This window comes from Lichenostomus cassidix, chromosome 3, assembly GCF_008360975.1.
Source record: "Lichenostomus cassidix isolate B80296 chromosome 3, HeHo_3.0, whole genome shotgun sequence".
Lineage (NCBI taxonomy): Eukaryota > Metazoa > Chordata > Aves > Passeriformes > Meliphagidae > Lichenostomus > Lichenostomus cassidix.
The window spans coordinates 22,693,849-22,765,937 of record NC_139483.1 but is presented as its reverse complement, the minus strand read 5'-3'; the positions used below and the strand labels follow the sequence as shown (position 1 = coordinate 22,765,937).

Here is a 72,089-nt window from a genome sequence, read left to right as displayed (position 1 = left end):
CACTTCTTGGAATCAAATTTCTTCCAGAAATCTGCAGCTAGACTGCACTATTTTAATTATGAGTATTATTACAATCTCCCTTTCACTCCCCCATCCCACATTCCTCCTTCTCTGTCTTAATGGCTGGAACCTCCCAAACCAGCTGTTAGAGGCAAACCTACAAATTACTGCTTGCTTCCTTACTGTAATGTCCTCTCAACGCTGCTTTATGAGTGCTGGTTGGTTTCTCAAAAAAAAATATACAAAATTAATTTAAAGCCTCTGAAATTTGCGACATAGCTCTTCCATGTGGTCTATTTTTAGGTGTACTTTATAGGCTGGGAAAGGCTTCATCTATCCCCACATACTGAAGTGCCACAATTTGTGGCAGTGGCTTCCCCCAGCACAATAAACAAACAGGAGGGCTCAGGATCTCTGTGCTCCCTGTGGGTTTAGCCGGGGATGCTGCAGCCACCAGCAAAAGCCTGGGGCTGACAAAATGCACGTGGGTCCTCCAGGCATGGATTGTGCCACCAATGCCAATAGTAAAAAGGTAATTCTACAACTGATTTCCAGAACTACTAATAGTAGTTGAAGGAGATTTCATGGTCAAATGTGAGTTTCCCAAAAGATGAAAATGTTTCAAGGATTAGGGAGGGGGAATTCCGTATGAGGACAACAGAGCACTGTTTCCAGAGGCATTGCAAACTAAGCTGCTGAAACCATCTGAGAACTGTTTCAGATTGAACTTCTTGCCAAGGAAGGACTCAGATAACACTGTCTATATGAGAAAACATTCCAGGCAATATCCCATCACATTTTAAGTTTGAACCATAGATTTCATTTTTTCATAGTGCTGACAACAGATGTATTTTAGCTAGCAGAACCATCCAGGATGGAAATGCTGGAGGAGACTACAGGCATAAAATTTACTCTAATTTCTAGTAGTGCACAGGAAAAAGTCTATCTCTTGTGATTATTTCATTGTCTGGGCTTTTTTTCTCATAGCATGGGAGTGCCTGTGAGCTGATATGCACCTTTATGTAGATACACATATAACAATAAATATATATTTGTACATATGCCCTTGGAGGACACTATTCCAAAACAAATCTGTGAATGACAGAGTACTCACTTTCAGCTGCACTCCAGGGAAGACTCATAACAACTGAAAGCAGAAATGTTTTTATCTGGCACTTTGTAAATAAGACACGTGAATTCAGTTCCTTAGGAAAACTCTACAGATCTGGAACGAAAAGGTTTAACATATTCAGTCATGCAAAGGTTTTTCTTAACCTGTCACACCTATTTTGGAGTTAGCTTCCTGTTCATCACATTCTTTATAAGAATGTTGTGAGTCCTCATAACTTAAAAGCTTGAGGTTGGATTGAGGAAGGGTGATAAAAATATTTGGTGCCTTGCACAAGAAAGTTACATGAAATTTGCACCAAATACATAAAAATGAAGTGATTTCTGATAGTGCAGAAGTTAATATAGGTATATGACTCTCAGAGTAATGTCTTGACCAAACCTCTTCAGTGTCCTTTGCTTCAGCAGTTAGAATGTGCCATTTCATTTGCATTTTACAAACTAATAATCCCAGCACCTAGTCTTAATTTAAGAATATTATAGTACTGCATTAATTTGACAGACAGGACAGAAACAGAAGAATGAAAGCTGCATATATATAATACTGTTTGAATTCAGGTGTTTGAATTTTCCACTGTCTAAACACTTGGGGGGGAGGGGGGAGTAAAAGTATTCTGTTAGTTTTGGGGGATTCTGGTTGCATTTCATTTTCTGCATGCTCTCAAAGGAAATTCTTCTCTGTAAATATCTGTAGAACATGTATCTTGGGCCAGTAGCATAAGTTGGCTTAATAAATAAATTGAGTTGAATGCACAGGAAGCAGAGAAGCAGATACACTTTATAAGCACATAAATCATCCAGTTAACAAGTAAAATGGAGTTATGATCAATCAAAAACCTTGGATAAGCAAATTCAGAGTAGCAAGTACAAACTCTGTATGTGCTGTTCCCAGATCAAATATGTTTGCAAACTTCACAGACTCAAGAATTACAAATGTCAAAAGTAGGATTATAAAGAAACTATTCAAGAGCCAAGAAAAAGGGCTTATTGAATAAACAGTTTGCAGTGATTATTATGACCAGATTTGGCCCAAGAGATGCTGTATGATGGTGATTGTTCTTTCAAGAGTGACTAAGTTTTCTAGAAGGTTTTGTTAGAATGCCTGGTGTTGAACAAATGGGTGCAATTTTGAGCACAAAATCCTTTCTTCGAGTTTATAAAAGAAAGAAAAAAATGTCAAGTTAAACACATCTTGGGAATTATTGCTCCAAGCTTCACCTACTCACGTTGCTCACTTGAAGTAGGGCTGTACACTCAGAAGCTTTTGCTTTTTCCCACCTACACAGACACCGTTTTTCCCTACTGAGGCTGAGCAGTCCTGTGTGTGTGCTCAGCCCATCACAGAGCTACAACAACAGCCTACCATGGCTTTAAGAGCAGAGACAGCAAGAGACCAGCTCACCTTTTAAGTCTAGAAAGATTTTTCATGAGAAACTGTCCTTCAAGGTTTCAATTTGAGTAACGTTTTTGTCTGAAAGTGTCCAAGGCTAGGCTGAATGGAGTTTTGAGCAACCTGGTCTAGTGGAAGTTGTCCTAGCCCATGGCAGGGAGGCTGAAACTGGATGATCTTAAACCCTTCTGACCTAAATCATTCCATAATTCTACAATGAATCAACTTCAGCAGAGAGAGCCAAAGCACTATCCAGCCTGGCCAAATAAGTCCATGTCACCTAAGAAAATCTTGAAGTAATCTTTATCAAAGACCATAGCATTCCCAAGTAAAACAGAAAAACAAATTATGAGATGATAGTATCTCTGTTGGTGTAAAGTAATGGAATTGGCCCTACCTGACTGCTGTGGAGAATCATAGACTCACAAAATATCCTGAGTTGGAAGGGACCCATAAGGATCATTGAGTACAAACTCAAAAATCACACCGTGTGCCTGAGAGTGTTGTCCAAGCACTCCTTGAACTCTGTCCGCCTTGGAGCTGTGACCACTTCCCTGGGGAGCCTGTTCCAGGGCCCAGCTACCCTCTTCACCCAAAAGATGAACAACATTTTCTGAGTATCCAATCCAAACCTCCTTTGACACAACTTCAGGCCACTCCCTTGGGTCCTGTCACTGGGCACCACAGAGCAGAGATCAGTGCCTGCCCCTCCTCTTCACCTCACGAGGAACTGGTAACTGCAATGAGGTCTCCCCTCAGTCTCCTCTTCTCCAGAATGAACAGACCAAGTGATCTCATCTACTCCTCATACAGCTTCACCTCAAGGACTTTCACCATCTTCATTGCCCTCTTTTGGATGGTCTCCGATAGCTTGATATCTTTTTTGTATTTGTCACCCAAAACTGCCGCCAGCACTCAAGGTGAGGCTGCCCCAGTGCAGGGCAGAGCAGGACAATCCCCTCCCTTGCCAGCCTGATGCCTGTGCCTGATACCCCCCCAGGACAGGGTTGACCCTCCTTGCTGCCAGGGCACAATGCAATTTTCATCTGAAACTCAGTCAGACCTGGACTGGAGACTCCATTGCGGAAGATCACAACACCCTTGCTTGATTAGATTAATTTTCTCCTGTAGTAATTTCTCCAACACTATTTCAGCAAGGCTGATAAAATCAATAGCTACTTCTTCACCATATGTAGATACAGTGCTGAATTAAAAGAGACAATTTTTTAAAGGTGGTGGCCCTAGGCATTCTCATTACCTTTCATATTTTACATGACCTCATATTCCCATCCCTCATCTTTTAATGTTGTTGGGTTTTCCCCAGTATTACAGCCATCTATTTTTCACTGCTTTCTCTTCCTAGTGGCTGATCTTGCAAATGCTTCTCAAGCAAGGAATTCCTTTGGTTTCAATTGGAGTCCTCTTATAAGTAAGGTTTTTTATTATTGGTCCCTAAGCTGCACATTTTTTGAAGCAGGAAATCCTCTTTATCTGTTTTGTAAAAGATGATAAATAATAGACTCAAGGGAGACAACACTCACAAGAAGTAGATGGCTTAACAAAACCTGCATCTGGTGTATACATACAAATAGATTTTTTTGACTCCACTGTTTTCCCCAGGTTTTCCAGGGAAGAAAGGAAGAATGAAGCTTCAGGGGTGGGAAAGTTATAACTGAAAGATACTTTTTAAAGAAGAATTTTTTCCCTCTAGATTTCTTTCCCTCATCAGGCTGTTTTTAAGACACATTTCTTTAACAATATGACCATACTGAACCATTCCCTGTTGGGGTTTTTTTAATGGTATAACATAAATAGCCTCAATGTAGAGAGCCTGAGGACAGGCTCTACAAATGATTTCTTGACTTCCTGCAGCAGCCCCAGCCGGCATGAGAGAGGTCTTGCGAGGGCACCTCCCGCTCCACCAGCACTGCCAGCCCATGCGAGCCAAAAGCCTGAGGTCTCCTCACAACTGCCAACACTGAAAATGTGCAAACACATGGTTAATGATCTTAGCAGAGACTCCATTCTGGGGCCTTGCATGTCAGCTGTTTTCACATTTGCCTTCTTCTTTGCAATGACAAGGGTTACAAACTTTAAGGGCGAAGGCTGAAGTTTTGGGTTTGGGTTTTTTGGGTGGAGGTAGTTTGGTTTCTTTTTTCTTTGGAGTTGCCAAACTGGGGCTCTTGGGAGAGACTGTAAGGCTCAAGCAAACTCACATCTCTAAATTAGGCTGCAGTGGGGTAGCATAGTACATTTGGGTTCCCTTGCACCATTCTACAGTATTTGACTGTGCTGGGGTTCTGTCACCCCAGTACAGCTCTGCCATGAGCCTCAGAAGAACAGGGAAGGAAGGAGAGGCAGCAACACGAGCCTTTTCCCGGTGCTTTTGTGGCGTGTGCAGCATAGCCAAACCAGGAACTGCTCCAGTGAAGGGGTAATTTGTCTTGTTTTATTCAATTAAGCTTATTTGCATATCTGAGGTTAATCTTTTTTCCTGTTATTCTAGCAGCAAATGCACACCAAGATATATGCTGATACACTGAGTGGAAAATCACATGTTTGTGTATGCCCGTCACTGAAGTCAATCACAATAAAAGATATGACAAATTATGTGATTCCTTCTCAAAATTGAATCCTGTGATGTTTATGCAGAGCATAAGGATACTTATGCCTTTAATGCAACAAGCCTGCTTTTTATTTACGTAGATGAGTGAAACATTGCCCTGGCATTACACAGAGTAAAGTGTGCAAATTCTAAACCCTTCCATAGTCCCTGGATATAAGAGTGCATTCATATGTTTGTGTTTAACATGAACAAATTTATGATCTGATGTGGATTCCTCTGAGTACAGATGTATTCCAACTATTTGCTGAATCCTAATTTTGAAAGAACAAATGTGAGTGTTTTGGAAGGAAGAAAAAGGTTATTTTCTATTTATTTTAAGGGTTTCAATGCAGTGTAGGCTCTTTTTTTTTTTAATAAGAGGTGGGTTGAGGGTTGTCTGTGACAGTTTAAAGGATATAGGTAGTGAGAATCAGCATATTAGTAGAACATCAAGACTCAGAAAGTAAATCAAACACCACCAGATCTATTTGTGCATTTTTGCAACTGCAGATAGTTCAGGTTTTATGAACACTGCAAACAGAAACATCCACAAATCCTGTTGACACTGCCAAGAGTGGCATAAAGTAATCTGCATAAATCTGCAGCATTACCTTCAAAATCATGTCAGACAAAAATGGCATGTTTTGTGATTAGGGCTTCTGTAGGAAGGCAGAGGGGGAGAAACAAAATGTGAATGTAGCCTGCAAGTAGCCACTCATCTTTCTGGTGGAGTTTCTCCATCCATGGAGGAATCCCTCTGGATTTTAATTCAGCTCTTTTTCTCCAGTGCCAGACTGCTTCCCTTGTTGTTACATATAAGGAGACAAAGAGCACTGCTGCTTTCCCAGCGCCTTAAGTCAATCTCAAAGCTTTTCTGTGCTGATAGTGTGGCTCAGAGGGCTCACTGCAGATCCCAGAGCACACATTCCACTCTGCCGGTTGTGGTTCAGGTTAGAGATAACTACATTAGAATAGAAAATATTTTAGGCTCAGGATCAAAGTTTACATCTGAGGCCAAATCAAGGGAAAAGTCTGACGTTTCAGTAATCATGAGAAAAGTCCTAATCACACTGATATGCTCTCAGTTTCAGTTTCCACAGGGCCAGTAATCTCTCAGATCAATCTGATTTGCCTGAAACTTTTGCCATCTTGAAAAGTGGGAAATGGAGAAGGACAGCTATTTGCATAGTTTTAAATCTACTCTGGAGCAAGACCCAGTGGAGCAGAATTGGAAAAAAATTTTACTTGAAACATTTCTTTAAATCTAATGGGGACTGTATTCCTGGGTTTATTTTATCCTATTTCACATGCATACAAATACATATTTTTCAATAATCAGTCATCTGCATCAAACTTACATGTCCCAGTGCTGTTTCCTTTGATGTAGTTGGCCAAATTCCCGTTGATTTCAGTTGGAGGAGAGTCAGGACTAATGTGCGTTTCCAAAAACATGCAAACCCATATTCTGGCTGGCAATTATTTAAAGAGCTATGGAGCTTTTAGCAATTCAAAACATATAAAGTGTCTTTGATATGACTTAATTTGCTTGCATGTCAGAAAGAAAATATAAGTGATATTGTGTGCCTTCCTGAAAAACCCTTTTGATGGAAACGTTCTTTCCTTGGGCGACCTTCCTCTGCGTGCAAACCAGCCCCTTCTCCCTAAAGTTTTCTCCTGGAAGCAAACACCTCAAGTCAACTGAAAGAACCAAACCTGACTGACTGTTTTGCTGTCCCTAATTGTTGCCCTGACTGAAACTAGAAACACTGGTTTCAGGGAGCCAGACTTTGACCAGCAGTTGTGGCCTTCAGCACCGAAGAAAGAAAGGTAAATGCTGCTTTCAATGAGGCTAAGGTGGTGTTTTTTGCAGGTGGAGCAATAAGAGGGCTGAGATCACCTGATGAAGTAGTGAGTGGCCTTGCCTGCAGGTCTTTGAAACACAGAAAAGGCCACTTTGCAAGAGAAGTCCCACACTGTTACACAAGGGCAGCAGGATAGCAGCAGGTACATGGAGCAGATACAGCTCAGCCAAACACACAGTACAGCCAACAGCACTAAAGGTGTGCATTTCTCTGCTTGCCAGCTGCAAACCACTGACTCCTTCAGTCAGTTAAAAATAAAACTGCTGGGCATTGCTTTAATGGTGAACAAGAGGAAGGACAACTAGGACATTGGTGTGGCAGTGAAAGATGGCTGAGACTGATGATGGCCCTGTAGAGAATTTAAAATTAACTGACAGGTAAGCATAAGATAAATTCAGTCTAGAAAAGTCCAGAAAAGCAGCTACCTGGAGGCAATCAAGAGTTTTGCTAAAGATTTTTAGGCTGTGTGCCTAATTCCCATGGAGAGTAATGAGAGATAGTAATCAAAGTATAGGTGTGCATTTATTTCTTACAAAGAAAAGAGTTTGATCCCAGTTTGAAGGTGAAACTCACATCATCTGGAAGACAGGGCTCTTATTTTTAGAAGTAACATACTTTATGTTTCTGGCAGTGGATCCAAAGTAGGAATTTTTCAAGCTCCTTTGTGTTTCAGCTTTGTAAATTCAATTCACTTTGCTAGTTTCTGAACACAGCATTTATACTTACCACAAAATCTCAAATTACCTACAGCTTTGATACATATGTTACCAGATAAATCACTGCAAATACATATATATGAATTTGTGTATTACTCTTCCCTAAGGAAATGAGCCTGTGCAATCACACACTTTATCTCTTTCTAGCTTTGGAAATCTTTCCCAAATGTCAACCACATTTGACAAAGGATTACAGGTCAGAGAGATAACCAAGTTCCTAGAAATGCAGTGATAATCAGTAGCTAGGTCAGTGCAATAGCTGAGACAGGAGGGCAGGCAGAGTTCTGCAATTAAACCCTCTGTGTAGCAGCAGGCATCTGGCCAAAGAGTCTGCATGAACTAGCTGGACAGTTGGGGTCTGAGTAGTTCCTAACAGTTGTATCTTCCTCACTGAGTGTCAGGAGTTCTTACAACACAACACATTTAATGGACAGAAGGAAATAAATCTGAAGGCAGCTGTGCCTCACTTGACCTGTTCTTTACAGAGCAGCTTGTTCAGGAAATGTTAATTGCTTCACACTGGAGCATGTTAGTGCATGGGAGAATTGACTTTAATTATGCATCTTCCTTTGTCACAGTTCTGCCTGTGCCATATTACATGCCAGAGAAAGCAATTTGATACATGCTAAAAATTTGCATTCAGTTTCATAAATGACAGCCCTTTTCTTGGAACAGTAAGCCATTTAATGCCTGGTTTGAAGGAAGGATGAAATTCTGAGGTATCATGTTCTCCATAAAATACCCTGTCTGAAATTGCATTTAAAAAAAAAAAAAAACCTGAATTCAGAAAATAATTAAAATAGGTGATCATCTTTCCTGATCCTTTGGGTTTATGTCAAAGGTCAGCAGTGTGGACCTATAAAGAGTTTGACCCTAATTAATTAACCTAGGCATATCACTTGTGTATCAGCATAAATTATATATATACTTTAAAAAGACCAATAACAAATCCTCATGAAGTTACTTTACCCTTGATTTCCAATGGAAAGATTCCTAAGTGCCCTTTTTTGGTTAACATAACAAAATGGTAGTTTTAGACCTTTTCCTAAAATTTACAGCAGCAACATTTATTAGCCAGATATATTTTTCTGTTACTGAAGGATGAAATAGAAGAAATCTTTTCATTTGTGAGGTTTTTTCCTAAGATGCAAGAAAGTGGATTTAAGAGCCTCTCTACATTTTATTACACTACATTCATGACAAACACCACACTGGGATTATTACCAGGTCCTCAAGTTTTCCTAAAGAACTGAAAAAAGTAATTGCAAAGAAATTGTTATATTTGTCCACAAAATAATATTATATTAGCTCTTCAGTAAGAATGTGGAAAAGGGGCATTTCTAAGGTCAGGCATAACATTAAGGAAGCAAGACATTCTCTTGGAAAATGTGTGGAAAACTTCATCTTAACTTCACCTGGAGCCAGTTTTGGCTAAAGGAAAATTTATAAGGCACCATTAAAATTCCCCTTTTCAACCTCCAACATGTTCTCTTCCTAGAAAAATAATTCTTCCAAACATAGACATAGTAAGGAATAAACTTAAATATACCAATAAATGCTTCACTGGGGTTCCACAACACACTTTTGTGTAAATTACAGAGTTTTACTCAAGAATTTGCAGACTTAACAAATCTTTCCTCAAATTATCCTTGAGAAACCATTAGCCAGAATGCAGTTTACAGCTCTTGAGTTTTGAGATGCTGTCCACCTTTCCTAGAGTAGACATCTTTCCTGTCTATATTACAGTCACATAGTGGGTTCTGCAAGCAGGAGCCATTTCCTGGTCATTTCAGATGGATGTTGGTGTTTTAACTCTTAAATGAAAAGAAATGCTTTGCACATTTGTTGGAAGAAATGCAAATCTTTTTGCACAGTGAAATCCTGAACAGAATGAGAAAGTGCAGGTAACATTAACCCTATGTTTTCCTGGTTTGGGACTTTATTTTTACACAAAGAACATAAATTCCTTTTCAGTCTCTCTGAAGAATAATCCAAAACTCATTGTAGTTACCACAACTCCTTCCAGTGACTCTGCTGGTCTTGGACCTGCCTTTATCCTTGTGATTATAAAAAAGAATAGCCTCCTGACTTTCAGTTTCTCAAGGAGTAAAAGGAAGCTGATTTGTGCCACATAAATAGTCTAATGTGATTGCTGCATATATTGTGCTGCTCATGAGTGTTCTGTAATTGCATAAATTACCCAGTGTAATAAGTGAAAGAAAAACAGTGTATCCTGTTTTGAAAGGGAGGGCTTGTAGTTTTTGTTGGACAATAAACTCTTGCATATCTCACAGGGGGAAATGTTAAATCTACTTGATCCTGTGCATTATGCAAATTCAGTAAAGCTTTGAAGCTTTCAGGCAGTTCACCCAGTTTTTCCTAACATTCCTGTATGAGGATTCAGCATCCTAGGTCTCTGAAACCACTTCTACGAGGCACAGTGTATTAAACTTTTTAAAGATTATTTGTGGAAAAATGGCTTCTTTGTCATTCAAGATGTGTTTTTAGGCCTATAATTTCCTTCAAGTGAGCACAATTCCACTAACAGCAGTATATTATTTTGACAGTAAGTCAGTTGGCATAAGACTTCATTGTGTATGCCTTTTGTTTATATAATCCTTCCTAACAGTAACAAGGTGTTTACTGTTCAGCAAACACATTTTATTTTAACTGCCAACAGTAAAACTGTCTGATAAAGTTTGATTTAGCTAAAGAAAGCAAGTTCTCATTTAGCCCAAATAAATCCATGGTGCTATAGACAGCTGTTTGGAGTACATAATCCCCCGAGCTCTTCTAGCAAGGCAGCTCTTGCTGTTGAATGGGCGAGAGAGAGCAGCCTCAGCTGTTCAGGATGTGCTCCATTACCACTGTAATCTATAGCATCGTCCTGCCATATTGTGAAAGCATTACTCACATTCAGCGCCGCTGCGGCAAATACTCCTCTGACAGATGCTCTGCAGACTGACAGCTGACACCCTAAGCTGAGCCTATAGATTTTTCACTAAACACATCCCGCGGCCCGGATCGATGTGGTCTGGCTGTCTGCTTTCCCCCCGCTCTGCTACAAAGAGATCAACATCTAATACCACTTCTGCAAGATTCTCAGGGAGTTAACTGTCTCCAAGTGGAAAAAGTTCGGATTTCAGAGAAACAATGAACACAGACACTTCTCAAAATAACAGCATTTTGCTGCTTGAGAGAAAGAAGAATTCATAAGCCCAAAGGCATTTTTCTTCTGTTTTATGGCTGACTTTATCATGGAGAAATTTGCCAAAGAAATGTGATTTTTAAGGTTGATATTATAAAAACTTCTGAGAACAGCAGGGGAGAAATAGCTGATCGGTCACATGGAGTCCAAAAAAGTTGTCTATGGCAAATGCAAAGCAGAATAGTCTCTAGTATTTGCTTCCTGCCAAAATTAGAATATGTAGCAAGAGTATGTACACAGGCAGAGATCAGGATGTGCATAATAAGCCAATGCTGCATTTACATTTTAAACAAAAAGCTATAGAACAAATCATTTTCCTGCAATGACTATAGCAAACTTCTACCCTTAACCTCAAAGCACTGGTAAAGTAGTTTACTTTTCCCCTCGCTTTTTTTCTTTTATATGACTACTTCATTAACACTGCTCCTGCTCCCACCAGCAGAACTCCTGTGATTCACTGAGAACAGGAGCTGGCCCATAAAGCAGTTGTGGTTTGGAAAGTACTTTCTGGAATGATAATTACTTCAAAGCCTAAAAGCAGTCGATTACCTGCACTGAATACAAGGAACAAGCGCAGAAAATAATACAAGCTGGTGTTAAAGTGTACAAGGGAACTTTAACTATAATTTCAGTACTGGAATTTAGAGACATTTGGGTTATGTTTTGTTCCCTGCTGGTTTTTGTGTCACCTCAAACAAGTTATATCCAATATTCTAGTCTTACATCAAATCTGGGAGTTTCTGGAAGGGCAACTAGCTCTGCTTCTGATTTTCATTCTGCCCCAGCACATGTTGCATGGAAAGACAAACAGATGTCTGTGCCTTCTTGCAGAAAGATTACTAGAGTGGGTTAATTGCAAAGAACTGAAATTCCTCCGTCTGACTGAGCAGTTTCGTGTTTTGAAAGCACATCTTGTGGCCACTTTTCGACTTTCAGAGTGTTGTTCCACTCCTTGTGTTGGGCTTTGTCTTTAAACTCACAGGACCTTAGAGTTTTGCTAATGTGTATGTAAAAGGAAAATCGTTATGTGATTATGGGATAACCGAATGAAGCCTACTTATTAAATTGTGGTGTTTTGACACTGGCTGGACACCAGGTGCCTGCCTAGCTGCTCTGTCACTCCTGCTAAGCCCTAATTTTTGAGCACACCATGAAGGGAAGGAAAGCAGACTCTCTGTGTCTTTACATCGTCACATCAGAAATTTGCGTTATTTCTACCATAACAACTCTGATAACAATGAAAATTCCATTAAAAATCACTCACCTCCAGCAATATTTGTTAAAAAAATGTAAGAAGATTTCCTACTCTTATAGCAACTTTGCTGACATAAGTGAATTTGTATTGACCATCTCAATGGACCGTGAATTACCTCAATACCTGTTTGGACACTTGTGTCAGAACCGGGCCATTGATGTCCTCAGTGCATGACAGATAACTGATGCCATGCTTGAATACATGGTGCATTTAACTTCTAAATGAGGCAGATCTCATACAGGAATACAGTGCTGTAACATAACTACATGCCAGTATTTAATAAATAAAGCCATAAACACTGCTCACTCAGAGGGGAAAGTATTTACAGATAATTACCAAATCAATGCATTCATCAAAAAAACTGAACATTGGTTCAACCTATTTAATGAAAGATCTTTGTCAGAAAGGCATGCCCTTGCTTCAAATAAACTCGTACAGCTCTATTTAGGCAAAATCATTAAATTGTGCTTCCTTATATAAGAAATTATTTAAATCTCATCCATGTAGATAGTTGTAAGCAAAAGATGGTGCAACCCGAAAGAAAAATCTGGCAAAGAGCAAATTTCACCTTCAAGGAGGTATGAGAGGCAGATGGCCCATAATCAGATTGCCCAAGCCGTGTATCTCATCACAAAACCATCCCAACAGTTGAGAGACATTTCCTCATTTTACCTTTTAGATCCTTTTAGAATCAGAAGAAGAAGGTTCTATAGGGTACTGCTTCCCCTTTAAAGCCTTTTATCACTGTTACTGGAGAGCAATTACATATTTGACAGTTAGCATCACCTCCAGTGATCATTCTCCTGCTGACACTGGTGTTAGCACACAAACAGAAATTCCTGTCTGTAAAATGGTTTAATTCTTGCAGTTGGGCTGATAATAGGCTGTTCCAAATAGGGAAGATGGAACTGTCTGAAGTAAACCTAGTGAGCCTCTAAAATGAGTTTTGCCTTGGGAAACACTGTGCCCATGAATTTGTCTATATACAGGTTCCTGTAGGCTGCATCTTACTCATGAATGAGAAAAGTTCAGGGCAATTTCTTTTTTCTAGTTCCACAGTAATCTGAAAGTAATAAAGTTCCAATTTTTAAAGCAGCTTCTAGGTAAGAATTTCAAGGAGTTTCCCAATGATGATGCCATTTTACAAAGGGTGAAATAATGAGATTAAGTAGTTAAATGCTTGAAGTCAGCTTTGCCCAGCCCCTGACCTTAACACAACTGAAGAAAGGGTTGATGTTGATTTTGGGCAGAGGGAATACTTTGGGAATACTTGAGTCAGACTGACCTTGGCCAGACACAACAGCCTGTGCAACAGGCTTTATATGTTCCTGTCTTTCTCCAGATCTTGTATAAAATATTCACACCTTCATGCAGCCTGTCTGCAACAAAAGCAAGAAAATCCTCAGCTCATTGATGTTTCCAAGCATACAGAATAAGTCAGGCTGAATTTGAACTTTATGTCTGAAGGACTGGCACCAGCCTTTAGGAAAGCTTAGATACTACTTCAATTCTACTTGGGGGGGGGCTGAAATATTTTGAAAAATTTGACTGATGGTGTGTTGGAGGGTAATTTTTTTTCTACTGTAGTGAAATATACAATCATTTCTGCCTGAGAATAGAAAAGCTTGTCTCTGAATAGCTCATTTGAGGGTTATTTTCTCTCAGACTTTGGTAATCCCCAAGAAAGGGGGACTTCCCTCTTACTTAGAAATTTCTTAGAAGAATCTTTATAGCCTTCTTTATAACCATCTATAGCTACCCTTATGTTAAAGTAAATTATGTTGAAAGCTGTTAAGAGCATCTTACATAGCTAAATAAAGTCTATAGAAATTGTGGGAAAGAAATAACAGAAAAGATAGCATGCGCAACTATAAAATAATTTAATTCTTTTAGAGAGGAATCTGGGCATATCTGCTTTATGTGTGCACTGCAAACACTATATTAACTGTGGCAGTAGAAGTACATCAAACAAGAACCAGATACATCACAGAATTCTTTACTGTTCAGATTTTATATTAAATCTTGCAATGGGCTTTACATTATTGTTGTTTCAAAATCTCAGTGAGTTTTGTGGTCCTTGTCTTCAAGACTGTGCACATGTGATTAACAGCCCTGCATACTCAGGGAGCGTGGAGATAAAACTTAATTCTGCAATACTTTCAGGTCTGCTCAGCTCAGCTCCCAGTTCCAGGTAGTATATCTTTAATACATACTCATTATAATTATTAGATGCAGTATGTATTGATTCTTTGAAAAAGTTCAGAAGTGGGAGAGCAGCCATACCAAACACCAAGATGTTCAGCATTTCACAGTCAAGTACCATTACATATTTTGACATTGTGGGGTGGTTTCTTCAGTTTCTTCAGAAAATTATTTCATCACCCAGAAGAGCAAAGAAATTTCATTTCACCTGAAAGTTCACATAGGTTTTCCTTGTCGAAATTGAGCTGTTTCTTCTGCATGGAGTTGCCAGTCAACAGCTCCTCTTTCATGCATTTAGGACTGCAGCAGAGATCCTGGAGAAATGACAGCCAAGTGCATTCTGCTTATTCTGTTGCCAGGGCTTCAGCTGCATAGCTTTCACTGTGAACTTCCCATGGAGTCTCTCAGGGACCTGTAGCTGGTACAAGAAAATGTTATTTCACATCAAAAAGCTCCTGTAATTGCATTTTATATCTCTTGCATATACACACACGAAGAGTCATAAACCCAATTAGACCAGAGAGGGCATATGCACATCCTTAGAGAGAGAAAGCTCAGACCTGACAGTGTTATATGTTTTGACTTCCACTGTGTATATATTTATACAGGCCATGTGCATGTGTGTTCTGTCATCATATGGCATCACTGCATTCAGGACAGCTGAAGCTATAAGCTCATCCTTTCTGCATATTTATGTGACAGAAATGCAGAAGCTCTCCTCTGATTAAACAGAAGTTTCACAATAATCTTCATTTCTCTCCCACCCAGAGAGAAATGTTTTCTGCTTTTCATGATCAGCACTTCAACGTTTACAACTGGATCATCTCTCCCTCTTTCTAGACTGGGATTTTTGAGCCCCTATTTGGAGTATAGTGCATGCATCCATTTCTCCTGTACATGCCCAGAAAGGATGAGCCACAATCTTCCTTCAGCTTTTATGCCCTCCCCTGAGAACAGAAAGTCCTGGAAGTTTTCTAGAGCTTTTCTTTCCACCCCTTTATCCAGAAGCTGTTGATGCAAACTTTCTCTTCACTTGGAGTCTCCACTAAAACAGATGCTAACAAATATTCAGACACACAAGTCTGTTTCTAGGAGAATGAATTTTCAGATGAAATCACCTCAGAAACCAAGGGAAGTTTTGTGACTGCTCTGCCTGGGACCACTTTGTGCCTGATACAAAGTATCCATCTCCAGAGTCACAAAGCAGGAGAGTTCAGTATGCTTAGTGTGTTTGTTCGGGGCTTTTTTTTAAATAAATCAAAACCTCACTAGAATGCAACTGGGCCAAATCCTCTGCAGTGGAAGAATGAGGTCCACTGTGTAGACTTCAGGGTGCAGATTTGCATCTGCCATGGTAAAAAATGTGGCTGAATGTTTTTCTGATCTCATTTTTTAAACGTGTTTATTTGATTTTATTTTACCAGCAAATTTATGCAAGTATGATTTATATGTAATAATCCCCATATTTTTTTAATTACCTTGCCATAAAACCTGAATAACTCTCCCCACTTTGATCTCCAACACATTCTGGAGAATACTGCACCAGGCATGCCTAAATCAGTTAAGCCATGCACAGAGCTGTTCCTGCAGGGAAGCTTTCCCACATCAGAAGATTGTGTAATAAAACTTAACACAGCTCATTAATTTTCTCTCTTAACCAATGCATCTGACAAGAAGTGACTTTGAAAACCTAAAGGAATGACACAACTCTTATGCTTTGCGTGAAACATCTGTTTCCAGCTCCTTTGCTATTAAATTGACATCTTTTTATTTGAAAAGTTCCTTTTATTTCCCAACTTCCTGCAATTGGTAATGTATATATCCCAAAGAGCTTAAATTCACAGCTTTTAAAACTTGATTAACTAAATGCTGGGTTAGTCCTGTCCCGGAGGAAAAATGCCTCTCGCGCAGACAGATTAAGTGGTACAGCTATGCTTTTTAATCAATTATTAAGAATTTGTTTATTCAAGCAATGTCAGACTTCATAAAGCATCAAAACAGACTTCAAATCCCAAAATAATGTAAACACCAGTGTGATTGCATATGAGAAATATTAACATTCTTGGATCTGGAAAATCGATAGAAGGTGAGCATGTCATACACACTCTCTCATCCATGAAGGCCACAGACAATATCAGGTTTCCAGCTATGAAGACCTACAAAGCTACATGCAAAAGCAGAAGTAGCAGAAACCTTGCATGAGGAGTTAAGGTGATTTTCAGCAGAAGAAAAACACCTTAATAACGATTACTTTTCCTTTAAATTCCCATCACTTACCCCTATATTCTTCACAAATTGCTCCCTTAGATTTGCTCCCTTCGTTTCTGGTAAATTGAGGAAAAGACAAAAATAAATATCATGGCAAACTTTTCCCAGATAATTTCATGTTATGTGCAGATTTCAAGCACAGCTAAATTCTGGAAGCTGATTAAACTCTAGTCTGATGAACAAGATGAATGCATTTAATTCCATGTTGTGTTTGTATGGAAGTTAAGCATTGTTTGGTAACTCTGGTAAGCCAGGTATACCTTACCAACTAATCCAATTTTAAGACCTTTGAATTTGTTCATACACCTCTACATCTTCAAAAAGCTTTAATCTTCATTGTAGTTTAGCAAGGAAGTCTTAGCAGGGAAAAACTGTAATAAGACATGTGAGAACCTTTAACTCAAATTAGAAAATTTGAGGAAAAGCAGGTCCATTTTTCATATTATGAGTTCCTCCTAGTGTCTTGATTGCTCTGAAAAGATGCATTTTTTCCTAAATGATCCAAAGATGATCAGTAAACACCCAGTCCTGGAAGTCACCCAATATTCTGACATAATTTTACATTGGATTAATTGGGCAGCACCCTGAAGTCACACCTGGCTCGGTGGAACTTTATAAGTGTATAAAGTGCACACAGGAGCCTTTGCTAGATGAGGATCTAAAAGAGAATCAATGGGAGAATAGCTTGTTTACTAAGAGGGAGCTTTCCCTCCTCTTCCTTTTTCCTAGGCTGTGTCATCTATCAGCTTTGCATGGAGCTTGAATCCCAGCCCGATGCTCGGCTGCTGCCTGTGAGCCTGGAGATTGCTCATTCTCTTGGTTTGGCTTCTAGGAAAGAATGAATGTTGCCAGATCTGTTCTTAACCTCTGTCAGCCCCAACTGTGGGCCTTTTCCTTACACACACTGCACAGATGAGCTGCACTTGAAGCAGGAGTTTAGCACAACTTTTTGCTACATTTACACAATGATGGAAGTAATGCCCACTATCAAATAAAGTGAAGCTTGTGCCAGATTGGCAATTAATTAATGCTGTCATTTTATAGTCCCAGTTAAATAAAATGCACAGCCAGAAAAACAAAAAGAAGGAAGGGGAGGAAAAATATGTCCCTTCTAACATTGCCAAGCAATGCAGTAAGTGGGAAAATAAGGCAGTAGGAGTCCAAGATGAACACAGTATGCGTAATTTGTAGGATCAGAGGAACTGAGCAAACAGAGTGAGCCAGAGATTTTTGACACGTGTGGAGAAGACTGTACTCTTTAACCCATGCAGTTTATTTATTTTGGAGAACAAGAAGATGGCTGAGTGGTACATTACAGTAAGAATCAATCCTAATATTTGCTTTTAGGTACCAGCTTGGTGCATCACTGGCACATTTTAAAGCATGGCTTAAACAGACATGCAGGTATAAACTTGCATCTGGCAGGAGGGATTGCACACCTGCTCTCTCCCAGCCTGCTTTGCTCTGGTAATTCCCCTCATCAGAGCTCAGCAAATTTTCCTTTTCACATAGGAGTGATAGCCAAATTTGCTAATCCCACATGTTTCATACCAAAATCTTAACAGGGTGGAACATGAGGGTGACTCACCTGAGGACCTGTTGAAGAGCAGGTCTGGGCTGCCTTGCAGCCTCATCCCAGGACATCTGGGTGCTGTGAGCATTAGCAGCTGTAGCCACTTGTTCTGCCCCACAGAGAAGCTTCAGGTTGCCCAGAGGTCTCCATGCTAGCCAAACACAGTACAGAGACATACTTTACATACTTTGGGAGTGCCATCTTAACTACTTAAACACTTCAAGAATGCTACAGATCAGTAGATGTATACCCTGTGAAGTAGGTGATTAACGTGGCTGTATTATGAGTGCAGAAATAAATAACTTACCCATGTTCACATAGGAAGACTATGGCCAAACTGGTAATAAGATCCAGATTTTCTGCCTCCCACTCTTCTGCACCACAGAAATGTGACATATTTCCACAAGCTGTGCACTAGAAGCCAGGGGAAAGAGACAGGGAGAAGTCATAAAAGAAGGAAGATCACCAAGTAGTGTATGGCAACACAAATCTCTCTTCTGCCGTGGTGGTTTAGTGTTTGCAAGTATTAAGGGAAACAAAGGAACTGTCCAAACTTTCCAGGAGCAATTTCCATTTAGGAGGTCTGAGGAAAGAGGTTTGTAATCCAGATGAAATCTTTCATTCTTTTCCTTATTTTTCCTACTGTATAAAAAAAGATAGAAATTGCAATTCTGAGAACAAGAGGGGAGAGGGAATTAAAGACAAGATGAATCATGTTTAATAAAAAGGTTTATAGCCATTCCTAGCAGGATTCTATCCATCTTGCTCATCACATTCCTATCAGAAGCTGCACTCAGTGAATTAGAGGGTGTGTTATTGCTCCAGCAATATCACCTGCAGACCTATTTAACCTCACTGTAGGAATCCCATTTTTCCCTAGACCACCAGAAATGATTGTGTAAGGATTAAACTTAGTTTCCCATGTTCTGCTTCTGCCTGTTATTCCAGCCTGAACTGAACCCAGCTTGGTCATTCATAACAGAAGGAAGTAGAATTATCAAAATAAATACCGCATGACATGACTGATGCTGAGGAGAATAAAAAAGAGAGAAGAACACTGGAGAAATTGGCACCATGCAAAAACAGAGCCTAAAATCCATGCCCAGCTTTTTCTTTTTCTTCACTAACATACCAAACGTAACTCTGTAGCACGTAGAACTGGGTGAAAGCCTTGTGCAAGAGCTGAGAGAAAAGAAATTGATGCCCCAGTCTCCTTCCCACCATGTCTTCACATTTCTCTCACCACTAGCCATTTTCTTTCTCTCCTGCCTCATCATTTTTCTCCTCCACTAGAGCAGAACTTCAAAACATGAAATAGAATGTCCTTTTAGTGTATTTTTAAGCCCCATGGTAGAAAACTTTCAGCAGTATTCATAAAGCCTCACTTATTGAACCTTTGGATTTCATTCATATCCAAGAAAAAAAAACACAGACAAATATTCTGACACAAAAAACTACAGAAGATAAAATGCATAACTTACATGACTTATGAAAAACCACATTCCTGTAAAGTGTGACTATACAGAATATACAGAACAAGATCAATTGACAGATCAGGAATTACAATACAAAGCAAGCATATGCAAATTGGGAGTCACTCCTCAGGGGATGTCAGGAAGCATAATTAGTTCCAGCACAAAGTTGAACAGCAGGTCTGAGCTTATTGGAGAAATAACTTTATTACAGGGCAACATGCATGACTTGGGCACATTACTGCATTTACAAATGAAGCAAGACTGGCTTTGAGATCCACATGAATGGAGAGGTTTGAAAAATTGCCAATAATATGTACAGCCAGTGCCAAGTTACTCTGGAATCCATATATCTGCCAAATCAGTTGCACATACTGCGAATTAACCCGGTGAGACAGGAAGAGAGGCAGGAAAGCTGTGCCTAAGATGTGGGTGCCATTGGAATTTTGCAGCTGCACTTGAGCTATAATTGGAACCAGTGGCCATCCCTCACCCATCGTGGGCCAATCACGCACCCATCCCATGCACATCCCACGCCCATCCCATTCTCATCACTCCCCAGTAATACTCCAATCACACACCCATCACGCATCCATAACATCATAGAGCACCCTCTAATCAGGCACCTATCACACAGCTTTGGAAGGCTCCGCAGGGGTGTGAGATCCCTTAGGCTCAGGGTCTGAGGATGAGCACCACAGGAATACGAAATTCCAGTTAATGATCCAGTAGAAAAAACCTAACTGCATTCCACTGTGTCATAACTGGTTTATTTCCTACATCCTTATGCAAAGTTAACTTCTCTCGCCAGCACAGAGCTCTTAGAGCTCGGTGTTCCTGTCTAGGCTCACATTGCAAGTACAGCACGACCAACAACTACTAATAAACATACTAAGTTGCTCCAACCAAGCAGTTCTTGATTCTTTTATAGGGCTAAATTACATAAATTAACGGAAAGATGCAAGAAGCAATGGTCATTAAAGCTTTTTAATGTGTTTGTTTTGCACTAAAGCACAACAGCTTGTAAAATTGTTTTTACAACTTTTGTGGTAACAGCAGTCAGGAAGAATTTTAGTGCAGCCAGCTCTCAGAGTTGTTAGAAAAGCACCATCATTTGAACTTTTTAGTGACCCTTTCTGTTAAGAGAAGTAGCAGTAGATCTCTGTCATCCTAGGAAAAGAATTGAGACAGCCATTAAAGTATCCATGGTCAGCTAAATTTTGGGTTCTGTCTGGTGTTTCCATTTGCACCTATGAGAAGCGAACCCACACTAAATGCTGACTTAATGACTGGTTGTTTTTCACTGCCAGTAAGTGCAGAAGTGTAGGACTCATAGGCATCAAGGAGCTAAACTGACCCTACATACATTAGGTCTATCACTTCTCTTTGGAACTGTTGTCACATTTGAGCTCTCTTCCACACGTCTCTGAAATCTTAGGCAAATCACATAATCATCTCTGCACTTCATTTCCCCTTTTATAAACTAGGGGTAGTATTTTCCAGCTTTGAATGTCACAAACTGGTATTTTCTGGAAGAAAGTCTCATTTGTTTCAGCTTTCAAATTTCTACTCAATGAATTAAAGTCTACAGCACATTAGAGGTATTTGTGCAATTACTTCCTTCTGGCAACAATCTGCACATTTGTTCACAAGGTCAGAACATTCCCGTCAGCATAATTGTTACATTAGAACATCCTTTTTTTTTTTTTTTTTTTTAATTTGGGGTTTTTCTGGTTTGGTTTTTGGTATATTTTAGAAAATTCACCTTAACATTAACAGGGACATTTTAAATTAATTTTCTTCTACACCCATGCATCTAGTTGTCGATATAGCTGAATATGAAAGTCAAAAATGGGGGGGATTTGAGGAAATAATGAAGACAGCAAAGGGATAATGAGCTAAAATGGGGAGTAGGACTAGAAACCATGGAGAATAAATTACTAAATTATAAATATTACCTTTAACTAGAATTAAAGTGTGGTCTTCTGAAATCTGACAGGAGCAGAAGACTTGGCTTTTACTCTCATGTCACTAGACCTCCTTGCTAGGTATAATCCATTCACAGAAGAATATCCTCTACCCACAGAGACCTCCAGTTCAGGTTGGGTTAAAACCCCCAAGGCATTTCACACCATCTCCTGTTTCCTCAGTCTTCTAAGGTCCATGCCTAGAAAGATTCCTTTCTCCAAGCAGACAAAATAATCTTTCCCTGTAAACATAGTGAAAAAAAATTGACAGAATATAAAATTTAATAACGATGGAGGTACTGCAAATGCTAAAAATAAATAAGTCTTCAAGCATAATCAGAGCTAACACCCACAGGCCAATGCCTCATGGCTACCAGCTTGTGGCAGAGCTGATATGGTGACAACATGGCTGTTGTAGGACTTTTTCTGTCATTTTCAGAAGCAGAAACCCTGATGCATCCGAGAGGTGGTTGAAAATATTCCTTCTTCCAAATGTATTTTGGCAAGTGAGCCCTGCAGTTCTGGCCCTTGCACTCAAACTTTTCATGTTGGGACACAGGAAAATCCCACCCTACCCAAGAGCTTTTCATAGCTGTGCCCTGAGGTGTCACCTTCACAAATACCCATTTGTCACACTTGTGTCCTATCTCCTTTCACTGCCTCTAGGCAGCAACTTTCTGCTCATGGTTTTCAGGGTTGCCAAAGGTTTCCTCCCCAGTTTGCTTCTCTTTGGTTTAGGGCCTGCTAGGAAACATGAACATTTCATATCCAGGATGATGTTAACAATTGCAGACATTGTTTCACTTCATTATTTTTGCAGAAAACAGTGACAGCAGTAAATATGGTGTGACAGCTGAAATGATGAGAATTACCATCCTGAAAGAGAGCTCTGTAAGGTTTATAAAGCTCACAATTTTTTAAAGAAAAATTGGTTTTTACTATAGGCATTTTAGGATCACAGGGTAAATTACTTTGAGTAATAAAAGAGCATGAGACAAGCTGAATCTCTGAGCTTGAGCTCTCCAGCTGACTTTTACTTGAAAGGGATGTTCAGAAACTGGGAATAGCTCAGAAAAGAGTTACAGGAATGGGTCTGTGGCTGCAAAACCTGTCTTTTCCTGAAAGACTCTATAGATTCAAACTTATCCAAGGTAATTTGAATGCTTGACTTGACCATAGTTTATAAGCTCATCCATGCCAAAAATATTTCCCATCTTATAAATCATCAAGTCTGCTTTAATCTTGGAGACAGGGATATGAAAAAGTCCAATGACTAGAGCAGAAAATATCAGACTGAAAATAATGTGCATTCTTACCATGTGGGTAAATTAGCACTACAATAGTCTACCTGACGTAATACATTCCCTGTCACTTGAAAATTTAGTAACAAAACCAAATGTCTTCCTAAAAAAATATGGTTTGGTTGAATTCAGGTCTATAACCTTGATGTGAGAATGGCTGGCAGAAATGGCTAAGAGTCGCTGTTAGGATCTGTCCTCTCTCTTGAAATCCAGGAATCTATGCAAGAGCTGCAGTTTTGTGAGGATATTTTCACACCTCTAATGGTAATTTCCCACTCATACAAAACTACAGATTGTTGAATTGTCAAAATCAGAGAAGTCTCTTGTTACATGAGACAAAAAAACAGTGGTACCTCTCAATATTTTCTAACTGCAGCTGTTTGTGCAAAGTCCACAAGCCTCTCAGTAATGTCATAGGTTGCTCAGTTTGATTAGAAACTTAAAATGTGAGGAATCTTGTCTGGCAAAGCAGACTTTGCTAATCAATAATTTTCTGTCCCTGGCTTTACACCTCTTAAGACTAATCAGGAAAAGAAGGAACCCAGTACAAGAGCCCAGGAAAGAGCCCAGTAAAAGCCAGGGTTGTTCAACTTCTGACTTTTTAGGGGGAAAAAAAATGCCCAGAGTATCTCAAACTGACCACCCATGAATCACAGCATTCTAAAATCAAATACTTTCTGAAAATTGCTGTTTAATAAGAAAAACAGAAGCCAGGCTACTGTTTTATGACATATGCTTTGCTCATATATATCTACAAGTACAGTTTGTTTCTCATGTTTAATACTTTCTAAGGTACTGGGAAATGTACATACTACATTTTCTAAAACATAAATAATTATCTGAAACATCACCATTGAACCCTGCTCTAAAGCCTATAAGAAATTGAAAATACTGCCATGTTTGGGAGCCAAATTAGGGTATCACACAGAATTCCCAAACATCTCATGCGCAAAGTCTTTCACTTGACTTTGGTGAAGATAAAATTGATGGACACTCTGTTGTGTCAAGATTATGGCTACTTGATGAATGATTGTTCCTGTGGGTGACTCTACCCCAGAAAGGTGTACTCTTTTTTCCTCCAGCTCAGCCAAAATGAACTCACTAGGCTTTTTGGGGTACCTTGCAGTGAAATTCTAGAGGTCCTTTATTATGACTTTTCTAACTAGTTATTTGAACACTGGAATGACATTTGAATGCATGTCCACCTATACTGTATATAAATGGAATAAATAGTATATAATGTCCTTTAAAAACATTGCCATCTTGAAGATAATATAATGGGATTAAAATTTATCCCCTTCTGGCTCTCTTCCCATTGAAGAATTACAGTTTCCCCTGGTAACTCTAACCTGCGAGAACTTCAAAATATTGTGGGTTTGCCAAGTAGAACAGGACTAAAATGACACTGCCAAAACATTAATAACACATATGTGTAGTTCAATCTTTGGAGACTTTTAGGACCATCTAAGACAGGCACCATCCAGGTCATTGCTGATTTTAGATCGTGATTTGAATATAGGAAAATATATTAAATATTTCAGCTGTACAAATCTCTAGAGCAATTAAAGTATAAAAGTTCTGAAACTGCACTATTAAAATTTTAACTGGACAATAAATCTCAGGCTGTGGGGGACCATCAAAATATTTTTATTGCTCTGTTCTTGCTTTTAACTTAAGGATGATTACAAATTCACTTATTTAATTAACATTATGGTTACATGTGAAACATGTGAAAACAACACTGAAGTTCCTGATCTGTACGTGACTGTTCAATTTATCTTGAAGACATTGCTTAGAAAAAAAAACCCTAATTTTTACCAAAGTTTCATATTTTACAAACAAATCCAAGTGTTTTTTAAACAATAGTTACATTTTCCTGGATATGTACACTTTCCTAATGGGAAAATAACTCTTGATATAATAGTAGACAGAGCTTACTACTTGTTTAATATCTCCTTTTAGACTTCTCATAACTAGATAAAAAAGTCACAAGAAAAATGCAACTTTCATTAAACAAACTGCAAAATAATCATCCCTGAGAAGCCACTGGGGTACATTTGTAATCAAATAATTCTCTACATTACTAATGGGTATTTCTGGCTTTCCTACTTTTCTCTGAAGGAAGCTGCTCACTACTAAAATATAGCTTTTAATTTGTGGAGGGTAAAAATTTAGTACTTAATAAGCATACTTACCAAAGACTTTTAAAAAATTAATAGAAACCAAATAAATCTTGGCTATTAAAAAAAAAAAATCTGACACACAGGTTGAGTTATACCAGCCAGCACAAGTACACAGTAAGATTCCAGATGTGCTATTTTCCTGTACAATGACAGCTATCAAACCCACCCCTGCAATAAAAAAGTCCTGAAATGGGTTTTTAATCAGGTCTAGATTTCCATTAGCCCATGAGGACTGATGTCTGTGTGTTGTGGTTTTTATTCTTTACAGCACATGCCATTGCTCTTAATATGTGGGGAACACATATTAAGTCTAAACCTTTTTTCAGTAACCTCCTGAAATTGATTTTTTTCATATCTAAATTGAAGCCAAATAAACGTTATTAACAGCTGTATTTTTACAAAGTACTTGGAGGAAGGGTTAAACTCAGGATTGCTCAATTAACATTTCCCAGGCACAACATAAGGCCATAATGTTCGATGGTTGGACAATGTTAAAAAGGCTCTGAAGTACGAAAAAATGTCAAGGGAATTCAAATAACATGACAAGTTTCAATAGAAATAAAATAAACCCCAATCTTTCTCTTTGAAAAACACTCAGAGGCTGACTTTGTATTAATTCCCTTCTTCCTGGAAATTGTTAGATAGCTATCAATTTCTCCTTATATATTTATTGTAAACATTGGTACAAGATGTTCTGATTGTTTCCAGGAAAATCCTGTTAGTTACAGTTGTACAGAATCAATTTCACATAAAAATCATACAGCACAATTACAGACAAAAAGAAATCTGCAGGCATCTAGTGCAATGAACAAACCACTGTGGTTTAAATCCTTTGCAAAACTTCAACAGCACAATTTGCATCAGTAAAAATACTGCAAATTAAAGATATTAGAAGAAGCTGTTTAGGAAAAAACACTTAACCACGATAAAAAGGCTAACAGAAAAAAATAAATTATTACTGGTTTTTGTGTTCTAAAAGGATGTAATTTACCTCCATCAGATCATGCAGACCAGTATTTGGACTCATTAAGAAGCTGGCATATATCTTTACTTTGAGTAGATATTGAGAATGTGACATTTTATGCCTTTGAAGTGCAAAGATCATTTGCAATTACTGCCAAAATAATAGCCCACTGTATGAAAAAGTGGTCAGTCGTGTGAAGCTTCTTAACCAGCCTGCCTTTTGCTTCCCCAGCCTAAAAGTAAATAAGTAATCCTCTAAAAAGCAAACCCAAAATTTATAAGAACAACCTTTCTTAAAATGACATTATAAAGGTATGGTATGAATCAAGAGCAGAGCTCAAATTGTCTGTCAGCAATTTGAATGCAGACTTTATTTTTGACCTGGCAATGGAGAGATGTCTGTTTAGTAAATTTAAAGAGAAGGGTTTCTATTTTGCCATGTTAGATGAGTCATTCTACTTTTTTCTTAAACTCATCTTTATAGCTGATACTGGACTGAAGTAACACTATATTTTTATCCCCTTTTTCTAACCTATGTCAGTGCTTAGGTTTCTCCATAAGCACCATCAATCACCAGCAATCCTATTTCAATCAAAGTTAAAATAGGAAATCCTGGTCCTGTTGTCTTCACTAAGGTTTCAAGCCTTCCTTTTTCCCTCCTGCGAAAGCAATGAATATGCTGTGATACTGCACACAGATTTGCCCACCACCTCACCTTTCCCCACAGGTACTGCGTGTCTGGCACTGCCCCCTGCTATGAAATAGAAGCAGAATTCCACCTGAGTTCGATGAGGAGGTCTGTTTAAAAGCCAAAGCAGGCAAAACCTCACTTGCAGAAATTATCCTTGGATTGTCATAGAGCAACAACAACTTACACTAGCTGAAAAGTTATCTGAGGAGGACCTTGCTACTCTTTCAACTTCAGGCCTGTTCACAGCAAATACCCAAGTCCTGACAGCATTAGAGCCATGATTCTCATACACCATCTCAGCTCTGAGAGATGAAGCTTTACGAGAAACAAAGACCCAACAGCAGCAGCCCAGCTCTGTAGCCAGCAGCCCCATCCAAGAAGGAGAGACCTTTGCCATCACGACCTGAACAACCAAAAGAGAGAAGCAAAAGAGCATGCCCAGCTCCCCTGGCCTTGCTTTTGTGTGCAGGAGGGTTTGCACCCTGCCCTAATGCCTGGAGCCCCACCATGGTCCTGGCATGCTACAGGGAGCCTTCTCCAAGCTCAGAGGAGGCAGGAATCAGTCTTGCATCTCTCTCATGGTCTCACTTGCCACAATCCAGACAAATTTCACATCAGAGTACACAGTGGCATCCATAATCACAACATGAGGTGAGATTCTTTAAAGTTCTCATCCACAGCAATGTTGTTGCTTGAATTTTAGCCAGATCCACACCTGAGTGTTTCTGTAAAGTGATGGAAAACCATAGAAAAGCTTATGACATCCATGCTCATACCAAATGAGGTCATGATGATTTACATTTATTAGAGAAAAGAATATCAAAAGGATTATTAATAGTGCTACCACAGAGCTTTAGAAATAGTTGGTAGCACAGGCTCAGAAACGTAGGAAGTGGATTTGGTGTATGTGCAATAGACTATGAGGTTTTTCTTTTGGCAAGTAGCAGTCTGTATGAATACTAAATCAAGTAGCCACTTCATTCATCTTTTGTAGATTTTTTTAAGGGTTTTCTAAAGTTTTTCTAATAAAAGTCATACAAGCTAATTTTGAAATACTGGTATTAAAATCCATCAGTTGATCTGTGTGTATTTCTTACAGAGACTGAGCTGACTTCTTTCCATTTTTCTAACATTCTTAGCCATTACTTTTTGTTTGCTTGCAGAACTAAACTTGTCTTACTTGATCCAGGAGTTAAAATAAGCCAGAGTTAACAAAATAAGAATCAGAGCTAGACTAAAATTCATAGCATTATCTGAGGGAATATTTTCCTTTGGACAATAATTTTTTTTAAACAAACAAAACCACAGAGAAATGTGAAAACATCAAACCATTGAAACACAGGCAAGCTGAACTTCTCCTGGGAATTTTGTACTGCTTGGCAAATGCATGTTAACAGCGAAGACCATGGACTGATCTTGGCTGCACACTTGCTGGAGAAAGGGAAAGGCAAAGGGAAAAGGGAAAAGACAAAAGAGAAGAAAAGAGAAGAAAAGAGAAGAAAAGAGAAGAAAAGAGAAGAGAAGAGAAGAGAAGAGAAGAGAAGAGAAGAGAAGAGAAGAGAAGAGAAGAGAAGAGAAGAGAAGAGAAGAGAAGAGAAGAGAAGATAGGAAAAGAGAAGAAAAGGAAAGAGAAGAGAAGAGAAGAGAAGAGAAGAGAAGAGAAGAGAAGAGAAGAGAAGAGAAGAGAAGAAAAGAAAAGAGAAGAAAAGAGAAGAAAAGAGAAGAAAAGAGAAGAAAAGAGAAGAAAAGAGAAGAAAAGATAATCTCCAGAAATGAGGCCTCAGCCCATGTGGTACCTGAATCACTACCTCAAGGATGCATTCTCTCTTCACTGACAATATGGGAAGGGGACGATGAGCTCTCACTTAGGCATCAAAGGTAGATTATTAACAGCAAATAACTGTTGTCCCAAATATCCTAAAAGCCATGGACTTAATGAAAAACCTGTATATCCTGAGAGCATAACATGGCCACACAAGCCTCATCTTCCAGAGCCCACTGAAGTGCATGCACCCTAAGCAAATATAACAGGCTAAAAAGCTTCTGCCACAAGAAAAACAGGAACAGAGGGATCACTGAGATCAGCAACAGCAAGCATTTTTTAGAATCCTTTTAGAGGGAAAGGATTCATACTGAAACCCAAAATAAACATACCTTTATGGCATTTAGTCCCTGAGAATCAGCTGCACTGACATTACCTTTAGAGCAGGACAGAGAAAATCTGTTTAGGCTACTACCTCCTGAGGGACCTTATGATAAAACTCTCTCAAGCTGATTTTCTTGCCTTCAGCCAGCTGTCTTTTGGTCAATGCAGGAACAGGACAGCAAGGCCTGTTCAGATTACAGACTACCTCTGTGAGGTACATGGCCCTTCTGTGAGACCAGCTCTTCCCTTCCACACTCACATTTTAAATCTGAACAAACCAAGACCATCAAGTTTTCTGTCCAACAAAAGATGACTGGGAAGCTGCCCGAGGAGAGCTGCTATGTGGAAGCCATTTACTTTTGTAAAATACAGCACCTGGAGTAAATCAAGGAGTGGTCTTGCAACCATCCATCATGACAGATTTATCTTTCTGAAATTCATGTCTAGTACTTTGGTATTGAATGTAGTTTCTGACATTCACCTATTTTTACACTTTGTTTACAGAAAAGTTGCTTTCCTGTGCCTGGAAGAGGAAGGGACATGTGTGCACCTGCATTTATGTTTTGTGGAGGGCTTTGAGATGGAGCTGATTGGGAAGGCACTGGATAAATTGATACACTGCAGCTGAGTCAGAGCAAAAGGAAAACAGGCTGCCTAGATACTGAACTTTCAATTTAAACCACAAAGGTAGATGGCAAGCACTAATTCAAGAACAGGTGGCTTTTTGCTCATAATATTTTATGGCTTTCATTGCTTTACAGTGAAATGAGCTAACCCACAAGTCCCCTCTTGACCTACCCAACATCCTCAAGTTTAGTGAAAAACAGGTGTTTGATATCTTGGCTTTCCCTGAGCTCTCCCACAATCTAGTTAAAAAGCCTCTCACTTTCACTTCAGAACTGAAGGTAAATAGTGGAGTGTGTATGGAGTAATGGGTACACACTCAATAACCAAAAACTTTAGCCACAAAAGGAATACTTGTCTTGTATACCCTGCACAAGTAAAACGCAATAAAAGGATAACAGTTCAAAAACCCAGAAAAATCTCATGGTAACATCTTTAAATTGGAGAATTGTGACAAGCCTGGGGCTACTGGGAGTCACATATTCACTAAAAATGCTGAGTTTATGCACTCCTGGTACAAGGCCTCAATTAAAAGCCTTAATTCCAAACTTGACAATTTTGATGCCAATCTGAACAGAAGTGTTGCAACTGGCAACATTTTGTCTCCCTCAGAGGTAGCCCTCTATCAATATAGTTAGTATTTATAGTGCCTCTTCTAGGAACTTTGAGTCTTGCTGCCATACTAAGCCAAACAATAAGAAAGATCCAGTTATAATGACAAAAGGAGTCCTGATAACACTAAGGAGGTTAAGGAAACAAAAAAGGAAAAAGAAAACAAAAAAGCAGCAGTAGCTTGGTACAAAATACTAACAAGCAGGTCATATCACAGAGTAAGAGTCCCATGGAATGACATTCTTCTCCCAGCTGCCAGGGTTTCATCTGTGGTGAAAATGTGTGAAGAGAGTACTCTTTATAAAATTACCTGTTAAATCAGTATGGAGAAAAGTATTTTCTGAGAAGTTTGGTACCTTTTAAAAAGCCAGTTGTTTGTTATTTGGATAAATGAATAGACAAAGAGATAAATACAAAGAAAGATTAACAGATCAGTAGGTAGCAAACTTGTAGAAACTAGAACTGCTCACCAAGGCAATTCTGACACTTATGATGTGTATTCCATGTGGATAAAGCTATAACTTAGTACTTAAGAAGAACTAAATAGGAGCTGTTCATCTGAAGTGCTTACGACTTCCACACACAATAATCATGGTTGCAGAATGAGATGCCTACTACTGTATGAAATTGGTCATTTTTGTAAACCATTTTATTGGACTTATTACATTCAGTTTAGAAACAATGTGTGACCTGAGAAGAGGAAAAAACCTCTGCCTTCTTATGTTGCATCAGTCCATGGGGGTCTGTAATTTATTTTTTTTTCCTACCTTAAATGTTCAAGAATAATGGAAGGGCAAGCCAAGCAATATTAAAAAAACCTCAAACAAAATAAAAGCTGAAAAATGTATATACATAAAACAGATCTGTGAAGCTGACGTGAAATATTTCAGATTAACTGGCCAGTTGATTAATGAAGCCAGAAGGAAAAAGTCCAGATCAAGTTTAACATTATGCGTGTGTGCTCATGCAGACACGTGTGTTTGTTTCATGGAGTTCGAGTAACTCATATTTATACATTCTGATTTCTCTTGCCCTCATCAGTAGCCTACATCGTGCTAATTTATAATTGGTTTATTTTACCCCCAGAAAAGTTTAGAGTTTATGTTTCAGTATTTAATTGGATGGGACCATAGTTCAAACTGTTTTGTCGCAGCATTTTAGTGACAGTTGCCTGCTATATAGGCATGGGAAAATGTCATAAATACCAATAGAAAAAAACCACTGATTTAATTCAAATTCTTAAAAGATTAAAGATCATCAGAAAAGCTATAATAACAGTCTCACTGAAAATCAGATATGAGGAATAAGCAGAAAGTTGTTTGCTTCAGGAATAACAAGGCTACAGTATATTAGCAGACTAAGGAAACCCACATGGTAACATCAAATCACAAAATAAAAACTGTCACTTCCATCACCATGCCAGAGATAAACATAGGCACACTGGTGAGTGTGGGGTTGGAATTTGGGGAACAATGTGAATGACAACATTGCAGTGTTTGGGTTTGACAGGCTATTTTTGGCAGTGAAAATGCACGTATGGCAAGAAATAAGTGAATGGACCTATTTGTGAGATCCAGAGGAGGAAAACATGCAGCAGGGAAGTTGATGTCTCAGACTGAGACTCAGAAGAGCTCATGGAATGGGGAGTGTGGATGTGTCAAAACTTCCCATGGTCACCAAAAGGTTTCCCAGGGAACCTGCAATGATGAATAAAGATTCAAAATCTTTCCATATTACTTCCTCATATTTTTGGTATAAACATAACAAAAGACTTTTGGTTCAGACAATCCACAAATGCTTGTGACAACAGGCAGGGAAAAGGAAAAAAAAGTCTGGGAAAAAAGGAATAGTACAGGAAAATAGGTAATATTTAAAATTTACTAGTAAAAAGTGGGTGAAATAAAATTTCATCTTCTCCTTTAAGTTCTATATTCATTTTTGGTTCTGTTAAACAAAATATGATGAGGAAGTGGGCACACTTTACAGATGAGCTCCTGAGGAAGCTTCTGAATATACACCCCAGGACAGGAATAAAAATGTCTGTGTGAGATGTCAGCAACTGCTTAAACAGGGACTCATGGAAGCTACATGGGGCTCAGCAAGGTGTATCTGATTTTTATAATACATATTCGACATTGATGAGCTATGTAAAGTGAGATGAACAGGGAGAGTTAAGAAGGGTTTGAAACTATCATGCCAAAATAAAGAGAGAGGAAAACAGAAACATAAGGAAACCTGCAATTCCAAAAAGGAGCTGAGAATAAGGATTGCCATCTTGATTTATCAGATTCAAACCTAAAGGGTTTCTAGATGCTTCTGCAACACAAAATAACCCCTCTCCTCTACTTAGAAGAGCTTTATGAGGCAGAGGAGTAGAATGTTAACAGCTTCATTTTCTGGTACCAATCTAATAAAAATGCCTCACTTTAAAATATGTCCACCTTAAAGCCACAAATCAAGCAGTATAGTATATTTCTCACAAATATTTGTAATTATCATGAAGTAGTACAGGAGCCTTAAGAATGCAAAACAAAAAGAGGTCCTGAAGTAAAGCCCATTGACACTACCTCATACTTCACTGCTGCAGACACCAGGGTACAACAGGCAGTAAAACTTCTCACACGTGTCCAAACTCAAGTCCTGATGCGCCTAAGAGAATAAACAAGGCCAGAAAACTGATGTCCCAGAAATCAAACCTCTGGCTTAAAAGGCTTTCCCAGTGCTTTCAAATCGATCTACCAGGAGACAGTTTTCCTCCATTAAGGGCATATTCAAAAAAACGCTTTTCTGGAGCTGCTGTAGCTGAGTCAAGCACAGCCGACTCACTATTCTTTTTTTTAATGACCTCCTGATCGTTATACAATCTTGACTAATTTCTGCAATTAGAGAGGCTCATTTTCAGAGACCAAGATGCTAATGTTCTTGAATTAGTTTTTATGGTTCGGGGCTTTTAATTTGAGATTTAAAAACCATCATACCTCACAAAAAATCAAATAAACTGCAGCTAATGAAATTCGCAGAAGTGGAGTGTTCACAGAACATTTCTCACTAGCTTTCCTGGATGATTTATTGACAGCTGGTTGTAAAAACAATTTTATTAAAGGTCATAATGTTTGGTTAGGAAAAAAAAAGTTTAATTTATGGTTTAATTAGCCTTCCTGCAATCGGCATGATGCCAGACCCATCACTTACGAACTTTGACTGAAATAAGCTTGGTGGTTTTAATTATATCTTTGAGAATGTGTTCAAAGGCAAGACCACAGTGCTGCGGTGTTACTTTCTTTCTATAGCCACTTTATGGACATTACAATGGCCACAGTAACAGGTTTACTCCTACCCGTTGACATGTAGCTGTGGTACAGCAATGCCCAAGGACACAGCAGAGCCCCAGACTCCCTGGAGGAAGCCATTTGGGATCTGCTCTCTATCCAAGCCTGCTACGAGTGGCTGGGATATTTTGAGATGTGCAAGCATTACCAGGCTTTCTAAGCAATTACAGCTTTTTAAAATATCCTTGAAACGTCCTCTTTGCCCTGCCTGTTGTATGGCAGAAAGACAGAAAGGAGCCCCAGGTTCCCCACCTGGAGGGGGGCACTGTTGCTCCTCTGGAAAGCAAGGACTTCCATCAAGATATGACCCACTGGTTTTCCCAGGTTTCTCCGTTTTATCCTTCAGTTCCCAGATGTATTTTGCAGTTATTTATTTCTGATTCACAACATTAAATTTGTGGGGGAAAAAAAGAAAAAAATCTTTATGGGTTTAAGGGAGGGTGCCTATTGCACGTCTCCAGTAAATCCACAGCCTTTCCCAGATGGGGCTAAACTGTTCAGCAGGAGTAGGGCCATGGATACTCACTAAGCACTCATACACAAAATGCCACTCAGCAGTTATCAACCTGGCCATGAATTTTTATTTCCACTCCTTTTCACATTGTTACAACATTATTTTCATGAGGTTTCTAAGACCATGAGGTTCACATGGGGAGGTTTAAGTTGGATATTAGGGAAAAATGTCTTCACCAAACAGGTTGTCAAGCACTGAAACAGGCCATCCAAGGAAGTGGTGGAGTCACCATCCTTGGAGGTATTTAGAAGACATGCAGATATGACACTTAGGGACATGGTTTAGTGGTGGACTTGGCAGTGTTGGGTTGATCTTAGAGGTCTTTTCCAACCTAAGCAATTCTATAACCATACATCGTTGCAGTAGAGAGCTGCAAAACCCCTGAGAGATTGCCAAATTCCTCTTAATTTAGGGAGAACTCCTGATCTGAACTTTGGACAAAGATTTAACACCTGTATGTAGCAGCAAAGTAAGGACACTCAGCACTGGCTTTTCTTTCGCTAAAGTCTGGAAGCGACAGTACAAATCTTCTTACTGAAGAAATTCTATTATAAATTGTAGAAATTATGAATTTCCCTATGTTCTGGGAGAAGCATGCCCATGAGGATAAGTCCTGTGACAGTCGATAGAAGAGCATTAAGACCCCCACATCCTGAATTGCCAAGGTAATCTTCCTATCCTCCAAGCTGTTCCACACATGGCCCACCCTTCACAGGATATGTTGTCAAGAAATGTTTTCATGAAACTTCAGACATGAAAATCTGCATAACACAGTAGAAAAACTATGAATCTAATACCTAAAAATCCAAGAGCCTTAGCTGTGTTTTATTAGAAAACACTGCACATCAGCCATCCTGTCTGCCTTTGCCACCCATAGCCCTGTTAAAAATTGATCAATGCATCTAGCCATATTTCCATCAATTTTAAGTGAGGCAAAACAGAAAAAGGAGCCTGAAAAAAAACCCACAATTTTTCTGCAGAAACTGTCCCAGGAGGAACTTCAATTATCTCCCAGTGGGAGTCTCAAACTGGGCAAGAAAGGATCAATGTTAAGCCAGAAAAAAAATCAGAAATGTTAAGACAAACCCAACATTAATTCTACTTCTTGACTAAAACACTGTTGAAAAGAAAAAGGGCTCACAGCTGTGGGGCACCTGAGATCTAACACAGAGCCGTCTGATCCAATTAACGTTTTCCTCGTTTGTGACTACATTTGAGCTCTCTACGCAAAACATCTCAGAAAGCTTTATCCATCAAACCAACACAAACATTGAAGTATTGCCTAAAGTTAGTTAGCAGTGAGTATCCACCCATATTCAAGTTTCCATGGAGAGAGAGCTGCATTTCTTGTGAACAGCCTGTCCTAGGGCTGGATGTGTTTGGCAGCACACATCAACAGCATTCAAGATTTTTGTTTTCAAGAAGCCAAAATCACATTGCCATGTCCTGCTAGCCCTGATACTGGAAGTTTTAGTGGCAGTGCCTAATGCCTCCTGGAAGCCAATGTCTCAAGGAGGCTTTAATGAGTGGGATGACTCTCTCCTAGTCTCTGCGGTTACCATTAAGCACATAAAGCTGTGTCTAGACATGGTTGAAGCCAAAGCAAAAGGTAAACACATCACTTTCTCTCTTTGTTAAGGTTTCCTTGTGTTTTTTCCCAACTCACTCAAGAACCATCGCTCTCTCTCTGTTGCTCTATTTTCTAAGACACGTCATCACTTACAAGACATAACCAGGGCCAGGAAATGTGAAATTGTTCAAGAAAAGTAGTTTCTCCCAGTGCCATAGAAAACGAGAGGCTCGGGTTGGGGAAAAGCAGTGAAATAGACAGCTGAGTAACTGCTCGTTAAAATTCTGGTCTGCCCTTCCTTAGAAAGTCTATGATCACCAATTAATTCTTTTTACTTTGCTTTTACTAAAATAATGTAATATAGGTTTACAGAATCTCATGAGAACATGAGACAGCCTCTGTAATTTAATCTGAGAAAGACACATACTTCATCAAGAGAGCGGTTGGTTTCAATGATCTACTAAGAGTCCCAAAGGGTTCTTTTTCTAATTTTTGAATACAATTATTAAATATTATTTGGCAGCATTGTGCTTTTTCTGGCTCAGCTTCTTCAAAACAAATGCTTTATAATTAATTTTGTTTCAGTCCAGTTGAATGGTTTAGAGTTAATTCCAATATAATTAAATCCTTTCTTTGGAATCCTTCTTGCCCCAAGTCTCCCCCTTTTCCTTCTCAGACTTCAACTTTGCCCAGTACTACCCTCCATGCATGGGTCAGATATGATTTTTGTGGGGGCTCAGATTATTCATCTCCTAATGATATAAAAGAGATTCCTCAGCCTCTTACAGGTTGAAGCTTATAGTGAGTTTAACTCTTTCTTGTATATTGCATCACTTTTGATTTTGCAAAGCTAATAGACATTTGATAAGTGGCCTAAAAGATTCATTACAAAATTAAACCTAAGGAAACAAAAATATAAAGCAATTTAAATAAATATATGCAGCATGCTAAATTTAATTAGGAGTCAGGTAATCAAGAAAATTGTATTAATTGAGGTATCTCCTAAGGAGCCGAGGCATATTTAAATTACACAGACTGCTCCTTAAATCAAATAACACCTCATGTCTGAGATTTCCAAATAAATAACCACCAGCTCTGGTGAAGGCTATGGAAAGTAAATGCCATGTTACACAGTCTAAATGCCATTCATAGTACTGCAGGGAGCAGCCTCAGGAACTTCCCCGTGGAGTTCAGTGCAGAGACATCTGCCAGCCTGGCACCTCAGGAGCCCATGCTGGACCACAGTGCCCAATGGGAAGAAAGTCCTTCAGTGTGTGTTGTTTAATTCCTAAGTGCTAAAGCTGCATGCTGGGTGTCAGCTGCTGTTGGGGTTTGCATGATGTGTTAACCTTGCACATTTGTTTAGTGTATGAACGTTATCGCCATCAGACTGCACATTTCAGATAAGGCCTATTGCAAGCTGAGCAGGTCGTGTTAGACACTTATTAAAGCTCAAAAGACAATGCTGAAAGAGGTGGCAATGCAATGAATCCAAAATTAGCAAATTTTCCTTCAGCAAATAAACTTCACTTCTATACAAAGAATACCATTTTCCATCACATACTCATGCTGATTCTGTTACCTTCCCTGTATCAACAGAGCTGGAGAAAACAAGCCTGAAAGTGCCCTGGCCATATGAAAACAGCAGAGCTATTTTTAACTGCAAACTCTAACACACTGATAAATGTTATACTTGTTCCCAGCTTTAAAGACTGACTTACAGTGACAAATTTATTGCTAATTGCACAAACAGTTTACTATGCAGGACCATAAGAAATCTTGGGGTCTAAAGGACATTTACTAAGAAATTATTTGATCTGGCAAATACTGATGAATCAAGGCCTTATTTATCCAGAATTTCTTAAACTCAGAGCTTTGTGCCCTGCAATAATTCTGTAGGTGACTACAAAAACAAATGGTGTTTAGGTCAAAATGTTGAAATCTGGCTAGCTAATATTAGGCAAGTTAGTGAATGCTCAGATTGCCAAGTAGTTTGACAGATTTTTATACTCAGTGAGTACTTCCAGCTCCCGGCACAGAAACCAGTGAATTTTAACTTCAACATCCAACCTGTTCACCCTCTGCACTGACTTGTAGCTGCATTTTCTGACCTACTAGCCCAATGTGGCTTCTGCATCTCAGTCAGCCTCACCCTGCTTGTCACAGAGAAAATAAGATCTGTTTGTTCCCCCTCTCCTCCATTTTAAAGCTCATTGCTCAGCCAGAGACAGTTTTCTAGTCTGGCTGTTACCAGCTAACTCCTTTTTTCAATTCATCCCAATGTCTGAGTAATGGTTTGAATTCAGAACCCAGTTTGTGACTGAGTGAGAAAATAACTAACAGGTGCCCCATCTCCAAGCCTCATGCTCTGCAAGTCTGTTTCTCTTACAAAAAATGGGTGTTTCTGCCTAAAATCCCATAATGGCAATATTCTACCACTGATTTAAGAAAAGGAAAGAAACAATTATTAAAACAATATTTCAAAATATGAATTGCAGACAGCTGTCTCCCACACTTACCAGGTTGAGTTACAATATAGTTCACTTTTAAAACAAGCCTTCATTTCAGTGAACCACAGAGAGTCAACTGGCACATAAATCAGCTTTCTGTGAAATGGAGAACAAATCTGCAGTGGCCACTGGAAAGGCAATATGCAATGTAAACAAGAAAATATCCAAAAGACACACTCTTTCTCAGACAGATTTGCGTAACTCCTATTAGTGGTAAAGACTACAAACACTATTGTTTTAAACTATTTATCTCAAGAGATCTCATAAGCAGCCTGGAACATGCTTGAAGAATATTGTAAAACTGGCCTTCAAAGACAAGGTCCATTGGTGCTTATGAGTCAGTAGCTCCATCTTTCCTTGTGATTAAGCACATGTCAGTCAAATCTATTCCTTAAAAACTATGAAGCTGAAGTGTTATAAAAAAACAACCACAATTTAACACTTTGTGGAAACCCTCTCTTTACAAAAGTAAATTAATAGTGTCAAAAAAATTTACCATTCCAGTTTAAAATTCTATATCTTTCAACCAGCTTTATTCATTTCCTTCTCTGGATTTAATATTTACCTTTTTTACCAGTAGTAGTTCAATACCAGTAGCTTCCATTCCATGAGCAAAGATAACTTCCTTTTATAGTATGTTGACTAAAATACTATATGTTTTTTGTCTGATTCATTTCTCTTCCCTTCTGAAATACGCTATGCATAATTTACAAATTCAGGTTGTTAAACACCACAGATCATGTGGTACTCCAGTAACACAGTGTAATTCTTCATGTTTATCAGCGGTATGTACCTCAGGGAAACAAACTCAGTGTGTTCTGTAGTGAACACCTGTGTATTTTTCTATTTTTTACCCTGTGTGATGCTGGGTTAGTACTGGGGTGAAAGACAGAAGAGAAGCTGGCTCTCATCCATATCCTGTGGCAGTCAGCAGCCCTGACCTTGCTCACATGAGAGGAGATCTTCTGCAAAGTCCACTGAAGTCAGCAGGGATATCATTCCAATAAGCTCAGGCTCTCTTCCTGCCTTCTAATTTGTGAATGATGGTTTTATTATTTATCTTTCCTCACAGAGGTTAAATTAACTGTTATTTGTTCAGCACGTTGAAGTTTTCAGTGAAGTATTAATAATGACAGAGCATTTTTGTTCTTGGTTTGTAGTTGTCCTTTTTTAAAAATTCCTTTTGTCTTTCTCTTTGGCTCTTGTTTTTTAGAAGGACCATCTGAGTAGTCCAAAACCGCCAATGGAACAAGAGAAGAAAATCAGCTTTTTCCTTATCTTTTCCTTACGTGTGCTCAATTTCTTTAACATCTACAGTATATTAACTTTTGCCAAGTGTGAGAAGCAGAAATGAATCTTCAAGCCAGGTTTTATCCCTGACGAACTTTCTGTGAAAGCCACATTAACAAAAGTTCCTTCCTGAATGTCTGCTTGCCAGATGGAAATTTATCTTTAAAATCTGTACAGTAGTGTGACATTACTGACATGTTATTTCTATGCAGTTTGTCTGTGCATTGCTGTTCTCTCGGGAAGGAATAATCAATCCATTTTAAACTCAAAATATAATTGCCTGTTAATATCCCCTGATGCTTTGAGAACCTTTAATCATGCCTAAACATAAAATAACTCATACAGAAGTTTGGTTTTTTCTTCATTAGTAAAGCAAATAAAAATATAACAAGCCATTAGGCTGATGTAGCTTACTTATAGAGACTATTACATTTATATGTTTGATTGAAGATACTATTTTACATTATTCATTTAAAGCAACTAATTGAACTATTTAATCTTAATTAAATTTTACAATAATCATATTTGCATATATTTCTTGGTCACCACAAAAAATACTTCCACAGTATTTAATAAAATTTTCAGAAAGAACATATTTTATTTTTCACTTTCGTTCAAAATGCCTGGTAGACTCAAACACAGATTCATCTTTTTCTGACTTTCATCTTCTGGTACTCAGAACTGAATGAGCTCACAAGAACTTTATCCTTTTGTGTACCAATGCATGAGCATGACAGTATCTGCCAGAGATAATTCTCCCCTGGAATGCTCACATCACAAAAGCCAGCTGAGTCTCCTTACTCTGGTGAATAAGCCCAGGTAAGAATAAATTTCCTTCTGTTCTGGCTCTGCCACAAGAAAACTGCCATGAGGAACCTGTCCCACCAAGAGGTGTACAAACAACAGAGCCAAGATGATTGAAGATTTCCATCGACCTCACTGCAGAACACTAGACAGAGCTGCAAAACTCACCTCCTGGAAAAAGAAGAGAGCCACTAGACCAGGAATTAAGCCCAGCTATTTCTTAATTTGGCCTGGCTGGATATTTAGTGCCCATGTGATGCCACCTGGTGCTAAAGGAGTGGCTTCAAAGAAACCATCTATTGCTCATCAAAAGCAGCAGACACTCAAATATCATCAACCTTCTAGTTAAACTCTGGAAAAATCCTGAAATAATTTCACTAATAAGACAGTAAACAATGAGGTAGCAACAGGGTTTTGGAGAGAGAAAAATGTGATTTCCTCTTAGCTGGATCTCACTGCTGACATAAATCTTTTCTGACATTCAACTCTGCATTCAAAAAGTACTAAAGTTTTCCCCAGCCTAAAACCTTTGTAATAGTCTTATGTGGTGGTTCAAATTTCTAGCTAAACTAACAAAGAAAGTTTTATTTCATAGCCTTGTCTCTGAACCTTGGTGTCTTTGCATATATCTTCAGGTGGGATTAAAAGGGGTAAAAGGGAAAGTATAAACAACTATAAATATTTCCCCAGGAAATGAAGTGAAAGAAAAAAGGGAACCAGGATTGATAAGGGTAGTTAAAATTTTGATTTCTGACTGTTTATTGTCCCAGTTGTGTCAAGAGTAAGTTCTGCCATGTTCTTGCACAGGGGCCATCCCAATCTAAGTTGGATGAAAATCCTTGTGCTGACTCTACTCCTCTTGCTTTTATACTTCTGGGTATATCAGAACAGAACTACTGCAACTCACCTACTGTGTGGATGAGCAGAGAACAGGACCTCTGCAAAGAAGAAAAAAAAATTCTGAATATGCAAATGCTGCTAAAATCAAGCTGAGAGCATGACAATTTAAACTATGAACCCTACTGCCTTTGAGGACTGCTTTGTGCCCATGCCATGACTTCAACATACAAACTATCTGCTCTTAGATGTCTCAGGAGATCTAATGTCACTCTTCCCAGCATAGCTCTTCCCTAATAAAGCCACACTGTCTGGCTGCCCTCTGTCAGGACATGCTGTTGAATTTTTTTCCATCCCTTCCCTCTTCTCTCCAAACTAAGCTGTCCCACAGGGCAAGCCACAGGGACACGCATGGGTGGAGTTGCATTCGAGATGTGTCACTGCAGAAAAAGAAGATGTAAAAGGGGAAATAACATTCTGCATTTCAAGGATATGAGATTAATCCCAAAACTTCCCTAAACATTTTTCCTCTGTCATTGTTCTGCACTAGGAAAAACACCATAACCAGGAAGAGAGACAGCTCTCTTGTGGAAGTTAAAATGGAGAGACTTGTAATAGAAAAGGGTTAGAGATTGAACTACAGGATCATTATTATACTTGCTTATTGCACAAATCAAAGCATTCAAATTTTATACAAACTATCAAAATCTGCATGAGTTTACCATCATAATCATTAATAGGCGAACCTTAGGAAAAGTATTTTCCCATTTACCCATCAGCACTGCTCTCCTTATTATGCCAATCACAGGCTCTTGGTTTAAAGGTCACAGTAGGCATCTTCTCCAGGTTTTATGTTTACTCTTCTGGTACCCTCCAGATTAATGAGAGCTGAGCCCCTGCTCCTGCTGCTGTCAGACCTCTCCTTCATTTTTTGCTGACAACCAAACCTGCCCTTCCTCCTTTCCATTTGATGTAGAATTTATATCAGACACATGGGAAAAGGAGGAGCAGCTTCAACTGCTGACTTTAATCTCCATGTGAAAGGCAAGGCAGCGGATGGGGCAGCAAGGAGCATTGAAGTCCTCAGCTTAAATGTTGTTGCTCATTACAAGCTCCCTCTCTAGGGATTAAAAAAAAAATCTTCAAAGGGGAATTGCTCCAGTCTCACACACGCCAGCGTTCCTTCTCACACACACGCGCCTTTCACATCTCATACATGTGGTTTCCACGCAGGAAACAATTACTGTAATTAATAGACCCAAATAACCCCACTGTTCATTTAAAAATGCACTTTAAATTGACAGTGGCACAAAAAAAAGTGGCTGGGTGCTTAGGTCTCATTATCCATGTGGACTAAAAACCTGGTTGTGTATATAGACTGTCAGCTCTATATTTTTCCAGACCTATCACATCAAATTGAACTCCAGCACAACCCAAAATATGCTCAAGGTTTGAATGCTCTCCAGGAGGCACTCAGACGCCATTGTTTCTCCCTACAACACCTAGGAGCTGTTTTGTCTAGACTGAAATAAATGTGACTGACACAGGCAAAGGGGATCTTTTTAGCATCAAGAGGCAGAGGTTAATATTTGCTGGGGACTATAATGTCTCTCAGATAGTAGATTAAATTGAGGATTATCATTTGTCAGTTGGGAACATTTCCTTTTGTTTAAAATTACAGTTACTAAAAAACAAAAAAAAAAAAAAAATGGCAGTAGCATATATTATCATTTTTGCCATGTTCATGCTCTGCTATATCAGACAAAAGAACATGATTTCTTCTTTGAGTGCTTTCAGTGAGAAACGTAACATATTATAATGTTGTCAGTGAATAGGTAACTATTATTTTTGGTAGTTTGAACTGCTTTTTTCTCCTGCTGCTTGACTGCAGATGCTGCTGTATCCCTCACAATTTCCAGATTCTTTGCAAAACCCAGTAGGTCCCTTTGGGTGTGATGGTGAAGTCAGGAGTCTCTAACAGTTGTCTGCAGATCTGAGAATTTCCATGGGATGGGATGGGATGAGATGGGATGGGATGGGATGGGATGAAAGACTTCACACTGCCACAGAGAGCTCCTCGTGAAGGGTCTGCTTTGTTGCAGATGGAGAAGCACAGGGACCTATTTTTGTCACCTCTTGTTTTTTTCTTTAGCAGTGCTGAGAAAACCCAGGCCATATCAGCTGGTACAAGGGCTTGATGTGTTGTTCAGTTCACATATCTCACATGAATCATCCATTTAATTTTGAACTCTTACTTTAGCTTTTCAAAATAAAGAGTTTGGGGTGGTTTTTTTTTTCAAGGCCCATGGGAAGAATATGTTAGATTTGACTTCTGGTATTTGTCTTTCATATGTTTCAGTGAAATTAGTTAGATCTGGAAAATGTTGCCCTTTACCTGGTAATTCAGGAAACCAAAGAAACTAATACATTTATCAAATGAACAGAAATGGCCCTCTGGATTTCAACAAAGTTTCCTTTTGTTGTATATACTAAATTCCAGTATAATCAATTTTCTACACATCATAATGTTTTAGAACAAAGGTTGAAATGACAATGAAACTTGATTTTTATAGCTCTTTGCCTGCAGAAGAGAGAAAAGAAAGTAACATTTTATAGTGTCAATGTACACAAAAATAAATCCAGGAGATCTTTTTGACAAGAAAGGCCACAGTAATTCAATTTATGTTGTTCCAGAGGGCTGTGATTGAGCAACATATTAAATATATATATACATAATGAAGAAAAAATAAAGTAGGAAGGTGAAAAATTATGTTTCAATTTGCATTGAAGTGAAACGACCTCTTAACAGAGGTTGACAAAAGAATTAAAAATGTGCCTAATAAGGCACATAAACTCCAGCAGACATTCCTAAATCTGCCTGTCGCTTACGAGTAGAGAAATGCTTTTTCTCTCTCATTCTCACTTGTAATTTGGACACACATAGTGATATCTGCTGGCAAAACAGCTCACACGCATTTGTCAAAACAGCAGATGGGGAGCTAAAAGCCCTGGATATATTTACTCATTAGGGGATCCTTTCAATCTGCCCCTTTGCTGTGGTTTCTGGGTTTCCTCGAGAAGTCTGGGTGTGCTCCCTGGAAGCTAAACACTGTTGCTTTCTGTGGGAGCATGTATTATGTATCCTGGTATAAGAGAACAGCAGCAGCATTGCCAACTCAGTGCTTTACTACAGGCTTAAGTGTTTGGTGTTTTTAACATCTTCAGCTTCTGGAAGCAAGAACAGCCTTTATGGTTTTGTCTTTAATGCTTTACAGGGATGCAAATTTTATCCCATATGGTAATGAGGAAAAATTACCCAAACACACTTGAAGGCATCAGAAGCAAAACAAATAAAAGGGACTAATTATACAATATCTAGCTTCCCAAGAAAACAGTGCTAAATGATTAGTCCCATATAGTCTTACTGGATGCCTTCTTAACAGCTTTATAGCCTTCCAACCAATTCCACCCATATTTGAAACAAAAGAAGGATCAGCCACAGCTTCATATATTTATAACAGAGAGAGATGTAGGGTGACACAAGCCACTGTCATAAGCCACTGCTGAAGGAATATGCAGGAACTGGACTTTAGACCATGAAGTTTCTTCTACTTATACAGAATATTCCCTCACTGCAGCTGAAGCAATGGCTGTTAACAATTCCCTGAAATAAAATGAAGGAGAAAGTATTTACTTTGGTATTTGTTTCTGAGCTGTTGATATTTCAATGATAAAGCTGCCATCTATAAACATGTGTGGATGTGAACAACCACAATGCCTCTGTAGAGTCATCTATTGGAAAAGGACTGTATCATTTTGCTCACAGAAACTTGGATGCAAATTTCATTTTATTGCTAATTCTTGGCAGAGAGCTACAACTTCATATTTTACTGTCTTTCCTCTGTGATGTAGAGCTACCCACACAACTCTTCTCCTACTGATGGACTGTCAAACTCACAGGCCAAATCCAACAACCCTACAGACTAAAAACTTGCATATGTTTTCACTTCTGGGTTCCTATGTTTTTCAAGAGACATGGATAAGCAAATTTTTAGGAATTTTCAGAAGGAGATTTTCATATACCACAACATACCTATAAATATCTTCAAAAGAATCTTCTGTCTTGATGGGTGACATACACCTTACCTATCCCTTCTCTTTGCACAAAAGAAGGGAAGAAGGAATCCCTAAACTCCCAAGTCAGAATACACAAAAATAATAATATTTAATCAGATCCTTTTAAAAAGTTTTAAACTGAAAGAAAAAAATTCATCTGAAAGAAAGAACTGCAATGCAAAATCCCAGTATAAAAATTTGGAAAGCTCATGCACTAATAGCTGATGCAGATCACCTTCAGAGATTACTGTTACCGTGCTTCCAAGTTTCTTTTCTTTGATCTGAAACCACACTTTGGCCTGAGGCTGTATATGCTGAGCAATTATGAATAACCTGTCCTAGGCCACTGACCTCCCAAAGTTGGTTCAGGACTGGCCAAAAAAGAGATTTTTTAGGAAGAAAATAAAAAAGAACATGAACTCAGAAAACCTCAGACTGGAAGAGAAAATGGTTTCAGGGAAAGGTCGCCTGCTATGAATTTAGTATCTGGATAAAAAGGCTGCTAAACAACAAGACTCAAGGAAATGAGTCAAGCTCAGAAAAAGAAGGCACAAAAGATTTAAGGCAAAAGGCTGAACAGCATAGATAATGCACACTCTACAAAGATAAACAGTTCCAGTGTCTGTGTATGGCTGGCTCTTTCAAATGAGTGTCGGGTATGAAAGGAAACAGGATGCAGGGAAGGGGAAGAGAACAGACACTGACTCCAAGCACTGAGTAAATACATCCAGGGCAGAAGAGAGTCAAGTATGAGAGATGAATCTTACTCCATTTACTCAGCAACACAATTATCAACAGCCCAAACACTTTTCCGAGGAGCAAACTTATGACCACTTTCATGTCTTCAAAAAGGGCTGCCCAGCTCAGCTTGAACAGTCCCTGTATGCAGTGGAGTAGAGATTTAAAAGAAGAAAGACTTTGGGGAAATGGCTGCCACATGCAGAGGCTCAAATGCACCATCATAACATCTGCCTGTGTGGAGGACAGTATCATACAGTGGGATACATTCCCCATCCATTTTCTTCCCAAATAAACATTTCCAGGGGCATTTTTCATGGATCTGTTCCCAGAAAACTGGCACAGTTTCATGCAGTAATAAACAAGCATTGTAGCAGCAGTCCTATGTTCAATACACAATGACACCAATGAACACAGGCCTAGGACAAGTCTCACCAGCACTGCATCTCTGACACTAAGCTTCAAAAAACAGTTTCAGCAGGAGACTCACTTCTGGGCAATCAAAAGCTATGGAACGGTACTCCTTTACAATATGGACAATGGTTTTTCCCTAAAACATGGGACTAATAAAATGTTTCTCAGAGGATGTATGTATCTGTGAGGTCAAAGAGAGGAGGGAAGAGATCACAGTAGTTCAACATGTCAGATCTTCAGTCGAAGTCTCTCCAGCAGTATGGTGGCATAATAAAAAAGTTTCTTTTAGGTGTTTGCCTCCACAGGGCAATGTGTAAGAGTTTATGGAAACACAAGGAGTCTTAGACCATCCATATTAGCCCCTGTATGAAAACAGATGTCGGTAAATACCTGAGACTACTTCTAGCATCCTACATCATTGCATGGAGATTACCTAATTGTTCCACAAAACTGAAAATATTTCCAACCTAAATTTAGCTACTTTCAGTCTCATACCTGGAATTGCTGTTAAGATGACCTCTTTACAGATTTTCCATCATAGGAAACCTTATCAGCATAGAGAGGGAAAAATACCTTTGTCACTCCATTTTATGCCAGATTGAAACAAAGCTGCATGTACCTATCTGATTAAGCCCTATAAAAATGTGCAAAATCTGCACACTGGAGTTTTTGTGCATAGCAGAAGTCAAGGAAATGGATGTTCTTTGGGATCCCTTGAACTTTATGTTCTCTGGATGAATGGCAGAAAACATGAGTTCTCATGATTAGCTATTTTCTTCTGGGAGTTAATGATATTCAGTACCCAGCAGAATTGAACTACTGCCACAGTTTTTACTTAGGAATGAGTTATCAGCTTGTTTAGCATTCTCTAGTTCAACTAATGAGAGCATAATTTTGTCAGCCTTTGTACCTATAACTTTCTCTCAGAGCATCTTCTTCATAGAACTGAAGGTCTGGCATTCTAGTCTTTGCTTACCTCTTGTACAATAACACTTCAGCCCATATTTCCCTCACTCAAATGATGTGATCCCTGAGCTCTCTGGAGCAGGCTGAGCTTTTATACACAGTCTTGTCAACAGAGTCAGAATGTCAGTGATCAACCTGGCCAAAACATCTGTAAATCTTTCCATGGCATTCCTGTGAAAATTCCACCAGAAAAAAAAAAAAAGCTGCAGAGGCATGAAAAGTTTGCGTGGTAACTGCAGTAAAAATGAAATCATACTTGTTCTTTCTTCCAGCATTGCAGAGACATATCATGCTAATTCTGACACATAAGTGCTCAGTTAAAATCATATTATTTGCCTTGGCGAAACAGCTGGGAAAAAAACCAGAGAAATATCACTGTGGGAGAAGGGGGACTTAGATCATATTCCCATGTCATTTTTTCATGATTTCCATTAAAAGTATAATTCCTGCTAATAAATTGTTAAGACTTATAAAAACTATGCTAAGAAAAATCCTCAGGATTGAGAAAGAGAATATAAAACTCTTCCAGCAAAGATGGAACTTACATGTCTAAAAATTTTGATGTTGCCATTTCTTTGCACTTTTGACCTTTTGATGTTGAAACAGTCATTATATCTCCTTGTTGTGAAAGATGTATAGACATAAATGAATATATATAAAAGTGTATGCATAAAGATATTTACGTGTGTGTGTAAACAAATACTTTTTGATTGGATATTAGGAAAGATTCCTTCACCAAAAGGGTTGCCAAGCGCTGGAACAGCCTGCCCAGGGAAGTGGTGGAGTCACCAACCCTGGAAGTATTTAAAAGATGTGTACATGTGGCACTTAGGGACATGTTTAGTGATGGACTTGGCAGTGCTGGGTTAATGAGGGTCTTTTCCAAAATAAATGTTTCCATTACTCCAGTGGAAGAGTATTTTGGTACTGGGTGTGAGAGGTCTGGGGAGCATATTATAGTTCTGAAATGGGACAAAGAGCAGTATGATAACATATCCAAATGTTGCTTTTATATAGAAGAGATCCAAGGACTCATATTTCATTCCAAGGCAAAGGAAATATAAGTTTGCTCTCAGCAAAAAACCTGGGCAGCACCTACTGCCTCGTGGGGGTTGTGAATCATAGGTGATGTGAAACACAATGCTACAAAAGGAAATTTCAGGTTTTTTTTTTTAATCATACTTATCTCAATCTTAATGTGTTATTCTTTGTACTTGACAGAAACGTGTGTGGAAGGAGACTGCCCAAGAAAAAAAATCTTGAAATTTTTACTGACAAGGCAGACCAAGAATAAAAGACCCCCAAAAACATAAAGCAACTGCCTGGATGCACAGCACAACTGCAAGTTCCTTCATGAGGACTCCAGTGTTCTCTGCATTGAATCATTCAGCTGTCTACAGAAGCCAACCTCTCCGTGGGTAAATCTTGTTAGCATTTCCATCCATCACTGCAGTCTTCTTTGATCAAGACAATAATAAAAGCCTTGGGGGATAGGAGAATATGTTCATTTTCTTGTAACAATCCTACTAGCATAAACTCATGTGTTATGTCATGAACGAGACTTGCATTGTTTGGTCCAAAGCTCTCTTAATTCATACATGCTACTGCTCCACGTTTCTTAAACTCTTGTTTAAAATGCAATCTGTACTGTTTACCTAAGTATCGTACAAACAGTATTCTCAGCATGAAAAGGTTAACAAGCACTGAAAATTAGCATAACTTCAAGAATCAACTTGTTTAGAGAACCAACTACATCTACATTCTGCTAACAGTAAACACTAATTAACAATGTCTGCTAGCACCAACATAAATCACAACTGTCCCTTTTCCTCTCCTGGCACTGCACTGGAAAATATCAAACCAGCAAGAATACTTGGAATGTTTCTTACTTAGTTTTTTTTTTTTTTAATTTTATTTTATTAATGATAAAATATTGGATGTCAACATGCAATGCTTTGTGCATTGCATCAGACAGCTCAAACAGTAATTGTGATGAATGGGAGTGGAAGGGCCAAGGTTACAGGCATTTAAGAAGGCTCTGTGGATTGCAAATATTAGGATTGATTAAAGGTCAAATACTTTATGGATTTATCAGTGTTGTATACATTTTCTCATGACACAGAATCACTTACACTACCTACAAAGTGAAATAGAAAAGTGCTGCAAATCAGATAATTTTTAAGTCTTTAACCCATATACAGGCTTAGTCATTGAGAATAACTAATGACACAGAAATGTTTTGATTAGTCAAGCAATAAACCAGACAATCTCCCAGAACCCACCCTTCAATAATTCTTCTAGCTTCTCACAGGTTCATAGGTAACAGTCTTTCTCAATTAACATTTAATATTTACAAACACACAATCTGTGGAAAGCTACTTCTTCTACTGTTGCTTAAAATCTGTATTTATTTAAAACAACCACCCTCAGTCCAGAGAGGATCTTTAACTTAATAGTTTACCCATGCCCTGTCTTCTTTGTTTTCTGGGAAAACAGAGTTTGAGATGGGTATCTCTATATTGTCTTTGATGCAAAGGATTTTCTAGGATCCAGACAAGCAAATAAATTACTGTCTCCATTTGTATCACAAGGATTTGAACTGACTTTCCCCAAATCTGTATTTCAATTATAGAGCAGTATAAGCTGGAAGTGCAGGAATTTGTGGGAAAGGGCCTTGGATTTGGCATTTTTGTTTAAGAAGCTGTGTGAGGTGACTCTGCTGCTTTCACCAACATCAGGACTAAACCTTCAGCTTAAACTCTGCTACGTGCTTACATGTAGTGCTTTAAGCAAGTGTTTTAAGCAAGCTAACTGATCAGTCTGGGATCAGTGGCTTCATCCTTCTGCTTCAGAACCTGATGGAGTTGCACTGCAGAGCCTTTTTTGGTTGCCTTTAGTGAGCTCTGCACCATGAGGGACACATCTAGAGGCTTCATGTCCTTCCAGCATAGCTGCTGCCAGCCCCATGTGCAAGTCCTGGCCTGGGGTTTGCAATACACTGTATCTTTTGAACTTTACTGAAAACAGTGGAAGCAGCAGCTTGGGAGTAATCCCACCATGCATTTTAGGAGAGTCTTTGCTCTGTGTCTGTCTTTCACCTTTGCGCAGTTGACAAAGAGCTGGGGAGGCTGAGCAAAAAGAGAAGGTGAGAGGGTTTTCTAAACCAAAGCTTTTCTTTTGTAGGTTATTTGCTTCTGTTCTGAAAGGTGCTCATAAAAACCATCTCCTCCACACTACTGACAGTCACATTCACCAAAAAAACCCTCCAAAATATCTGAGTTTCCCAAATGATGGCATAAATTGCTATAAGCGATGACCTTAGGCTCAGAATGGAGAAATAGTCATCAGCTTGATCAGGGGATGCCAGAAGAAAGGTCCCTGTGGGACAGGTTACTGATAGCTACAACAACTGAGCAAATCCTGTTCTCAGTTATGCTGAGGGGTGTGAAATCCAGCCCCAAAGGCTTTGCCCACAGCAACACTGAAAGGGCTGTTTAAAGAGAGTGCCTGTCTCTTCTCTAGACCAACAGCAGCAAGAACAGGCAAAAAGTTTTAGGGGTATCCACAGGCACCTCTACAAGGGAAGAAATTGTTGTATTTGAGCAACTCCAGCATGGATCCATTTTATCTCCTGCAAAGAAGCCACTGGCCTTACTCCTTTCCTGAGGGTATGGACATGCATCTTCCAGTCCATAGCTTTTGGCTGCTTGCTCTAGAAACAAAGGGTAAGTTAATACAACAAAGGCAACCAAGCCTAAATTTTGGGCTCTACTAAATGCCAATTTGTTGCTAAGTTCTATTAAATTTGATAGCAACCTCTAACAGGTGGGCACACAAAAACTCAGGCCTGTTTCCACAGCAAGGAAGCTTTAAAGAATAACACCCATTTGGTAGTGTAACATTTGATTAAAGCAGGCTCAGATATCCTAACTGCGAAGGTTAAGCACAGACATGTGTGTCACACATGATGCAGTCAGAAAATGATGTAATGTTGATAGACCCGTAACAACGAAAACCATTCCAACACCAGATTTTGGCAGAAAGTTTGATACCATATAAAATACAATTAAATGGCTATAACTCGCATGGCGTGAGAATCAGTGTCCTGTAAAAATAACACAATGCTTATTAGAAACTTTCCAAACAATTTATTTGCATTTCAAAACAACTGTTCTGCTTTTAAAATTGCAATCCCTTAAGCAGGTTTGTACTGTGCAAGTTGGCTTTCATAGTTTTATTTTGGCAGGGTAACATAATAAGCTGCAGGCTGTTTCTAGAACAACATTTCATCTCATCACTGGCATAAAAAAGACCCTGTTTTTGCAGTAAAGGAGGTCTAGCATGACTTTGTTTTCTTCTAAAAACCAAATTTAATTTATGCCACAGGACTCCTGCACCACTGAGAGTTTTCAGGGGAACTGAGTCATACAGTGGTTCTGACCTTTACTATTTCCACGGATGCCAAGTAAACCACAGATTTTTAAGGAAAAAAAATTTAAATGTACAATTATATAGGATATGTGAAACATGATTTTACCAAAGACACATCATCCAGACAGACCTTGTAACTGGTCTTTTCATTTAGAAAGTAAACCAGTCTCCCAAACAATGAAAAACCGCACTTGTCTATACTTCTGTACACATTCAATGCCACTGTAGGGAGTAAATTATTAGAACAACTGAGAAAACAAAAACCCCACAACACCAGACTGAAAGGGACCAGGCTAACAGTAGTGAGTAACTGAGAAGTATTATCAGCTCCATGAGAGACTAATCATGGTTACTCATAGAGATGTTTACAGATGGAACTGAGCATGTTTGATATATATAGCCATGTCTTCAGCACAAAAACATGTAACTGTGCTGACAAAATTTCCTGATGACCATGGTACTGGCAGTACAGAAGTGTCAGAAATACATTTCAAAAGGCCTTGATGTCATCAACTGAGGTCACCCAAAAGAAAGCAAATTTATTTGTATCAGATGCAGCATAGTATATTGACAGGGAATTAACAATAATTTCTGATGTTAGCGGCACATTCAGCTGCCAGGAATAGGTCCTCTTTGGTTGTTTCTATAGACCCATGTTTCAAACCAATCACATAATGCTGTTGAGCTGTCTCTGTGAGGTAACCACTCCAAAAGTTAAATGAGATGGACCTAAGGCTCATGCACAAGGTGTTTTCTACAGTGAAATGAAAATGCCCAAGCTATAGCTGTGATATGCCAAAACATATTGTTCAACAGTGCTTGAAGAGTGTCAAAGAAGCAGTGTCAAAGTGAGCATGGCTTGGGAGGAAGAGTGTGTGGCATCCTATGAAATCACCTCGCAGAAGGTGACAATTAAACAACTCAACATCAAGGAGAGGCAGAGACTGCTCTGTCTGCTCAGTGCAATGCAGGACAGAGCTGAAGCTCCTTGCACTGAATTGGCTGACCTGGTCAGCAAGCACAGCCTGTCTATCACAACTCCAAGATCCTCAGCTGAAAAATTAACTCTGTCCTTCTCAGCGGAAAGGTTGCTTCTGTTTATTACCAAACCAAGCTGATAAAAATCTCAGCAGAGGTAAAAAGTTTGTAGTAATTATGCATGATTAATATCTTATTAGATTGCAGTAACCCAAAGAAAAGGTGGCTTTTGGCTATCAGTACACCAGAGAGACAGCTTTCAAATTTTGACCTAGTAACTCAAAGTGAATGGGGACAGCCCCATAGCAGATCTATACCTTGACAGTGGGAGTTCATGCCTGGAGACTACAATATTGTTTCTCATACTCTTTCTCTAAGCAACCAGCACACCCAAACTCGATTTGGCTGTGTATGAAGCCAAGATTTAAAATTGCTCTGAATTCCATAGTTAGCCCAGTTAAATGACAGGGAAGACATCCTACTTCACAGCTCCCATGCCAGCTTTACATATGCTCACAGACATACATGATACACAGATACACCTACACTGGATACACATTCAAAGCTTTGTGATAATGTGAGAAAAAAACACTGACAAAGCCATCTGTGAAAGAAAAAAGTTGAGTTCTGTGGGCTCCTTGCTTTCAGATGAAGCCTGCAAAACATTCTCATTCTCACAGGCGACTATGAATGATGATAACAAAATCCATAAAATGGGAATTGTGAGAAATCCACAGCATATGGCCAACAGTAGAAAAGAGATATTAGTTTGCATTGAAAAACAAGGAGTTTTATTGTCCTGCTCATATCATATGAAGCATGCTTAATTCATTTATTTATTTTTTTCTAATAGTCTTATCCTTTTATGTTATTACAGTGCTTCAGAAAATCTCAAGGTCTAGGGGGAAGTTTAATGTTTGCTGTTCTGGGATCATTTGAAGCCATGCATTCAAAGAGGACAAAATCACTTTTAAGTCTGCCTGTAGGAAATCTATCTTGGCAACCAGACAACTAGAATTAGTTATTAAAGGCATGTCAAATGAATAAAGACACCTCTGTAAGGAAAACCGCAAAAGCATTTACTTTTTCTAATATGAATAGTGGGCTAATACCAAATCAGCTTTCATTTTCCACTCTCCCTTCACCTCCTAGACCAGAGGTCAGATCCAATAAAGACTAACCCAACTGAAAATCATTTCGGTTTTTTGCATCTATTACACAGCAGATGTATATTAAATAGCACTGCCTGGAAATGAGGCAAACTCACATAATCTGACGTGGCAATCTCCTTGTGGAACTGGTTCACTGCAAGGCAAAGACGTCTGTGGTATTATTAAAAATCAGGAGGCACACCAAAAAGTGGGGGGGTCCCTTCCAGAAAAAAAATAAATAAATAAATAAAAAGGTAGAGCTTTCTAGTTCTGTAATGGAAATTATGATACTGCAAAAAACATGTTCAGGATCAACTTCTTACTTACACTGGGCAAATCCTCTAGAATAACTTAGTCAACCAGTAAAGACAAAAATAAGAATTTTCATGGTAGTCAGAGTTTGAAGGAGTGGGAACAACGCCTGATTTTACTGAAGATTTCCTATGTGATACCTTCTAAATTCCATAAATCAAAAGAAGAGACTTCAGGATTTTCATCTTTACTGTGACTGCATCAGAAAGCAAGACCTCTGTGCTGTGGGACAGTTATGATCTATCCCCACAGCTTTACTTGAAAATGTAAAATTTATGTACATACCTGCTACTTTAAATCTTCCTTATCAGAACATGGTTAGATTTGCCCAAGGTCCAAAATCAATCATAAGCTTCTTCTGGACTTTTTTGTAAATAGCTGGTTAATGTCTAATAAGAAAGAAGCCAGAAAACCCATGAGTAGGCAAATGACTGTCCCAGCCTGGTATTTGTTAAAGAAGCAACTATAGATTGTGGTTTTATATTGATCCATTGAGTCAGGAATATTTATTTGGACTAAAGTAGCCATAAAAAACAGCTTTACAGTAGCTATTTAAAAAAAAGGCAAATTGTTTTGACACCAGGTAGCATATACAGTTACTGAATTTCTCAGAACTGTAACATTATCAAAGGCCTTCATTTTAGGAAAAATATACTACTTATACATAAAGTAATTTACCTGCTTAATCAGACACCAGGAAAATTAACAAAACACGTGGTAAACAGAAATCTTGTAGATGGCAAAATATGGCTACTATTTACAGAAGTTGCAGATTAGCTATCAAAATTTTGAAGACTTTGGTAAAAGAAAAGTTCCAAATCTTATAAAACATAAGCCCCTTTCAGTTCATGCAATTCAGTAGAACACCTGGCAAAGGATCTCCTATCCTGTGACCTATAAATCACATAGAATTCTCCATGCAGGCTAGGTACGAGTCATTTCTTCATCACTTCCCAGAGGAGAATTTCTCAACCTTCTTCACTCACTACTTGCCAAGCTCCAAAGCCAGCTGTCTTACATGCTGTCATACCACTTGCACTGTCTCAGGAAGAAAACTCTTCATCCATACAACATACCAAGTAAAACATTGGGAAAAGACATCCCTGTTTTCTCATAGCACATGTTGACTTTTCTTCACATTACACTCACAGCTTAGCCCTAAGGAATTTCTCTATCACTCAGACTAGATACAGCTAACAGAGTGAATCCAGCTGAAATTCCTGTTGAAATTAACTCTTTGGAGACAGATGCAAGCACTAGGGAGGGCATTCTCTTTGGTCTCTCTCATACATATTGATAAACAACTAGGAAAACATCACAAAATCATCCAGTTTGACCTCCATGCTCTCTGAAGCAGGTAGACCACAGCATATAAAATTAACCCAGCTGCTCTGACACTGGAATCATCACATTCTGATTTGCCAATAGGTCTCCAGTGTTCACTTGAGAAGGCCAAGAAATGAAGAAGCCACCCCTTCTTTGGTACTTCATTAACTCTGATTTTTGGTGCAACAATCATTGGTCCTGAGGAGACTGATGAGTGCCCAGCATGTCCCTTCATCTCTGCCTTGCCTGGTATTGATCACATCACCTCGATGCAAGACCTGAGCTCTAGCGGCTCAGTTGTTGTCCAAGTCCTGGAGAGGCACAAAGACCCATTTCTGGATCTTAGTGCTTGGATGATATAATATTCACTGTAAAAAGGATTCAGTACTTCCTGCAGCTCCCAGGCTGTCACCAAGGACAGGATATATTTGTGTGTGCCCTCTTGAATGTATCTGGAGATACAATTCTCTGGTAATCACCACAGCAGATCAAAATTGCCTACTGCTCTTCCGTAGTCCCTCTTTGACTTGGATTTGGGGGAAAAGACCCCAGTGTCTCATCAGGAAACTGCATATTTAGACTCAAGATGGGTTCCTTCCTAAAATTCCACAGAGGCTGTGTCCTGAAACATGAAGATTTAAACCTTCTCTACCATCAGGTCAAACATGCTTTTATTCATATGAATCTTCAAAATTTTGAAAATCTAACTCATAAAGCTTTTTATCTGTTTTGATACCTTTCTAGCACACAAATTTCAGATGAACCATGGGTATGTAAATAAATATATGTCCTCGGTGACTCTCTCACAGGCTTCATTGCATATTTACTTGCAAAACACAAAGCTGGCCCAGAATATTTCTGAAACATTTTGTTAAAACAGTGGAGGTCTTTTTTGCTGTGAAAGCACACACAAAATCTGCTGCATGCTGGCTGCCCACAGTGCTATTTTGCTATTTTGACTTCAAAGCAGCCACCTTTCAAAAGATGAGTTAGTTGGGCTCACAGGAAGAAAAATACTTTTACTAAGGAAAGAGATACCCCATCTAAGGAAGCCTGAGGGACATATGTTCACCGAGTGGAAAAAAAAATAATCTAGCTTCACTTGAGAAAATTAGTGAGTGTGGTGCTCTGCTCCATAGCATTGCTGTGTTTATGAAGATCTTTTCACGCAATGGCCACAGCACAAGGCTTAAAAGGAGTAGATGCAAAATTATTTTGATTTTAGCATGCTGTCTTTCACACACTTATTTTTTCAGTCAAGCTTGATTCACAGCCACTCAGAGGTATCACATGAGATCAGGCAAGGGAAGAAAGCTCCTAGCATTCCCCCATTTTCCTTTCCATGGGGCACATGGCAAGGAGTGGCACTCTTTCTTTTCAACAGATTACACCAAACTTGGCTGTTATTACAGCTCCACCACTGAGCATATGCTTCATTTCCTGTGCATCCGCAGCATACCAGGGTCTAGCAGGGCTGAGCGATACAGCCTGCAGGATTTTCTCACATACCAAGACAAAAAGGAACCACGTAAGTTGTCCAACAGATGTCTGCTGTTAAGATATGTTTTTAATCACAGAAGGACAAATCTAATAAACTGAGAACCTTTATTATGCATTTCAAGCTGTTGTCTCTGGTGCCTACAATGGCACTGTGCATCAGTTGGGTTTTTACCTCACAGCAGTGATTTAGAAAAGAGACAAAATGAGTATCCAGAAGTCCCTGATATTCTTCTCATTAATATTTAGTTGGTTTAGAAACAGGATAAACTAAAATTCATGTGAAAGAACATATATATATGCCATATTGGATTAATAAAATTAATTTCCTAGACTTCTGAATCCCCTTAACTTTCATTGATGTGCCTCTCTCTAACAAATTTAAACATTTTTTTATTGCAAGCTCACCTGCAGAGAATGAATCCATGCTTGAGTTTTAGACTACTCTGTCTTGTTTGTTTGCCAAAATAAAAGTAAATAATACTAGAAAAAATAATATCTGCTTGAGGCAACTTGTTCGTAGCATTATTGATTGAACATGACACCTCAGAGAAGGCAGTATGTGAAGAACTTGGCTTTTAGTCATAAATATAAAACTGTATTCTACATTGGAATCTGCCAGACACATCAGTAAGTTACTGCAGAAGCGTGTCATTGGGGAAAGAATTTTCAACATCATGCATTATCAGAGCAAAAAAAGGCTATGTAGGGAGAAAAACATATCATTAAGGAAAGAAATTGTCATGTTATGCATCATCGGATCAATAAAAGTGAAGGTATACTCAGGCTTTACTCTGTGACTCAAAAAGAGTGTTTTTTAATAAGGTGGTCTTTGTACTTTAGAAACTCAATAATTATTTCAATTATTCTTAACTCAGCTTTCTTCTCATTTTTACTTAAAACATGAACCTTTTCTATGCAAAAAGTACCTGAGTTTTTCCAAACAGACACATGGTCATTTTTCATATCCACCACTTCTTTTCACTGCAACTGGAAAGGACAAACTATTTCTGTAAACTGGAAAAGGAGTTTGCTATGATAACATGAAGACAGCACTGACACCAACGTGATACCAAAGAATTTTTTAGCAAGGTGGTTTTCTCACATTTTTAATCATAAATTAGAACTGTGAGAGGGTGGCACTGTTAGCAAATAGATTCTATCTGTTAAACTTTACTTTTAAATGTTTTAGGCTCTACACAATCCCTAAGCAGAAGACCAAAAGCAAACAGTAGAGGGAAGTGCTACTGACCACAGAAGTCCCACAGAAGCAAAATATCCACACATTTAAAAAACTAGTTATAAACAGCCCTGCATTTGGGTCACACAGAGCATATTTCAGGAACTGTGATTCTAGTGCAGTTTAGTACATATTTCACAAAAAAATTTTGCAAACAGAAATCATTATATGTTCATCATTTGTAAGTTAGTTCTGCACGCTGAATAATGGATTTCTGTAGCCATTGCCCTCTTATGGCCAAAAGGAATTCTATCCTACTGCTGCTTTATTTTCTAAGTGGCAATTCATTGCTGAAATAATAAGTGGCCCATAATGGTAATGGAGCATCATAAGAACTAAATTTTCCAATGTGTGGGTACTCCAAGTTTGGTAACTTACTACAAATGCTCCACAAAACTACATGAATTTTCATTTAAAAGACTCCATGATGCTACTAGTATTTTCACAAATTTCAAACTTTTCACAGACTACCACTACACTGTGGCATCCCCCAAAAAAAGGCTAAACTTTCCACTGCATGCTATAGTCTCCTTTATATTTTTGAATTTGTGAGGTTTATTCTTAACTGAATATTTTGCTTCAGCCTTGGACCAACTGAACAATTCCACACTTTCTCTCGAAAAGAAAAAAAAAAAAGTATGTTAATTTTGAATTTCAGTTCCCTTGGTAGTGTACCAACACTGACACCCTGATGCTGCAGGGGAGGTGGAGAGAGGAAAGATGATTGCTTCAATTCAAACCGTGTGACAGTCTCTAGCTGCACTGGTGCCTCTCATTCTGTTCAGCAGCCTGATTTCAGAAGACTGTTTGAAGAAGTAATGCAATCCATTTGCTCAGTTTCTCCATAAGGAGAGCTGACAGCCCTGGGCTGCACTAGCTGTACATAACACTGGTGATGAAGCTTTACTCACAGCAATGTTATCACAGCGGAGGGGGCAGTGAACCTTGTTTTTCAGCAGCTCCATGCTCTTGAATTCATTGTTTTTCTTCCCTTGCACGTGTTCCTTCCTTGGGGAAGTGTGAGCAGCCTGCCAAAACAATGACAGAACATGAAGAGTACAAGGGCAGCCAGCCCAACACTGCTGGCAAAGATGTGACAGCCATGGTGGCACCTGAGGGCCACCAGGGCTGTTCCAGCAGGTGAGCTGGAGGAGTGACAGCCATGTTTCAGCACCCACATTACCACCATTGCCTGTTTGCCTGTTTGTATTTTTCTTTCCCATGTTCAGGTTCTCACATTAAAGCCAAGGGAGCAGATTTAAATTTGAGCAGGAACATGAAACAGAGTTAAAAGGTAAGGACCTGCACCTTAGCAACACATGCAGGAACATTGCCCATCAATTGGGCAGACCCTGAGTTTTTTCAAGACCAGACAGGCACCAAGCTAGGAGTTGGTGTGCATGTACAGACCACTAGGTAAGAGCAGACCTGACACAACTGCTCAGCAGTGTGAGAGCAGAACAAACGGACAGGGGGAAGATTTTGTGTATAGCTCCTCTTGCAAGCCAGGAAAAACCACAAAAGACAAAGATTTGTCTCCCTCTCCAGTGGTGACATAATTTGAGGAACCTCTCTAGCTCCTTAATATTGTGTGTTTATTTTCTCCTGTTATAGGACTTTATTTTGAAAAAGATCTATTTCCTAACTTGGCGATGTGCTACTTTACAGCCTACACTCACCCAAACAAGCTTTTGTTGAAGCAATATTATTATATGAGAATTCACAAGTGTTGCTATGAAATAATAGTCTGGTAAAGAATGGTGAATTAATTCTAATGAGAAACTAGAAGTGTTTTAGAGGTTTATATAGTAGTATGTTCTGCCTTTGATATTTGCAATCTAGCATTTCATTGGACACTGCAAAATACAGAAATGGGCTGTCCTGTCATTTACAATTTAGTTTTCCTGTTCCACTGAACTGCAGTATTTCTACTGTCTCTGTATAGTGCTTTTTGATTATGCAAAATCACATTTATCTGGAAATACTTTTTGTTATCCAAATAATTTAGATAAACTGCAATAACACCAGCAATCCCTAAACGTTTCCAGAGAACATGTTGAATACTTCTCACTATTCAAGAAACAAGGTTGCATGTCTGGTTCAATAAGACCCCAGGCTTACGGGCTGCCATCTGCCCACCACAACACTTCATCTGGCACATCACCACTTACTAGTCACACAAACTAATTCAGTGCTTGTTGGCTGCTCTCACCATCTTTCCCCTCACCCTCTGTGTGACAATGTGCCTCAGATTTGTGCCTCAAACTGTGCATGTGCCAGCCAGCCCTGCTGTCCATGCAGCAAAGAGCTCCTTTGTGATCAAAAGGCAGGTCTGCAGATGGCTCCAAGTGACAGTGGAGGTTAGGCTCCAGTGACACATCCTACAGATATGGGTACTCCCAGGATTCATGCAAAAACAGCTTTGTTCAAACCTGTAGGCAAAATTGTTTTCCCTGAAAAATCCTGTTTGCTTTGAAACTGTTTTGATAGTTTGAGCAAGGAGCTCAAGAATGTGTGTAAATACCTGTAGGGAGGACACAAAGGAGATGGAGCCAGGGTGGTTCCAGTTGTGCCCAGTTAAGGACAGGAGGCCATGGGCACAAACAAACACAGGAGGCTCCCAGTGAACATCAGGAAACACCTTTGTACTGCGAGGGTGACAGAGCACTGGCACAGGGTGCCCAGAAAAGTTGTGGATCCTCCCTCATCGGAGATACTTGGAAGCCTTGTGGACATGGTCCTGGCAGCTGGCTCTGGGTGACTCTGCTTGAGCAGGGAAGTGGGACCAGATGACCTCCACAGGTCCCTTCCAGCCTCAATCCCTCTGTGAATCTGCAATGGGAATTTGAAGGAAACTCTAAGTCCATTCTTAAATCCACCCAAGACACATACAAACTTCACAAAGAATTTGTGTACAATCTTGATGCCCATTGATTGCCTACCTAAACCAGGAGTGACTGACTACAAACAAACTAAACAAACTGACTGACTACATCCCACAATAAGTTCTTTTAGAAGAGCACATAAGAAAAGGTAAAAAAAAGCCCTGTTTAGGCTCTTGAGGCTTAGTTCAAGTGCTCAGTTTATGAATGATGTTGCACAGACATAAATTATGTCTTTCTGCTCACAAGTGAGTGGAGAGACACAGAGGTTACACACACTGAGGCTTTGCTTTCATCATGGAGCAAAGGGTTGTGTTTTACCACGTACTGTGCACTTCAGCTCAGTGATGCTTTGCTGCTAGAAAAATCACAAGGAGGAGGCACCATAGAAGGCTTTACCTAGCTGGCAATAAAAATTACATTTATATTGTCTCCATCAATATGCAGTGCAGATAGTAAAGATTCAGTGGCCAACAATTAGTTGTGGGATGCATTTTAAGTAGTGCAGAGCAAATTTACATCCTGCTTTAGGATGGCTGCATAACAAAACAGTAAAACCTGCTGTGAAAATAAGCTGAGAATTAACCTTTTGCCAAGCCCCAGCTATGATGTCCTTATAAATTAGCGTCATCACTTTTGAGACTTGGCTGGCTTTCTGTGACTTTCTGAGCAAGAGAGATCATACACCCACCTGCTCTCCTGTGTCATGTACTGTATGAGAAACAAGTCTCAGATTACTGATGCTCCCTGGCTCCCCATCAGTGATTCTGATGTAGAAAGATTCAAGTATGCCCTGGTTACTTGCACTGTCTGCAAGAAGTCTCACCTTAGCTAGATATACTAATGAAACTATTGTTTTGAAAACTGCTACTTTGAACAACTTCAAATTTCCAGAGTTTTAAAAATAGACCAAATATTATGACTTTAAATCCTACTGTAACTCAGACTAGGGGAACCTCATTGTCTCCAGAGTTACTACTAATTAGTAATAGTGTTAGAGGAAAGACTAGTTTCTAGCTATAATTTGAAAATGTCTCTATTGTTAGGAAACATCAGAAAGCTGATCTGAAGGGTAGATTTTTTTTTTTTAATCCAGATTTGTCCCATGAAAAGATTTGCACACATTTGTCCCACTAACACTTTGATGGAGCAATTCAGACATTGCAACAGTAATGTTTTTTGACCTTTTAATCAATTCCATTTTGCAACTACTCCATCTGAGAACCACAAAGGATATTTACAGGACTCATTCTCTGAAGTCGATGGAAACTTTCTGTCAAATAACCATCTGCAGAGAGAGAGAAAACACATAATGACAGGATAAGTTTGTGAAGAATCTGAATGCATTGAAAAAATAAATCTGGACCTGAAAGCAGATGAATCAGAACAAAGGGACCCAAGAAAAATGTAAGGCAGCAATTAGGGCCAGAAAATTAAAAATACTGAGGAATTTAATCAAACAGGACAGTCTAATCAATGAAAAGCATGCCACTTGCTCTCTGGGTAATTGCATCCCTCCCCTTTTGGGGTTGGGGTGGTTTTTTGTTGGGTTTTTTTGTGGTGGTGGAAGTAACAGACCATATTTAAGATAATTGCACTCCTATAAAACTCAGAAGCCTAGGACTACCATAATTTTCATATTTGTCACATGGGTCTTCATTCTTATTCCCCTGAAGTCAACAGCTGCTGACAGTCATTTCAGCAGATGCAGGGAAAAGTGGACTTCTAGCACAAACAGCACTATGATCTGTTGTTTTATTGCCTTTCCCTAGAAGAAAGAATTGTCTGATGTCACAGACACCTGAGCAGTTCTCCCCAGCAGTGTGGGCTCAGATGCTGTGCACACACATCTCCTGTGCCCCACGCCCCAGCTCAGCCTGCTGTGACTGTCATGTACTCAAAAGTGGTGAGGAGACAAAAGTTAGGTATAAATCTTAAAGACAAGCTAGAAAGAAACATTTAAATCCTTTCATTAAACAACCACATCACTGGCTGCTATTTGCCAGTTCTTTATCTCCAGTGCTTTTATCCAGAGAGATTGATTTAGTCCCTTAGAAATATTCCTGATCTCACATCTGAACCAGCATTTAAAGGTGTAATTTTTAATCAAGTTATTTAGTATAATCCAATGAAACTTAAATGCAAAAATTATAATTTCATTTCTGTTTATATCTGCAGTTCCCAGCACTACAGCCTTTGGGGGAAAACAGATTTATGTTCTGTAAATACATCTTACACATTTAATTGTTTTCTCATGTGCTAATAAATTATTTTAATTCAAGAACTTCTGTAGTGACACAACCACTCAAGGACAAACTGTATCAGTACAAGAGCAATATTTTGTGCAGCCTTTAGGATTTCAGGTCCAGTAGTTAGAAAGAGCTGTAGTTGTTATAAACCCCAGCACACACACAGTCCTGAGCACACTGGGCCAGCCTCACTGTACAACAACATCCAGATCTCCATGCCTGTGATCAAACACTCCAACAGACAATCAAGTACTAATAACAGGGATACTGTTTGGACTTACCATATTTTCCTAGCTAGCAGACTAATGCCATTTTTCTGATGGAAGATTATAGAGATTTAATTAAAGCTACCATGTTTTAATAATGGACTTATTTAACACAGAAGCTGCTTTGGTAAAGGACAGTCATCCTAAATGCCAGTCTGTGTCTGGGACCTTTATAAAGTTCTTTTGTACTTAATACTTGTAGCCAAAACAACAATCAGGCCTTTGTTAATAATGTCCCTGCAACAGAAGAATAGCAGTGAAACCGTAGAAGTTAACTCTTTCATTCTATACACTGTTATTGATTCCAAATTCAAAGCTTCTTTTTTCAGCTATGGTAAAATAACCTTTGGTGGACCCTTACCCTCACAGAAAGCAGTCAGGATCTGACCTTCTAAGCCAATATTTGAGTAATCAGTCCCAGACTGTTTGCAGGACTAACCAAAATAGGCTAGAGAGGGAAAATTACTACTGGCTATCTTAATTTTGAGAAATACCTGTCTTAACAACAGTACTATATCCTATAATCAATATATTGATAGGTAATTAGAAATCAGTTTGTGTAAGACTAAATCTTGAATAAGACAAAAATAACATTGGGATAAAAATATGCTGAAAGTTAGGATTCAAAAATTTACATCTACAAATTTACATCTACAACTACCTGGAGACTGACATACATACAAAAGATTTCAACATCTAGAAACTCCTCATATTTCCTACAGACTTTCTAAAGTCTGCTTGCCCTAGAATGTAGAACATTGTGCAATACCACTAAGTGAAATCTAAAAGCAGTTTCAATCTCTGCTTCCTATCAATCATTAATTGGTTTTCCTTCAGTTTATCTTTATTTATTTATCTTTGTCTTCTCTTTTCATTGGTCTCCCAATCTCTTTCATTTTCCCACCAAAAATGGAGAAGATTAATTTTATTTTAAATCTACTTTTTAATAGAAAATTGCTTCTCCCTGCTATTCATTCTGTTCCATTGACCTGTTCACATCCTGATAGTCTGACAATATAGTTATTCCCATACACTTCCCTCATCTGGGATTGTGTTTCCAATAAGTCTCCCAAAAGCACTGTAATATTTACTAGCACACATTTTGGCACACATGAAATGTGTGATTGTATTTATATTCATGTCTTTTGCACACACGCATCTACACAGACCTTGAAAAATATTGCAAGTGTTTTTCCTAAGCTTTTTAACAATTTGACCCTCTTGGGGTTGCCTGCTTTAAATCCCAGTATGGCTCTTTTTTCATCCATATCATTATAAAAACAGCACAGGAATCTTAAAATAGCCAGATGCAAAACCCACCAACCAAAACCTTCTTCGTGTTAGATGGAAGAAAAGGCTTGAGATTAGATAGATGATAGATAGATAGGTAGATAGATAGATAGATAGATAGATAGATAGATAGATAGATGATAGATAGATAGATAGATAGATAGATGATAGACACATTCTGAATTACATCTTAACTAACTTTTATTAGCATTCCTATCAGCAGTATGATAAATTACCTTGAAAAAAAGCAAGGTGATTTAGTCTCCAGGGTATTTATAGACATCACTAATATTAACAATTCTTTTAGACAAACTTTTTTTGAAATTACTCTCAAAGACGGCCATATTATATGTAGGATTAAGGTGAGGAATGCACGAAGAGCAAAATGGGACAATAAAATTATGCCAGCTGTTTAAAATAAAAGAGAAATTTCAAGTTAAACTGAAGCTCCAGTCTGAGGACTGTCTGTTCAGTCATTCTTCCTTAGATTTCAGAACAGCAGCTCTTCACAGATAGGTGGTATACAGGCTTTAATAGCTAGAAACACATAGAAGAATGGTATGCAAAATAAAAGTCAATCTCAGTGGATGCTACAATGTAAATTTTAAAAAGTACATATTTCACAGCAGCTTTTAAAGCTTTCCCAATACAAAGAGAATGTGGAGACTCAATTACAAGACATGACAAAAGAAAGGCAGCTTTAATGAACAAGCTTAAAATCAAATTCTTAACTCATCTGACAGGTTACTGCATCCCTTGTAGGACTCTGGATGAGCAGACACCCAGAGTGGGTAATTTGGTTCGGTAACTCTTTTGAAAACATGGACAAAACATAAAATAAAAATAATGATGTATCCTTTTAAAAAACAGAGCTGCCTGCATACAGACATTGATGCCAAATTATATAACAGACACTCACAGAATAGCAGAACAAACCCATTTGGAAAGCACAGCAAAATGGTACTAAATTGTGCAAAGCAATTAGAACTGAACCTTTGCATTCTTTTCAGATTACTGAACCATGCATGGCTGTTCAATTTTTTTCAATTACAACATTGTGCAGAGCTATATATTTTGAAGTGCTTCTCTAGGATCTAATATATAGTTCAACCAGGGTGGTATCCACAGTGTCACCACCAAGGGCAAATGGATAAAGTTACCAGAGGGAATTATTCTTTTGTGGCAGGTTGATTTAGTCTTTTTAAATGACAGCAGCTGAACAATCAACTCTTATTTGTTTCTGTTACTAATAGGGAAGTGTTAGGCAGGTCAGCCTTGCAGTAAAGATTTTCTGTGAGAAGAAACTGCCAGTCTTGATAACAGAATTACAATATTGGTAATAGTAAATAGAGAGACCAAGCAGTCCCTGAAGGTGTTTGAATCCATCATTGAAAGTAATCTATCTCCTGTGTTTAGGGGCATTGCTTTATTCAGCAAAACCAATACTTCTTTTCCTTACAGTTAATTGACTCTAATAATACTTTTAAATAGAGATTGAGATTTGAGAACAGAAAGGCACTTCAAAAACCAAGGGATTTGTAGTAAGTGGATGTAGCACTAAAAATGAACCATAATAGCCGGAGATTTGAGAGAAAAAACTTACCTCTATTGAGATATTTTGAAAACAACCATAGTGCTGCAATGCAATGCCCTGCCTCTGGGACAGCAAATATCAACTGGAAAAAATAAAACTAAATTAAACTCTCAGTAGGATAATCACAAACAGATCATCAAGACAGTGGTTGCCAGTTCATCAGCAGCTTGGGGTGAACCTTAACTCTGACTGAACTTACTGTAACCTGGAAATTCCCAGTCCCGAAGGCTGCGGTTGCTCCACAGGGGCGTTGAGGCCAGCTGTGCTCTGTGCCCTGTGCTGCAGGAGGGAGGGAAGGAGGGAGGCAGGGAGGGAGGAAATCCAGCTGCTCTGCTGTGGTCTCACATGCCTCATCCCTTTGGGCATGGATTGGGCTGTGGCTCCCACCAACAGGCACTGGAGTGAGTGTTGGGCAATGTTTCTGTGTGGGAGCACTGTGGTGCCAGCAGAAGCTCTTCAGGTGAAACCAAGCTCATGGAAGAGCCTAACAGACCTGCTCAGCTCTCAGGAGCAGTGCTCTGAGCAAGGCTGGACCTCAGAGAACCTCACCCCATGCTAGCAACTTAAGTCAAATCACTCAATTTCCCTGGCCAGTGGAACCCAAATTTGTCACCGTGACACCACAGTCTGGCTCCGTGATCTGTGAGGAACACACCTACCAGCCAAGGCAGTCCTCTAGAGACAAACCCTTTCCTCAGACCACTTCCTACCCTGCAGGGAACGTTCTTATTACCTGAAAAATTAGTTCAAAGGCTACGGTAGGGTAAGTGCCCTGTATTTTCTGCAAACATACCTTCTTCGTGTGGTTGACATAGTTTTGGTCTAGCAAAATATGCTTTTTCCCCAAAATGCAATTACAAATTTTGCCATCATCAACTTTTTACCCATATATGCATCCCAAGAAACCCTTCTTTGTAAAGCTTGTGTTTACATTTCACCTGTTGCTGCCTCCAGCCTTTCCTGAAATCCCAGTCTCTTGATCCCATCACCACACTGCACACCTAAACTGCCCCGCAAATAACCACAGCCACACTAAACACATAGTGGTGTTTCTCAACCTGTGTTCTGCTTTGTTTAGAAGTTTTGTACCTACTTCAGACTCAGAGGAGGCTCCTGCATCATGTTTTATGCAGCTACACAATTTGGCTGAATAGCAGCTCTTGGTTCTGTATTCCCAGAATCTCCCTGCCCTGGCTACACCCCCAGCCAGCAGTCAGCAAACTGTTTCCAGATTAATTTACCTGCTTCCCTAGTGTTCAGTGCTTCCCCAAGGAACTCCCCTTGTTTAGTGGCACTTTTATCACTCCCCCTCCTGCCTGCTGTGCACTCTCCATGAACATTTCCAAAATCTCTCAGAGTGATGGTAGTTTCTCCAGTTCCTTCCCCTCCTTCCAAAGGTCTGGCATCACTGGGACTCAAGATTGCCAAAAAAACAGATGACAAGCTTTGGGCTTCACCTGCCTTGGGGTTTCCTGCCTTTTCTTTGTAAGAATTTAGATTCACCAAAATATCCACATAGACATCCTGGTTTTTCTTCAGAAATTTCCTTCTGATGTGTGCCCAGCAAAGCCTGAATATGCTTCCCTTAGACCTCTTTTAGATTCCTATTTCTCTCTCAGCTTTTTCTCCTCAATATCAATGTGGATACCCCCTGCAATTGCAAAGGAGATACTGTCAGAGGTTCTGCTTCATTCCAAAGAGCAGTTTCTAACTGACTGCAAACCAAGTTTGCCCATTACACGATAGGCTGTAGCAAAGGCCACCATTCCCTGTGACCACCAAATGTTCTAACCACCACAGTGACTAACAGGGAGAGGCCCTTTCCCTTTCCTGCCTTTTGAGGATAAATGTTCCCTGCTCACATAAGACATCCCCATGTTGTGTGTGTCATTCCATGCAGGGTTGGTTGGAACCTGGTGAGAAGAAATGATGCAGACATTTAGCTAGAAGTGATACATTCCATACACATATTTCTGAACTGTGTGCACAGAATCTGCTCTGTTCCAGCATCTTCTTTTTTATTCTTTTTATTATTTTAGGTGTTTTTAAAATAAAGCCTTAACTGGAGGCTCAAATACATGACATTTCAGTGAATCACTTGTCCTGCCCAGAACTTGAAGGATTGCATCAGGCTGGAGAGTGCAGGATTATATTGGGTTAAAGAAGGATTTTTTGAAAAACAGTTGTACTTAAATGGCTGGATAAAGAGAACTGTAAGAAACCTGCAGTACTCAAATCCATTTTAAGAGCCTGGCCTTACTGGACAGACTTGATTAAGAGGGGTTTTAGAGGTATAATGGACAGAGCTCAGTTATAACAAACAGCACAAGCAGCAGAGGCTGATCAGAGATGGCCAAAAACAGTGATCCACCATTCCCTGTCTGCTGAAAGGAGTGGCACCATTTCTACTTAATGGTTGTAAATAAACTGGCCAAAGTGAAAGAAAACAAAAGCCAAAGGCGAAAGGGTGGGATGAAAATAAGATATAAATTGTGAGAAAGATTGAGTACAGGAGATTTTATTGCTTGTTAATGGATATAACAAACCCAAATATGTGACAGACTAGAACATACCTGATGCTTAATTGTAAATCCATGTACTTTCCAAAGGCTAGGGAAAGCCAGTGTAGATGTATAACACTATTGTAGTTTTGCCTTTTAAAGCAATTAAGTTGCTCCATGAAGAAATGTTAACCCTGGACAACTAAATTTATACAGAGAAAAGGGTGTCAGTTTGGGGGCTGAATTTACTGCAGTCTCCTAAAGGGAAGATCTCTGAAACCAAACCAAATTTAAGTATTTCTGTCATGTTAAAGTACTTTACAAGGTGTTACCATATCCAACTGAAGTCCACACACAAATGATATCATTTGCAGCAACACTTAAAGGAAAAAAAAAACCAAGAAATTGTTTAAGAGGCATTTTATGATAGTTTACGTATCGAAATGCAGATGACAATAATCCACTGTAATTGCTGCATGCTTTTCTGAAATTCTCAAGTGTCAGTAAAACACTGAACAAGGTGTGATTCCTAGAGAAGGAATCACAAGGCAAGCTCAGGAGTAACTTTACAATGCATTAATTATCAGCTTCCCTTAGGGAACAGAGCTTTCCTCCTCAAAACTTCACACAGAACTACATTGTTGCCAGTATATGTGACTTTTTGGAGCAGCTACAAGTAGCAGAGGTTAATGTGCAGGCACCTAAGTGCTGTTCCTTACCATCCCCCATCATGAGATCATCTGACTACACTGGATTATCAATTCTTTTTTTAATTTTTCAAATTAGTCTAGCACACTTTTTTTTTTTTTTTTAACTTGACAACATGGCATTTATCCAATTGTAGTGTGGCCTTTTTAAGGTCTGCAATAAGAACATTCGTTCATCTCAGCTGTCACTGCAAGGACTCTTTCAGCATCAGCCCAAAAAAGGATTGGTCAAATAGTACTCAGAGAAAGGTGCAGGAGGCAAGGCCAAGCCAAGCCTTTGAAGCACAGCTATCTGGTCTTCTAAGAAATTCCCTGTCTGCAAAAGAAAAGGATCACTGATGCTTCCCAAGAGGGAAGCCTTCCTCCCACTGCAGTTCCAAGGATGTGAGAGGGAAGGAATGAGAAGGGGGCAGAAGAAGCACACAGGATCCATAGGATATGATGTACTTCAGGCTCCAAAAAGCCACAATCTGACCCTTGATTCCAGTCTCTCAATTCATATCTGTAACTTCCATCAGCAAAAATTTTTAAATATTTGCAGTAAGCTCTTTTGCACATTTGGCTATTAAATTAATTGGCAAAAAACATCCAAATTGCATCAGCTGCTTCCTCAGCTCACAGTGGGTGTTTCTGAAAGGGGACATTAGCTTGTTGTACATTGATTTACAGAAATTTTTTCATTAACGCTGTGCTTCAACAATGATGAATACATTTTATGTCTTCTATCTGCATTAAATAGACCTCAGAAATTATACTGTTACATGAACTGTGCAAAAGAAAATACACATTTCCACCTTCTCTGCTTCACTAAAAAAAAAAATTGAATTGGTTAAATGCCTTAATAAATGCAAGAAGGCATTTAATTCTAAGTAATTCAAAATCTATTCACTGAAAGGCCTTGCAAATCATCACATAAGGTACTTCAGACCAACATCTACATAACTGTTAGCAAACTGTATGTTGTTTATAGAAATTATCCTTTTCCATAGACAGCTAGCTCACAGCTAAAAGCCAGCTGAAGAGGGTTATCTTAAGTCGTCTGGTTTGCTTTTTCTTTTAGTATTGCCTTTCTTTTTATTAATAAAACAGAGCTTTCTTGGCAATTCCTACTTCTATAATTTATAAGACCTGTAGTCTGGTAGTCTTAAATAGCTATCCAGGGGTTTAAATAAAAGGAAAATTACTCTGTGCCTCTGAAACAACACAAATTTGTGGTCTGTGATACAGCTTTATTGATTGGAAACTCTCCCAAAGCTAGAACATTAATTACATTTCATTTTTCTAACTGGAGTTAATAGCCAAGATTAAAATAATCAAAATTAATATTCAAAATAATTAGCTAGATTTAAAATCATTTAGGACAACAAATTCCAAGTTGCTTGATCCTAGGTTAAACTTTCATCTGTGATGTCACACAGGCCAAACAAACCCAATTGTGAAATATTTCACTGTTCTGATATTTTTTTCCTTGCACAACACATTGGCTTCCCTGGAAACTGCAGCCCTGAATGTGATGTTGTGTTCCTCAGAGTGAGGAAGTGTTCTGATTGACTGATGATCATTTTAATGTGGCATTTTAATCTAGTTAAACCACAGAGCTCAGGCAGAGCAGATGTTTAGTGTGTGCCTGAACTGACATCCCTATCTCCTTTCAGCAAAATCATAGACACTTTTATTCCACTCCCAGAATCTCCAGATAAAGTATTTCAGGACACATCAACCCAGGTTGCAGCTAGGACAGGACTGCACTCCTAGAAGCAATTAGATACAGTTTTCCTCATCTGGGCTTTGAAAAATCCCAATGCAGGCATTTCTTTATAAACAAACATCTGGTCATGTCTCAGTAACAAAGAAAGATAAAGTGTTTTTGACAGAACTTTGCCCTCTGGTCAAACTTTGCTTTTCACCGGTGTCTTTCATTTATTCCTTTTTGAAGACTATTTGCACAGGCCTCTAACAGGATGTTAATAAGCAGATTCACTGATATGGAGAAAAGTGATTCAATATTCTGAGTTTAGTTTCTAGGGCAAAGAAGGAAAATTGAGAGCCTGTAATAAACAAAAAAATAACCATAATCAAGTGCACTAGATCAAAGCTAATACAACATAGTGACAAGGGTTTTCTGGGTGCTTTCAGTGAGGTCTAAACATGATTATTTTCCTTTATACAGGACAAAGGAAAGCTACAAACATAAGTAGAGTGCAACTGAAATGCCATCCCTCCACTCTCTCAGCCATATTCTCTTACCATGAACATCAGAAGTTTCTTTCCTTGTTAATCACAGCACAACAATTTGGCACTTCAAAGTGTAGAAATAAATCCCATCTTTGCACATTGAACCTTTCATGCACCTTTTTGTCAGCTGGCCAGGTATCTCAGAGGTCTCTGGTGAAGCTGAGGGAGGAAACAAA

General features: G+C 38.9%; 1 long non-coding RNA gene across 1 annotated transcript; it reads right to left on the bottom strand.

Annotated features, from left to right (window-relative positions):
- Positions 1-14,082: 14,082 nt before the first annotated feature.
- On the bottom strand, positions 14,083-67,948 carry LOC146439281 (uncharacterized). Its single transcript, XR_014851236.1, has 8 exons — positions 67,712-67,948; positions 62,256-62,359; positions 60,714-61,021; positions 59,101-59,217; positions 54,412-54,515; positions 18,515-18,621; positions 18,223-18,358; positions 14,083-14,784 (listed from the first exon to the last, which is right to left on the bottom strand). It is a non-coding gene; the product is annotated as an uncharacterized LOC146439281 (long non-coding RNA).
- Between the last annotated feature and the right edge of the window lie 4,141 nt (positions 67,949-72,089).